We start from the raw sequence: 72,089 nt of genomic DNA, 5'->3' as shown, positions 1-72,089 counted from the left end.
TGTTTTTCGTTTTGCGCACGTCCCCCACCCCTACCACTCCACTACCGACCTGTAGTGGCGTTTGCTAAAATAATAATAATAAACGCCGTTTTTTATAATAATAATAATAATAATAATAATAATAATAATAATAATAATATCTCCGATGTAAGTACAACATCACGCAAATACTATATATTATACGGATACCCCACGAGGACTGAGACGCGTAAGTCCGGATATAGTATAGTGACGGAAGTGCAATCGTTTTTATTTTGTTTTCTATTTTAGCCTATTATAGCAATCGACTAATCGATATGTAAATAGTAAATACCATTTGTAATAATAATAATATGGTAAACTGTACAACCAACGTTAGCAGAAATAATTACAATATATTTTAAGAAATCATCAAACAACTACCAAACATTGAGTCTTTCCATTTTCCGGTATTTTAAATATTCAAATAGACACGGATTTTTGGACAGTTTATTTTATAAAGTATTAAATTTTGAAAATTTTTTAAATGGCCTAAATATGATAAAAATATCTTGAAAATTATTTTAAGTGTAAGACAGTAAAATTCATATAATCATTTAAAATTCCATATAAATTTCATTTATGATGATAGCCTACTACAATAATGTGCTAAAAGGCAATAAGATTGTGGAAATCTCAATGCAAAATAAACAGTTAATATAATAAGGTACAACTGTACAAGAAATCTTTTTTTTAACTTTTCTCTATATAATATGTGAATGTTTTACTTTAAACAGTAATTTAGTTCATAATTTTCTAAAGCGCTAATGAAAAATCTCAAATCCGATCTGTTAAAATACCATTTGTACAATTTATAATATACATCTGGATTGTATGAAGCTTGTCCAAACTAAATAAATAAATTAAAAATTTTCGAAATTAATAACAAACATACACCTCCGGTAAGTACATTTATAATTTACTTTAGTTGAATTAAATAGGAAACTTTATGAATATAAATTATAATATAATGAAAATATTTACCTAACGTTTTAGCTCATAGAATTTAAAATTTTTTTGTTAATTTTTTTCAGCAAGAAATTATTGATTGATTAATTAATCTAATTTTGTTACAACATTTCAAAAATGTTTTAACTATATACTTTTTATAATTATATCTAATCTACTTACTTCAAGTCATAACTAAACTATTGATATTTATTTTTTTAATACTACCGCCGTTCAACTCAAGGGATTTTGTTTTCATGTCTACATTATTTTCTTGATCGTTATTTTTAATACATCATTATATTTTATTTCGTTATTGTCCACTTTCAACCACATATATACTTACAAAACTTTTCCTTTCTCGCTACGAATCATAATGAGTTTGCTTCACTAATTAGTAATTAGTGATTATAATTTATAAATATATTTTTCATTGTTTACATCTTTGTAAAAAAATCACATTTTTACAAGCATTTTCTTGCACTTAAAATCTACCATTTTATTAAAGTTAAAAGTCAACAATATAACAATATCTTAAAGAGCGTTTAATTTTATCTCAACATATAAATTGAGACCTATGCTGTCTTATAATATAACGTTCAAACAGGTTTTCCGTGTCAACTATGCGTAGCTTTACTTATATAAAACTATCGGATAAATGTATATTAAATTATTGATATAATTTTAAATTAGTAAATATTTGTCTGACATCACTTGAACACCAACGTAAATAGTCGAACGTTATATTAACACACACGTGTATCGTTTGTTTCGTAGTTTGTTTGGCGAATGTAAATAACAAAGTAGTGTAGGCCTCATACCAGAAATGGTTTTACCAAAAAATTATGACCTACTTTATTAAAGTTCTAAAGTGTACGAAAACTCGCACGAGAAAACGGTTGAATGCCCACCTCGTTTTTAGACGTTTCCCTAAATGAGAATGTTATCCTAACACCCGCAGTTGTTAAAAATTAATTTAATTGAGTTCACGCGCCATTAATATTATGATCATGTATACTTCATAGATCGTTTAGTGTGCATAATAAAATTTAAATAAATATTCCATTGGTTACACATTTTGATGTCGTACATTGCTACTGAAGTGCAGAATACCTGCAATTGGGCCTTTTTATTGTAGTCCGGACTTGTTTTGCACAAGACCTGGACCGTATTTTATCGGCATTTTTTAGGGATTTTTTTCAGATTAAATATGGTAATACAATTCATATTAAAAATTATAATCACAATCTCTGCAGTGAAGTCAATTCATAGGGTAGCAATAACATTTAAAATAACTTGGGAGAGTTTACACAATTCTTTCAGGTAAACATAATATTTACCCGGGAGAGTTTACCATCGGTAGAGTTTACTAGTTTTAAAAATCGGGAGAGTTTACCACCGCCCATTTTTTACACGACAATTGCAAATCGGTCAGTCCCGAGGTTTTACGCATTCTATCAAATTATCTATTGGGGCTATTATTATTTATTAATATTAAGCATCTTGAATAAAATTGTTAAATCGGGAATTTAGTCATTTATTTTTATATTACAAAATGTTTGTTAAATGTAAAGTCAATAACTATTTATTAGGTACACCAAATCTTCACCTGTAGTAGTTGAATTATTGTTCTGACCGTAGTTGGTGAGAGAAATATCGTTCTGGCTTTTGTTGAAAAAAGTGATTTCAATAATATTATTTATAGTTATATGATAACCTGATTAATGTCAGACGAAAAGTCTTAGTTTTATTTGATGTATTTATTTTTATGTGTTATTTATCAAGAAAAAAAAAACCAGATTTATTGACGAGTATCGGGCTGGATCTTGAAAATTAAAATAGAACGGGCAAGGCCGGTCGTAAATTAAATCGACTTGTTATGAAACTGTTATAAGTTATAACTGATCACATAATTCTAATATAGGCACTATGTCTCCTATAATACAAATACGTGAAACATATGGTATTTCAGCGAAAATTTTTTAGCTTCAAGTTCACGGTCTAAGAATAAATAATTATAATAGTTGTTCACGTTTCCTGAAAAATAACTTATGGTAATAACAATATGTACAAAAACAAAAAGATTAAGTTTATGGTGTTAAACATTGTACGGAACATAGTATAATGATAAACGTTAAAGTGTATTATTGGTACATACCTAAATCAGATAATATATTATCAAATGATTTAATGTTTTACTTGGCAATCTATTATACAAAATTCGTACCCAACACGGCACGTGCTGGCGGTGTGATTATTATTTTTAATCCAGACCTGACAGTAATTATAGCATTCGAAAACTGTACTGATTGGAGTTCAGTTACCTGACAATGATTAAGATTTTGTTTGAAACAAATGTGCTTATCGTAAGTTTATTAAAAGTTTAACCATAGTTATTGATTTAAAAACTAAACTGAAAAATTCAAAAATTACTAGGTAAGTACAATTCGAGTTTCATTTTCATTTATAAAGTGATTTCTTCGAATTGTTTGAGAATTTTACAGCCCATAGATACTTTTACCAAAACAAAAAGGAATTTCACCTCTCTCACTGTTATCCAAAATAGACTTTGACTCTGCCCAAAATGTATAAAACATGTTATTCACTCAATGATCAAACAGACAATGTTTTCTGTGAGCGACAATAGTGAGTGTATAATATTATCATGTTACATCGAAAGGGATTGTTATCGCAATCTCAAAATGATTTTAAGAAGAATGCAGTTTTTTTCAATCTCAAAAAAAGTAATTGAAAACCTGAAAACTATTAATTTATACTATATATATTATATAATATTTATTATACGTAATATACAATCTTGCATAATAGTTTATAAAGTGTTTTTATAAATATTTAATTGAAAATTCAAGACCAAATAATTGTATTTTGAATTTATTTAGTATAACATCCGAAAAGATAAGTTACGATGAATTCATGCACTTACTATAATATAATTCTACCGAAAACCTTATTTTTCGTGATTATTTTTTGCAGTTTTTCAATTCCAAATATAGTGTGAATAACTAATTTGTACTGGCGAATGAAATGCACCATGACAGTTGTGAAGCAAGGTTTTTGATATTTGTTGTATTGTATTTTAACATTTCGAATTCGTCGAAAACATACATTTTTTATTTTACAAACGTTCATGAACAGAATTTGACAAACGAAAAACGATTTTTCTAGAATTTTGAATCTACATATATAAATACATTATACGATAGGTTAGACTGAATACATAAAGAGGAATAGCTTGTGAAAATCAATAATAATCGTCTTCAAAACTAATATCGTAAAACAAAAGATACCGAGTATCTTTATATAATGACCCAATGTCCTAACCTAAATATTGTGAATTACCCCAATGAGCAAATATTATATTCTATGATATCATTTTTAATCGTTTATTAATTATAATTTTTTTTTGTTCATTATATGGCCTTCAAAATTCACACAATGGTGACAATCGCTTTCGTTTTTGTTTGACTAATTTGAGTTTGTGAGAAATGTGTAAGACCCATAACAATAATATACTACATTATTTTATAAATAATTAACAATTTCAACATATTTTTTTGTTCCGTCAAATAATTTGAGAATTATAGAATTTGAATGTATAGGAAATTTAAAATGACTGTTTATAACAACATAGGTACACGTTTTAAAATACATTTTCTGAGGTGTAACGCAACTCAAATAATTCTTATAATTATAACACTATTATTATAAAACATACAATAAAATATCGCAACGTATGCACTATTCACATAATTATACAATGTATAATACTAGTATATAGTAGATAGCGTACTTATACTTTTCAGTAGAATTACTTAGAAATAATAAAAAAGAAATTCTCTAGGCAAACGGTTTTGAAGTTATCATTGAATATGTTTATATTTTGTTGTAGTATTCTATGATCTCAGGCCCAATTCTAGATTTGATAATTTTATTATATTTTTTAGATTCTGACTATTTTACAACTATGTTTTTTTTTCTGTCTGCCATCACCTATTTGACCTATTTGCTATTGGGGCAGTAGAAATGCTTAGATTCTCAACTCTGATGTTGATTTTTGGTAAAAAATTGGATCTAGTTGATACCTTGGGAGGGGGGGGGGTCAAATGTAAAAATGTAAAAATGTATAATAGTTTTCAACATAGTTGGAAAATAATATATTGAGTGAAAATGGGATGGAATGAGTTACACAATAACTATTACACGAGTGCAGTGTGTTTCTGATGATATTTAATAAAAAAATTGATGTTTTCTTTTTAACTGAGTTAAGTATTAATATTTTCTTGATTAACTTTAAACTTTTACAGTTAAATATAATAGTTTCAATACATTTTTTTATAGAGATTTTAAATTGAAATTTGGACGAAATTTGGTATAATATAAACGAACAATAAAGATTTTAGGTATTTTGTTGTTTTTTTAAATATTATTAGGGAGAACTTGAAACTTTTAACGTATATTATTATATTTTATATACACAATGACATTTTCTAACTCAATGTTTTTGAAGAAAAATGTATTAAATAGACCATAAATTACTAATATTAAAATGAATTACTTTAATAGGCAACAATTTAAATAGGTACATAATCACATAGTCAATATCATAAAACATTATACTAAGTTAATTAAGCCAACAGACCGACTAGCTCAGAAATCAAAATCGTTTTTCATAATATGCAACGAGTTATCATTGAATTCAAATTTAACACATGTAGTGCAAGGTATACCCGACACCTATTTTACAGCAGAGTGATTATCTTCATTCCGTCTTTTAAATTTATAATTTATTCTGGTTATAAAAACTATTATTTTCACTCCACTTTTCCACAAAATACCGAATAACATACATAAAAAGTCCCAACAACTTGATTGGTTCTATAATAAATAGAACATTTAAAAATATCGATTTACAATTTCAGAAAAAAAGTATGCATACTCTTCGATTGTTAAAAATTGAAACCATATAATTTTACTTACAATGGTTTTTAGTAATTTACTCGGAAGAAAAAATAAATCACTTAAAATTGCGTATTTGTATTAATTTATCAACCTCCAATTTTTTATACGTACATGACGTTTAGTAATAATATTATTTGCCTTTTATTTATGAATTAAATATGCTAAATATGCTATTAGTATTATTCAATATTATAAATTATGTTTATTTCCATAATTTAAAACTAATTAATTATAATAATAGTTACATTTCAATTATATAGTAGGTAAAGTAGGCGTATAGCTACTTCAAAATGTATGGACATTTCAAATGTTCTGCTTTTTTTTCTCTAAAAAAATGAGAAAGCTATGCTAAAAATGTTACAATCAATGATTATTCAAAACATAATTAGTCTTGCTCGAATTTGCTTGTAGAATTTTTCTTCAGAGAAATTTAAAAAATAAAAACTCACAATTATTCAACAACTGTTATTTAAAAAAAATATATTTTTTCAATGCACTTATACTTTTCTACAAGTCTCCGTTACTCTTGTGCATACTTCTCGATGCTATGTTTTTTGGATTCGTATTTCAAAAACTTGACTCATGATTAATGAATATAATACAATTTTTTCAGTCTTCACACATCATCATCAATTTATTCGTAATCGTAATTCATTTTAGATTCGAATTTCTTTTAATCGGTGAAAACTCGATATCTGCTGTTAATTAATTATAATACGTTAGTCATTAAAGTTATAATGCAAAATTCTGCCACATTCGGTCGATACATGAAAATATTTCCTAAAAGTCATAGAACGTGATAAATATTAGAATAGTTATCAATAATATTTAACGGATATAAATAATAAATATTTTAATTATTTTAAAAATCTCATGAAAAAAATTGTGTTCTATTTTTAATATAATTATCAACTATATACACTGAAGGTATGGAAATGTTTTATTTTTTCCCGTTTGGATATACCTACTAGCTACTGATTTAATACATTATACATGTGTACCGAGAGATTAAAATATGAATAAATTAACTATGGGTGTATATTAAACTTAGAATAGTGTATTATATTTTCAAACGATTTTAATTTACCAAAACTCGATTAACTTAAAAAATCTGATACAAATGTTTTAGAGAAAAAATTCGTATGAATATTTTAAAAGTTCGATTATTGATTTCCATTAAGTATTCATATATTTATAAAGTTGTAAAGTTTTGGCAGAGATGGGTAGAGAAATGTTTTAAATATGATTTTAATGTTATATTTTTATAAGTATATGTATACTGGTGGGAGTGTGTGTACGAGGACAAACACGATGAAACAATCTATAGGTTAGGTTAGGTTAAAAATCTTATGAAATGTAAAATTATTAAAATATATTGATAACCTATGGTAACACGATGAAGTAGCTCAAAGACCTTCTTATTTAAAAAGCCCACCACCTGGCCCACTCAAATCCTGTATCCCACTTTTTAGTTGTGTACATCTTTTCAATATGAGCAACTGACACAATGACACACAATCTTGAATAATTCAAACATTTATCTAAAATTGTCTTATGATACTATAAGTTGTAAAACTATTAACCGATTCTGGTACAATAGTAACCATTATTCATGTAAATTACTTAAATTATATTGCAATACATTTTATAGTAAAAATTTTGATTATTATCAAAAAAATACTAATAACATCGTAATGAAGTCAATCAATTTTGCTACATTTAAAACTTTAAACGATTAAGTAAATTATTGTAGTTTGTAATAAAACTAGAAAAAGTTTCACATAAAACTATTGTATCTTAAGCTTTAAAGTAAAAATACAAATAATAATCTTCGTGATATTCGAGTGTTTTAAAATACAACTACACATTTTATGGGGGAAATATAACAATCATAGTCAGTATAGCATCAATATTGATATTTGAAGTACAAAATTTTCAATCACTAATACTACTAGTTTTGGCCTTAGGTCATCTTTAGGTATGTAACGCAAATAAATAAAAAATATAATTATAATATTATAATAAAATAATAAACACACCAACAACTCAGTCAAATAACTACATATCGTACACAAAAGTTGTAAAATTAAATAACTTTAATAATATATTAAACAAACAGATTTATATTAATTGAAATAATGAATAATAATATTATCATTACTTATCATTCATCACAATTTTCATCATCAGCAAAATAAATCTAATACTTACTGCTGAACAATGTTTATAGTTGATAATTTTAATAATTTATTGAGTTTTGTATTATAATGTTAATTATTTTTATTTTTTTTTTTTGTATCGATTAATTTGTAATTATTTATTGTATCAAGTTTAATTCTGGATATTATATATTTGTATTACATGAAATTGGACCATGGCTAAAACTAGAAATGTTGATAAAATGTGTAATAATACATTTTGGAATTTGTGATTTAAATTATTTAAGCATAAGTACATTGTTTTTAACATAATATAAAAGGTATAAACTCATTATAATTTTTTACTAACTGATTGTACTGTACCTAGATCGAAATTATTCATGAACATTTTTCAGAACGGAAAAAAAATTCGTTCTTTTGATAGATTTGACGATGAACATATTTTGAGTATAACGTTGTATAAAAAAAAGGCATTCGATAAGTGTTCTAAACACTTAAAAACGAAAACGATGAAAACGTGTATTTGAATAGTGTTTTAAGTATACGTTCCCAAAGTATTCTCTGGAGCGCCGAGTATAATAAAACGTCTAACACAATATATTATGTAGTCACTTAAGTCGCGGACGGTCGTCGCATAAAAAAAATGTACAAATATATGTGCAGTATACGACGTATCGAATATATATGCGTCATCAATCACCGCGGTATTACCATTTATATTAGGTGCATTATATATTATATTATTTTATTATGCTTGCGTGTGTATCGTTTACCGAGCGGATTCCGCAACAGTTATATTGGGCCGCTCTCGAGTCGCAACCTCTGTTGACGCGAAAAACGTTTCCGACGATTTCCCAAACGCGTAATTTATGGACAAAGTCTCTGGCCCGCGAGATGCAAGCCGTTCGTGTACATGTATATACACTGTACATGACACGTAATCCATCGTCGACCGTACATCGCGTAGTATGTATTATATAATGTCGTGTGCGCGTATCCATGACTCCGTCGACCGGAAGTTTATTCGCGATCGGTCTGCAGTTCTTCCGGTCCAACCGATCGTCGTCGCTGGGAGTCGCGATACAACGATAAGACCTTTTCTAAATCCCCCGCGTGCCGTCCGTCGAAATAATATCAAGTATAATGCTTTTGATTGTAATATTAACGCTTGGGCCGCAATAACACGCTTGGGTACAAAATTATATTTTTACCTGGAATTCGGGAGAACGATCGGCAACAAGCGTTTGGGTTAACATTTCTTAAAGACCAAAATTGAACATAACGTTTGGCCACGTCATATTTTTAAAATAATTCCACATTTGGGTACACATTTTATTTTATTTTACTTTTTAGCGCTGTTTACCTAACGTTACTCAAGAGACACCACGAGTAATCTCTCAATGATTTTTTTAAACTTCAAAATATTTTTATTATTACATATTGTTATATTATTATAGAAAATCATAAGGCCGTTCAAAATTCACTGCAAAAATATTAAATTTATTACAATTTTATTTTATTTCTTATCGAGATTTATTTTTTCGGACAAAACGTTATCCGATATCATATAAATATTTTATTACATCATTGTCAATTTTTTTTTGGGGGGGAGGGATACTTAGTATACCCAGAAACATTTGTTGTACGTGACGTTGGCGTACGTGTCTCTCACTCCTACTCCGACCAACAACAAATTGCAATTTTCAATACATTTTTCAACTAAATATTTGGAATGTAATCGGCATATTAAAATGTACCTAAATATTTGTTGGTTAACTTTTGTAATATTTGTATGCTGGTGGTTTATGCACTAAATATTGGTGTAGGAAAACCAATGGAATTCGGAGTATTTCGTTTTTGGGTGGAGCTGGAAGTGTGCAAAGTCGGAAAAATGTGGCTTTCGAGAATTAAAGGACAACAATATAGAGTTTTGAAACATATTGTGCTACTTCATACTAGTTGCACACTAATTATTAGGGTGAAAAAATTTGGAATTTCCCATTACTTTTTTGTTGAGGGTAGGGGAAGAAGCGTAAGTTTCGAGAATAGTAGAGCAAACAAAGGTTAAGTAATCACATGTTAAATATTTAGTGAAAATATTTTTGATAATGTTATTGTGGAGAGGGGGCTGATGACGCGTACCTTTTGTAGGACTTGTTACGAGAATTCCGCAAAATTTGCAAACAAGCAATATCATCTAGCAAACTATCCGCTAAATATTTATGCATTTTCGCGGTTACGATTAAAGACGAATTTTCTCATTTTCACATTCCACCCAGCTTAAAGCCCTCACTACATTATCATCCTAGTCTGTGCAAATATTTTGTCCACGACATTTAAAAACTAATTTTTCTCTAAATGATGTCTCTCAAAATGTCAGTTATCTACATCTTTATGATGATAATTTCACCATAATACTTTGAAGTTTTCGTTCGCGATGTTTTATTAATACTGTTCAGACTTAAATGCAGTTGATTACAATAGGTCCACGGCGACGAGAAGTATGATTTGACATTGATTTTATTTTCGTTATTTATTTTTGTAGGTGAGTATAATATGATAATGTGTGCTATCTCAATTTATGACTATATTAGTTACCTATCATTTTAAACCGGATAGACGTGTTAAACAGAAACGTCAATAACCTGAAAATGCAAGGATATAATATTAATTGTTTTAGTAATATATTGGAAATCGAAGTAAATTCATAAACCAGTTGTCAGTTGACCATTATGCAGTTCGTTCTTCATCTGAACAACCTTGCTTGCATATCTTTGAATAACCGTATCTTCAGCTCATTTTATTATCCGGAAAGCTAGGAAAATTACTTAAGCACAACGTTTTTGGATTTTCTGTTTGTATGAATTTTACTTCTCCCGTTTAAATTTCAACGTTCGTGGAGTTAAACATCCCCATAAGCCAGAATTGTCGATTTTCGTCGTCAAATCTATGCTGGGAATAGTCAACCTTTATAATATGAATTGAAAACTAGTATTTAATAATTGTTAGTCAACATAACAACATAATACGCATTTAAAATATTATTAATTATTGTCTGATCAATACATAAACAAACTAACAAATCAGATAAACGTATTTCACAGAGTGCCAACACGGACTACCAATTAATTAAAATGGAATAAATATGCATAATTCATCGATAACCCTTTATTGTTATTGAATATAGTTGATGTTTTTTTTTTTTTTCATAATATTATACATTTTTATTGAAACTCGAAAATTAAAAATAACATTTCGAGTTGTTATACATTTCTGATGTTGGCATTTAGTTTGGAAAATGCATTATAAAAAATAAAATCCTTGACCCAAACCCTTGAGTTTTCTGTTGTGAACGCAGGGAAATAGTTTTTACATTGCTTTCCGGTACATGTAGGTAAGGTCCAAAGACTGCTCGCAGCGCTACATAGCTAGCAGCTTTTCAGTTCTTTCTTTTATCATTTTTACTATTATATTATATTTTTATTACTATTCATCGACTATTCAATTTATATTTCATGAATACGTTTTGTATATTTTTATTTTTATTTTTACGATGATGGTAAATGTACTTAGACTAAATCCCGTTCATTAATAAAGTAGATAACATTTTACTAAAACAAATGGGTGCACAAATTTAATAAAAAATAAAACTCATAAAACTTAAATGAAAATCGTTAAAAAAACAAACAATAACAACAATACAATAGAGTATTAACCTTCAAACTACTTGCTATCTTCTGATTATCTTCCATCTTCAGTTATTGAATATTATCGTACTTACTCCATTTTAATTTATTAACTTTGTTTTAATAACTACTGTAGAGAATTTAATTTCTCTAAATTAAGAACTTAACCAAATTACTCATTTAACTGTAATATGTAAGTACTTGTTATCTTGGCTGTACACTCATTAATGAGTCATTATGCTAATTATCAGTATGTAATGTAGTACTATAAGTATGACTTACACGGAGAAACAGTACGTATAAGACTATAGTTAATAATTTATAAATAATTATATTTACTATATTCAAATAACCTAAAATACTCAACAATATCAATTAATAATTTTATTAGAAATGCATACCAATAACTATGTCAAATGTCCAGTCTCTCAAACTTATCAATACATCGATTTGAGATGCGGCTACGAGTCATTGTCTGCATAACATATTTATTTGATGTAATTTATTATTTATTTTAATTACAATTTAACAGCCGTTCTATGATCGATATGTTTCAATCAAATAACATTATTACTATGCCGTCGACTACTACACTGAGCAATGAGCATGTATATATATATAAGTAAATTTTAGTCAAGATTAATGGCAAGTTTAATTCTTGTAATAATTGTTAGAATATACCTGCTACTAGTCCAGTCCGGTTTTACATTTATATCGGTCAAACCCAGATGATAATAATTATTACTATCATTATATTATGTTCAGATCGTTAACCACAAAACCGCTATTTACTATACATTTTACACCAAAATTATAATTTCGTAACTCTAAAATTGTTGATAAAATAATACAATGATAAATACATATAATCGGTCTTAATTTCATTTTTATTTGATTATAATATTATGTAGGCAGGTACTGATGATAACCTATATAATATACCTCGCCTATGCAAGCACCATAACCTGTTATAATGTTTCTTTACTATATTATAGAAAAAATTCAGTAAATTAAATGACAATATTCATCTGGTAATAAAACATTATTTAACATTATTTTTAAATGTTTTCAAACTCAAAATATTAATGTTATTTCAAGACAATTTGACGAAACTCTTGGAGTTTTTCATAATTCTCGTGTGATGACTTCTGTCCTTACCTCCCATCTAGCAAACCGCATTTTTGATATTTGACCGACAGTTGCTACCTATTTGTACTGCTTGAATTTTTCTCAAGATAAAACCATACCATTGTAAAACCAATATTTCCCTAGAAGCACGATTGGTCACTTCATAAAAAATTCTATTGAAAATCAAAAACCCGTTTGGGTGCATTCATTAAAACACTTTAGGGTGTATAATGAAAGACATACGCTTGGACAAAAAACTAGAACAATTTTTAAAATAAACAGCATTATAAGAAAAATATTAAATGCATTTAAAAAAGATAAAAAAATTATAGCGCATAAGAAAATGTTAAAGAAATTAACAAATTCAAAAAAATGCATAAAAAAAATACATAAAATAACGTTTTGTGGCAAAAAATATAAATTTATCATATAATAATGAAAAAAAAATATCACTAATTGAATTAAATACATTGTATTATACTAAAAATTACAGAAACAAAAATTCAAAATTATATGGGCCTAAACGTGCTTAAATGTAGTAAAATAGTACTACTTAAAGTGTTGTGTTTTGGGAAAATGTGCTCAAACGTATTCCTCCCATCTCCCTCTTTTCGTTCGGAATCTAAAATTGAATTTCAATTCAAATCCTTGTATATCTGTTTAAACTTGAGTTAACAGCTATGAAATAACGTAAACATGATTAATACTAACACAGATTTATAATTGTTTTTAGCAATTGTGAACTTTTTTAAAATTATTTTATGTCTCTATTTTAAAACAGATTTATTCGCAATTTTCTTCTTCAAGATATAACCATTAAAGAAAAAGATTAGAAGAACTTTAATTCTTACTACAACAGTTATTCCTGAATTTTAATGTTCAGCATACACGTGATTTAAGTATATTAGGTACGATCTAGATGAAATATATTATGGTCAGTGTTTGGCCTGCAGTTCAGAACATGTTTTACGTAATTGATGAAATTTGTATTTGAAGGTCATCGTGTTAAATTGTAGATGTATAGAAAATGTTCAACGTAATTTATGTTGTAACAATTTATCGAAATAATATCACACGAAAGTGTATGTGCAATTTGTTTTTTTTTAAAATAAAATAATATATCAAATGTATATTAAAATTGCGTCATCTCATACTTAGCTCGGAGATATGTAATTAATAAATTAAACATGAAAAAAAATGTTTAAACAACTTAGGTGGTGCATCCAACTAAAATTAATTTTTAAAAACGGGTACCTACACAAAAACCAATATCTAGTTTAAAACAAAATATCATTACCATAACGACTTTTCTTCTTTCTTAGGACAACATAAGACATTTCTGACTTTTAAATTAATTTATATTATTATTCATTTACTCGTTTGTATTTTATAGACAATTTTTAGTAATTGAACGTACACTGATATTCTCTTACAACATGGTACATGAATATTGTATATCTATCAATATAAAAGTATAGTTTGTATATAACTAATAGGATTTTTAACACACCGTTGTGTTTTCGGCGAGTCTATTCAAAATTCCATTTGTATAAAATTATTTATGTATACCATACATATAGGTACATACCATATACAATGCGAAATAAGAGAGTGCCCTAAATGTACTATGGGTACAGTTACCTACCTATTCGTCATACGTCCGAAACAAATTTGTGATCATAACTCGTGCAATTTACAGTTTCGAAAACTTTTATTGCTATTGTAACTTATATAGCAACGAATAAAATATGTAAGTATACTCTATATAGATAACGTTATATTATGATTGCATTATATTATTAGGACATTCTACAATAAAATATGTAATAGTTATCTCGGGTAAAGTAATGACTATTTTGTAGTAAAATATGAGAAATGTAAATATATTTCACTAGGAACGTAGTATTTGTGATTCGTAGGTACCAATAGTACGACACACAGTGTAAATAGTATTATTACGACATCCAGCGATAATTTTAGTTCCATTAAAATTGTATAATATATCATATTATATAATATTATTGTACAATATTTTACAGAAAAAATGTATGGTGGTCAATAATTTTCAACAAACGTCTGCAATCGTAGTGATTTTTCGTCAGCTTCGTTCAAAATTTGTTTTTGTTTGCAAATTCATATTGATAAACTTATCCACAAGATAATGTTGTACTGCAACTTGCTCTGAACCGGATGATTGAAGCGAGATGAACCCATCGGCATTTGTAATTCTATATCCTGTTAAACATAATTTGTGAATGAACACTCGAGCTTTGCAATAACTTTTATAACTAAAATATTCATACGAAGGGCCTATTATAAGGTAGCTTATAAAAATGAGTTTGTTATGTCGTGATACCTATAGTTATTATTATGAAAGTAAAATTAAGTCTAAAATTGTAAATCATTTTTTAGAACTTTCGTTTTAATTTAATTTTTAATTTTTTCAGTTATTAAATAACTAATGTGATTCAATTATAATTATAATTATTGTATATAACTATTAATATTTATATTTTAAATACAACTAAAACTTCATTAGAATTTAGCAGTAAGCACAAAATAATGAAATCACATATTCTAAAGAAAAACAAACCATGTTGTATCAGTTAGTATGGTTTAAAATATTGAGTTCTATAAAACCACAAGATTAAATTTATTTTGAATAGGCTTATTCGTGTTTTCTGCTCTAATAGTATAAATATATTTCACACATCTACACTGAACATACCTACATTTGTTAGCCCATTGCGTTGGGTATATAATAATATAATCCCGTAAAACAATTATTAGATATATCGGTATTTTATAAGTGTACTGTATTTGAGTAAATTGAATTAAATTCTTTAAAACAAATGAATTACTATATTATTGTTTTAAAACTATGGTGTGAATAAAGTGAAAACGTAAAACCATAAATGTTTTAATGAACTATGATAAAATATATGATACTTAACAAAAAAGAAAACAATACTTTAAGACTTATTTTTTTCCAAGTTTTTGATACTTCTAAAAATAAATAACATCTGGAAAAATGCCCTAGCTATTATGCATTTCATTAAACGAAACATTTCTTGTTCGTAAAGTTATTACCGTACCGATTGTTATGTATACACTAAACTTTTTGACTAGATGTATCTGAGCAACGTTTTTAAAAGTTCCGTGCGTATTTTAAATAAGTGGTACGACCTAGTTTTTCAGTCCTGAATTAAATACACATGTAATACTCGTAAAAGTTACCCAAGTAACTACATACTGTGTGCTATTCGACCATTTAATATGGGGAAATTTAACCTATGTGGATTTAAAGTATATCAACATTTGGAAATGCGCAGAATCGAATTACGAGTACGGAGTACCTACCCTATAGCTGCAATACTAGAACATACATTTCTGGCCGGAAAATTATACGTGGAATAATTATTCATATAGACAATAAGACAATGAGTATAACGACTGTTAAGGTACCTAGGTTATGTACAAGTGACGAGCGTACAATAGAAATCGATCAGTACATATTTTAAATTAATCTAAAATCAAAGATAATACTGTTTATTCGATGTAATATAATACCCACTATAGGTACTAGTATATAATATTATGTAATACCTGTGATATCGCTATAATTATTTGATTAGTTGTTTTCTCTCTGAAAAATGTCAATAATTAAATCATGTAACTTATACTACTTAATTAGATCATAAACGTTTCAAAATCAATAACTATCAAGCTAGCAGAAAGTGCTATCAGTGGGTGGCTTCTTTCAACAAAACCTCATGATATGTTAACCTTTATCGCATTTTCTTATTGTATTGTATCTATGAATACAGATTGTTAATTACTTTTGAAAATAAAAAAAAACTTTTCGATACTCATACTCATGCCCTTAGGTATCTAAAGAAAAATAAGTGAATACCTAAATAGATAAAGGCTAAAACGTAGCCGAGGTATGCAGGGGAGAAATTCCTACCAGCTCACAAACAAATATATTTATGTTAGACGGTTCTTTAAATTGGGGTAAATATTTAAAAACACACATGGTGGCACCTCCCTGATGACATTGCTCTTGAGTAAAGGCACATACGCTGTATGGTTCGCGAGTATCTATACATAAATTTGTCATGATTTTCGTTAGGTATTCATTTTCGTATTGTATGCTATCTGTCTTAAGATGCTATACCTACCAAAAAAATATAAGCATGTATTTATTTATCAAAATTGTGAATTCTACCACTATTACAATTTATTAAACTAATATAATATATACATACCTTATTAATATTGGTCAGATCATCATTTACATGTATTTAAAACGTTACAAATTTTTGAATTTTATGTTGTTGTTTTTATGTCATCGCGAAAAAGTAAGTTTCATTGTCTCCGGTGGACATTTACCAGCTATAATAGTTGTCATATAGTAGAGATTAAAATATTATATGTTAATCTCAATGACTCAAGTCCCAGACACTTTCTCGTAATACAATTTGAAAAAAATACAACTTTTACAATAATGTGACAGGTATGTCACATTTTCCGGTATTGGTAACGATTTACCAATTGGTAGTATACTACACGAGTTCGAGTACCTACCTGATTTTCTAACGTAACCTGTAGTATAATAATATTATGTAATATCAATAATAATCTGACGTACTTTAGTGGCAAGCTGCAGATTTTTAAAAAAAATTGTTATTAATTTGTAGAGGAACAAACTGTAAACGAATAATGGGCGCACGGCCGTTTTAAAGATTTTTAATAAATCAGTCAGGTTTAATTTTAAACGATTGGTTGTGTGTGTACGGTATCCACTGCAGCAGATAATGTGCGTCTGCTTATGTATAAATAACATATAGGTAATACTGTAGGTATCCATACACCGGTTGCGCCGTAAAACTAAAAAAGCGAAAGAAAAATTCAATATTTATGGGCCGAAACGATTATATTCCGCCATGGGTCTGTCGAGGAGAGTGAATTTTCAAACAACCAAACGTCATGACGCTACACATATGCATATTGCTTATACTATGGTTAGGTGAGAACGGTTTCTTAAGAACTCATCTGCAGGTGGGCACACACTGCAGCATATATTATGATTTATTATACACATATACACATAACACATGCACCCCTCCGGAAGTAGTTCCGGACCCCAGGACGACGAATTCATAAGGAATTCTTCGTCGTCATTCCCGCAGCTGCGAGTACCTTTAAGGCTGTAATACGCCTATAACAACATAATATTAGAATGTTATTAGAATATTGTATAATATTAATAATCGCTTATACACACCGCACGCATATTGTGTGGCCAGAGTCAAGTCGAGAGTGTTGAGGATTTTCGACGTTTTTCGCGAAAAGAGCAACTTACTATTTGATTGTCACGTCCGTAAATGTGTATCGGTTTGAGCAGCGTCCACCGCGTGCTCGTTTTGCCAATAATGTGGTCCGACCGACTATACCAGGTATAACCGTATCTAGTCTTTCAACCGTTATGACAATGACGCGATGATAATATAATATTGTAGGTATACGCATTGTCATAATGTAGAACCATCGTAATGTGGGCCATCCTTTGTTCGGTCTACTCGCGTGCAAATCGTCTCCTTTATACGATCGTTATATAGACGGTGTATTTATCGGTAGCGCCGTCTGGCCATTGTTTTTACTCGAGTGCGGTTCTTCGGTCTTTTCCGCCTCCACAATAGTATATTCAACATTATACCTATATACGTATACACTGCGGCACAGGTACTCGGGCTTAAGTAAGGTGAATTTTTTTTGTTCGCGTCGCTCGTCTTTTGCCAAGGTTTAACGACCGTTCCGTTTCTCTATAGGGCGTAGGTACCTATAACTCGCACGGCAGTCAACGTAAAGTCGGCGCTAAATAAAAAAAACCAATTTAAAAATCGAAAACTTTCACATGGCATGCTACTACATAACTCGGCCGTGTCACATGTTACACGAACACACAACGAAATCCGTATACCTTGCACTGCTGTTGCGTTATTGCTTCCGCGGTCCATCAGGTTTATTGAAGAAAATAAAAAGATATTTCGTCGTACCTCGTAATGAGTGCCTAGGTACTTAGAATAATTACGCACCGATTATCCTAGTGCGAGTATTCGCACACGCCAGTTTGGTGCACAAGGTGATTTTTTCAACGCAACACACACGCATTATCTCAGTAGAATTATGTCAGAGTACGAACATCGAATGTCAGACTAGGTGGTCATAAACTATACAATATATACTTACCAAGTTAGTGGTTTTATAATTATTAGTAAGCATTTCAATTAAAAAACGAGTGAATTATAGCTGCGTAAGACACTTTTGAAGGGTATTCCCATTTCCCATACCCCACTCCGCTCATCTCATATTACACAGTCTTAAAGTGTCTCAAAATATGAAAACGTTCATTCAAAATTGTACTATTGATTACCATTATTCTTCTGATCAAAACATTTAAAACGTAGACTATATCTTAAAAAAAGCAATAAACCTATAAAAAAAAAATTAAATCATAAAATTATACTTAGGTTCTTCTTAGTTCAAACTATTAATACACAAAATAAGTATGTCATTTTTTGAAAATAACAATACCTATTGTTAAATTAAATGTCTTCTAATTCTTTTAACTTTTAGAACGTCACTCGCCTGTATACAATGTAATATTAATAGATTACCATCAAAATGTGTCTTATCTTATAAAAAAATAAAATATTATTGGTAATTAATTACAAATTAAATTAGACATATTTAATTTATATATAATGTTGATGAATAAACGATACGGGAACGGTTGACAGTAAAAAACAAAAGTTATTTAATTTATTTTTGAATGAATTCAAATAATATTTTGTTTTTTTTCAAAAAATAAAATTTAACATACTAAATGTTTTAAATTTAACATAAATTGTACATTTTTACATACTTTTGTGAAAATATGTATAAAATATATCGATTGTACCAATAATGTGAACTGGCTATTGTTTCTCACGTAAGAAAACGTTATAGCTATAAATGTATAATTTGAAGATTTCTATACAACAGCTAGTAAATCACCTTAAGGTGTAAATAAATAACTATATTACACTTCAACGGTTCAAGACTTTTTCAGTAAATTGTGTACACGAATATACAAATGGTAACAATATTACATGAACACTGCGATTTTGTGTCGTCTTAAGGGTACCTTCTCTAAACCTTATGTTAGGAATTTCACTAATTTCTCATTAAATCGTTATTTTGTTATAAATAAAGAAGACAACAGTGTTAATGAGTTCAATTAAATGAAACCAAATATTAAAATAATGATCTGGCGTACATCTATAATAATCATTACGGCGAGACATGAAAAAAATTTCAAACGTAAAAAACCTGAATATAACATTCAAGGATAAAGTTACAAAATGTATCGTTTTGAACGGTTCGGTTTACTGAGACAGAGAAGTATACCTGTGTACCTATTACTATCACCAGTGAATGCATCAGCAATGTTTATTCACTTTCATTTTAATACCATTACGTTCGTCGCGTAATTATTTTTCACGTCGAATACAAATTGCGTTGAGCGTTTTCACACTGGTTTTTCTTCAAACTACAACATTTCCAGGAAATTGCATAATAATAATTACGTTTAATGAAAATATAATCCAATTTGATAAAGTGCAGTAGGTATAGTAATTTATGTGGGTAAATCATAAAAATATGTACCTATATATATTTTAGGTATAGCCTACAAATAGGTGGGTACTTTATTTAATTATCTGTTAATTTAATTCTATTACTTTTTTTTTCATAACCTACCTATTATTTTTTAACGATTTAATGTTTTTGTCAAATATAGTTTTAAAATACCGATATAGGAATTTTGATGCATCCTGTAAACGAAAAAAATATATAATAAACGCGCATTACTATTACCTATCCGTTGAACCATTCGTGCCATACAATAAAACACAAAACAAAATATGCCAACCCTCTTCACCGCAGTGCAGATAACCGCTCCTCATTTATACATAATACATATATAATATTATACATGGCCCACTCAAAAGTTTGCTCGATTTAATTAATTCCTTAAATATCCCAGCTAATTCTCAGTTTATCCTTTCCTTTATTTCACATATTGTTATTTTATCCTCAATTAATTAATTTTTCTGCAATGCTGCAAGCTTTACAATTTAACTTTCAATTTATTTCTACAATTCAATCGATTATGATGTATCAATTTATTGTTTATGTCTCTAAAATATATAACTGTTGAGATTAGTTGTTTGACTTGGACCGAGTCCACCAAAACAAAAAACATATAAATACAAAATACTATACGCATATAGGTTTACTACATACAATGCAATATTACAAAGTAGCTTATTCTATTCCGTCGACATACTCTTCAGTAGAGTTATTTAGCAAATACAAACATACTATCCACCTATAAATCGTGCAATAAACAAATTTTCATAAGATCCATACAAAGTCACACGGCATACTCAATGATATATTGGTATGGAAATGATAGATAAGAGAACAGGAAAGTATATAAAACTACTTAGACTTTATAGACACATGGTGCAACATTAACCAGTTTAAGAAGTTCTCCCGATTACATCGAAAAGGCTATATTATATTTAACAATTTGAGAAGTAATTTCAAGAGTCTAATAGAACATTTATGTGAAAATCATTCTAATAAAATCAACGATATAATTAATAACTGTATAAGGAATTTTATATGCGATTACTCACAATATAAAAAATAGAATGTATAGAATATAATTAAAAACTATATATTATTATTACATTTACCAATAGGAACTCTGTATACCAGATACGAGCTTAGCTCGGTTGCCGGTTGGTATACGTATCAGCTCTTGATATTATTATTATTATTATTATTATTATTATTATTATTACAATTGTATTACAATTAAAGCGAGCTGAAATAAATAAATGAATACACAGTTAATCGCAGTTGGTGTACGTTCTGCGGTATAGGAAGAAAGACTACGGTCCATATACCACGGTCGCGTTAGGGTTATTTCGGGTATCTGGTACACTACGCTTACCCATAATTGCAGGCACCCAGTCCGCAGGCGTCCCGTAGTTATACTATGTATAACAAGTGCACTCGAGATTCGTGATTTAATTTCGCAGAAACGTATACGCACGCACACAGTGCAACGAATTTTTAGGGAGGGCATCGTAAGAAGGAGAATATACCTGCTGTAATATTGACAAATGTTTATTTTCGCCACACTGTATGCACGCAGTCACAAATACTTTTACTCCGCGCTTTTAATCCGTGCCGTACAGTGCTCGTATCACATAACCGTTCGTCGCCTACGCGTGGACTGCTGCTGCTGTTGTTGCTGCTGCCGCCGCTCTTTTCGTAAGTACCCGTAATTTGTAATGTTATATTATGCCAGTTGTAGTATGCGAGCCGATTCTATTTTATCAACTCACGGTCGTAATATTTCCTCGGTGCATTCGCTCGTCTTTTGAAAAACAAATAAATTATACACTTTTTACTATATAGGGAACGAATTTTTTACGTAAGCTTATACATTTTTAAATGACAAAAGCTGTGTGCGCGCAGAAATGCGAACGACATTTTTTGTTTTCGGGATACATACCCCTGTGCCACTTCACTCCGCTCGTCTACACTTAGTGCCTACGACTAATTTTTATTACCGGCTCGAAATAGCTATACATCGTACTTTGTAATTTAAAAAGTAAAAACATTGAAAATCGTTACAAAAAAATATCGTGTGTAGGTACTAGGTATGTAATGACTTCAAATTGTAAAATAAAAATATATGTTTACAATCATATAAATTTAACAAGAAAATGGCTATGGCGTGATAAAATGAATAAAAATCGGTATACACCAATATACCACCTATACTGTAAAACGTCACTTTTTTAAACACTTCTTTACAAACTCATATTTTTTACAAACATAATAATATTAAATTTTACCTACCGTAATAAAATATATATCAACTTTTGACGAAGGAAATCGTGTTCGCCGAAATAATAATATACCGCGGCGCGAACCCTTTGCCCGCGAGTCGTTATTTAACGTACCGTTTAAGAAGAACTTATAAGATAATCTTTGTCATTGAACAGACATTAGTGACTTTGATTTAACTATTAATTGTCAGTAACCGCACTGCTTTGATATGCGCTCTCCCTAAGTTCAAGATGTGAATTTTTTCGTTTCTTAAATGGGCGGGATGTGTTTACAACCACTCGGTGTCGTGCAGGGTTGATGCTCTAGATTACGGTTTATCGTGGTATGCAGATTAGATTAAAATAGTAATGATTCGCCTATTTCGTTCGAAAACGCATTTTGTATAAACATTAACATTTGGCATTATCTGAGATTTACGGGAATCATAATATTATTTGATTTGATATTTGAGTAATAAAATATTATTTTACTACGAATCACGATTCGTAAAACCGTCTATACATAGGAACCTCGTAATTCCATAGTATTATCACCGGTCAAATTATAGGAACCGGGTACCTATATGATAATATTTAGGCACGGTTTAGTGGCATGAATAATCATGATGTGACAAAACGAGTTTGCTTAAACATAATACTATTATTATGTTTTAATCGTCGATGGAACACTGCACGCTGCACTGGTCACGACTGTGACGGGGTGATATATTACAGTTTTGGGTCCATTTGTACGACAGGTATCAGCCTATATTATATTTTATAAGATATTGTTTTGATGTATGACGTACAATTGTCTCTTTACTTTTCAACTTAAAAATGTTAGGTTCACATAGTTATCGTATATTCATACCAGTTTCAACATTCTGTAAAGTTCAGCCTCGATTATATGGCCATAGATTGCTCACTGGTCAAGTAGCGTAAAATAACATTTTTGATTGTTGGACAAACCACATTATTAAATTCTTATTTTATTTCGGCAGCTTTCGTAATATTGCTGATTTTGATATGGAATAATCGTGTGTTCAGTAGTCAAGGCGAGACAATAATTGATTCGTATCGCAATATTTTTCTATTTCATTGGATTTTCTATAGTTTCAAATCGCATTATTTAAACTATTTGTACTAAACAACTACATTGAACAGTCGTGACTTATGAATTATAAATAGGTACAAGATGATTTTTTAATCATACTCATCCCGGTGCAGTCGCCCAGGAAACACCAACCCGATAGTTCATCCGTCCCATGTGATGATCGGTCAAAGTGAACCCAAAAGAAAACCTCAAGCACATAAGAATATAACAATACTTAATGTACGATTGTAATTTTTACTCTACTACTAAAAAAATATGCTTTCGCTAAAATAATATCGTCTCAGATTCGTAATGCAGTTTATAAAAATTAGAAAACAATCTATAGGCTTTCGTACCTATTTTAATATCACGAGTTAGTCAAAACTAAACTTCCTAACCCACGTAGGCAATCGCTCTAAAAAACGCCAAGGTCTTCGTTGTACTATTTGAAGTCGAATCTCCGATGGGGAGGACTATAATACAAACCAACTTACTGAAATAATGACATTATTCAAAATATAATATTATTTCCATAACTTTTATTATTGACGATTCAAAAGCATATCAAACCAGTTTGACGAATGCCGTTAACAAAAGGTTACTACACGTTCGTACTTCGTGTTAGGAAATACTCAAAAAAATATCTGTGTGCCATTAAAATGTCTTAAGTATTGTTTTATGAGTGACTGCATTAACCACTTATTGGTTTTGTGAGGTACTTGATTAACATTTCAATAATATACACTGAAGTTTTGTTTTTGAAGATATATCTAAAGTGTATTTTACTTTTTATTGAAATTAAAAACAATATTAATCACAGAGACTTGAAAATTGTTGTCATTGAGTAAATTATTATCATCTACTGTTTGATTTTTTTTAAAAGTAAACACTTATACTCGCACGAATTAGTTATAATTAGTTATGAGTTTAGGAGAGTGGAGTAGTGAAACGACATTTTTCGGGGTACCCCTGTGGCCTGTGCCACTCAACATCGCAGTAATAAAAACTTTGATTACTTAGAACCAATCAACTAAGTACTCTTTTAAATTCAATTGTTATACTTACAAATTCTTAGAATAATATTTTGCTTCGGAGTATGAGATGAATAATATAATATGTTGTCAAGTTATTAAAACGATAATAGTATAATAATAATAAATGCAATTAAATAATACAGTCATCTGTCATAACTTAACAATTTTAAGTATATTTTTAAAAACTTTTATACCGCTTGAGATAATGAGTATTTACTATTTACTATCTGAAGAATCACCCTACCACCCTACATGGCTACATATTTACACAATTTTCAAAATATAGTTTAATCTAATTAGTTATTTTAAGTTATTTTATAATATTGCTATAAAACATATTGCACCTTTCTACAGTACTAAGTCGGGCTAAATAGTCTGTGGTATTGACTTATAAGTTAATGATAATAATAAATTATTATAATAGTATATAATATCGATCATAGGTGGAGATTTAATTGAATTGGATTTCTGGGAGTTTAGATATTCTCAAACAAAATTAACCAAGTCTTGTAACAAAAAAAATATATTATCTTCATTTTTTGGGAGGATAAGCCCTTCGAGAACCGTCCCTCCCAATTATATCCCATGAGTAGTTTTCCTAAGTGTTAGGGTCTTGAGGATAACAAATCGTGAATAAATGGTTACATTTATGGCATACCTAACCATATTTTTAACGAAATCTGTTATTTTGTTGTAATTCATTGATGTTACTCATAAATTATAAATTCATGATGCAGACAATACGATAATTACCTATTAGGTAACTATAACATGTAGGTTCTATAAATAAAGTTCAAAGTCTGTAATCATGAATTACCTTTTACTGAGAGTAGTTTAAACGTTTTAAATACTCCTTTACATCTCATAGTATGAACTTTCGCTCTCAATATTAGTTTTTATGAAGTTATTTATTAACGTATGATTATTAATATTTAATACCTAATACAATGGCTCGAACTCATTTTTTGCATTTGCCCTCATACAATTTTGTGTTGGTCAACATTTTATCATTATAATTGAATTAAATCGTTCATAGTTGTATTTACTATCTACATATGTAAGTAATTTCATTCAAAAGTTTCTAGTAAGTTTTTTTAAAAATGTACTCTTCATAATAAGGATAGCTTTATTCACTTAATTTTCTTTTTTACGTTAATTTTTTCACGGGAAAAACTATTAACGTCACATTATATATAGGTAAACCCATAAATCGTTAAATTGTCATAATACTTAATGCATTTCAGGCATACGGCAGTGTTGACTAGTTGAGTCGTTGAATCATAATTCGTTTAATTTAACTATTGTTTGTGAATAATTCACTTCGATTTAGATTCTTCAAACATTATTAAGAATGCTACAATTATATATTGTGTCCTTTAGTAGTTAAGAGTATTGTGAAATAAAAAGTCTAATAAGTATAACCGATAGCACACTCTAAGATTTTTTTTAAATTTATTTAAAACTGCTGCATAAATTATTTTAAACAACCCATAGACTTTTTAAATCGTTATTTCCTATTTATAGAAATAATTAATATCATATATGTAATTACTAAACAACAAAAGTGTACATTTTAAAAATTAAACAATTTATAATACTATTGAAATAGGTGTACATAAATGCCAATCTCTTTTTCGATGTTTTTCCCATTTCATCGACAATTTCATCTGAAGTTTTTGTAATGTCCATGTAAATATTTAACATAGCGTTAAGACTGATTTACTCAGTTGTACTCCTTAAATAAGTTTTAATTCATCGTAATGTTGAAAATGAACGTTCTCCAGTTGCTGTAGTGAACGTAAATGCGGAAATGTCATGAAAACTTGAAGTTTCTTAGAAGTTACCGGATACTTTTCTGCATTACACCGGAAAAACAAATCTGTTACAGATTTTTTTATGTGTTCTGTATAGTATCATGTATAATACAATTCATAATTTTTTTCTTCCTTGAAGTTATTCAGTTACTAACATTTTCAATGTTTAATAATTATAAGCTTGCCCAGCCAGTTATTGTGGTATAGATATAGTTTTCATATTATAACCGTTACAAGTATAACGTCAAATGTGATAGCGTGTATTGGCAAAACGATGCAATAATAAGAAGCGATTATGCATTACTCCCGTCGTCTCCATCAATGTTTTTCCGAAAATCGCCCCCTCATTGATATCGTGTCATATGACGAATTCCGACCGTTTCTCAACATGATTGGGTATTGTAAATCATTTACTAAATAAAACGCATGACAATAGTAGGTGATGTTATAATACATAATATGACGTATTGTGAGAGGTACAAACCGCTCTGCGCCGCCGCCGCCGCCGTCATTGTGGCCACCGGTCGGTCACCTGCGGTACGGCGGTGACGGCCAAAACTGTTAGACCTGGAAATAATATTAAATTGTTATAATAGAATAATGTACGTGTATGAGAAATATTGGAGATTTTGGAGCGGCAGCGGCGCCGCGAATGTGTTCCCTTTCTTTCACGTCGACCCTGAGTGCTCTCCCTCCGTTTTCGAGACTTTTCTCGCCATTCTCGCGTACGTGAGCCACACGCTGTTGGGTTTTACCTCTCGAAGAAAGGTTCGTCGCACGAGCGACGATGACCGCACAATAATTCCGTATCTACGTACTATATAACATAATATATAATATTATCATAATACCGCGTGCGCTAAATAATATTCTGTCAGTTTTACGGGCCAACAGTGATTTCCCGAAGTTCGACTCTTTGAATGTAATTATATTATCACATAATATCGTCGCACTTCGTCGTAGTAACACTATCTATATTACACTACATCGCCAGGTATACAATGTTATATTATATTATTTAGTTAATAATTACGCATTCTGCAGGTACTATATTATTATTATAATGTTATTAATATTGTATATTTTTTTATTGGTTTATTGATAACAGATCCTCGGGGTTTACATATGATTTAATTAATTACACATTATATTGTCTACTTATTTTAAATGGTTTCTATATCTATATATTATTATTAGTGTTTTGGGGTTATTTTTTTAAAGAAACATAATATCTAGTCAAATCGCATCGACCGCTCTCGACTCGAATCCAGTGAATTTTTCCGGCTGTATTAGTTTGCGTAAAAAAAACGCGTCCATCGATATTACAGTATTATTGTTGCAACCCGTTCGTTATACGCATACCTAGGTGGTACACGTACTATTTTATTCACAGTATTATTATAAATCCCGTAAAGGTACGCTTATTACGCTTTATTTTTAGTCGTAAGAATATTATTCTTCCATTAAATCGTTGACGGTTTTTAATTCTATAACACTGTAGTATACTGTAGTATAATTCGCTGCACAGATTTACTGTCTAAATGTGAAGTGTAATGTGTTAAAGATATTCGGATCATTTCTTGTATAATGTACATTACGATATTGGCTCAAGAAAAATACACTTAAGTAGGATTTCTTTTTTATATAGATAGATCAAATCATATAGCAATTCATTTTCCCTCAAAAACACATCTAAACATTTTATTCATCATATTATTACATACTTTATACACTATTCTCCATCTTACGATTTTTTTTGTATAACGTTAATGAAACGTTGAAAGTAATTTCAAGAATATTATCAAGATAGTACGTAACTGTAGGTTTGAATATTGTAAAAAATGATAACACAACATTACAATTATTACAATTCAAATAATACAGAACAAACAATTTTTTAATTTTCATAAACGCACGTATTAGAATAAATTATATTAATGGTTTATGTTCAAATATTAATAACAGAAAAATTATTTTAATTTAATGATTACTTTTAATTTTTATGTTAACAAATATAAAAATAAAACTAAATGAAAAACTATGATTATTGTAACATCGTTTTTGTTTTGATCATAACATAATGATGGTTAAATTACCATTATGTTATATATTATTCAATATATTTTATTTTATTTATTTTATCAAAGAAAACCCCTTGATGACGAGACCATTGGCTTGTTTTACATAATAAAATGGTCTTAAATAATTTAAATTAAATTCTACAATCCAATGTCTTTCATAAATACAATTATATTTTTGATGGATTCTTCGTCCATATTTTATTATACTACTAACAATATTAAAAAAATAAAAATTATAAATAAATTATAATAAAATATAACATCTTGCATGTTGAATTTAAACGATCGGTAGTAGAAATAATTATTTTATTATAAAAAATATTATTATTTTCAATAATCGCCTCAAAAAACCAGAAATAAATATTTCAAGTACCTACCTATTCATTTGTTTTTCATAACCGTTCTAGCAAAATAATATATAATGTCTATCTAAATACCTAGAGTTGTATAGTTGTATTATAATGTTATATTGGTACGTAATACGTAATTTATTTAGATAACAAGACAACAAATACCTCAAATTACAAATTTTATTTTGGATTTTATTATTTTTGTCATACATATAAATATAATATTATATCTCTATCAATATACCACTGAAATACGTTCAATTAAATTATTAATTATATAAGTGTCAAGGAATATACAAAAACGTTACAACTAAACAACAAACTAATAATTGTGTAAATTATACTATTATTCTTAATTTCAACTAGATAATTATGCTGTCGAATGGCTTACACCTAAACGTGTTTAAGGTCCTTTGGGACCCTTATCATTATAGAACTTGTAAAGTAAGTTTTCATCGATAATTTTAGTTAAATGACTAACGAAAACAAAATAAATCGTACCTATTATACAATATCGAAAACATGTAATATGTAAGTAGATACCTCTATGTACATAATATAGGACGGTTTAAACCAACAACTCGAGTATTTGAACTGTTATATCATAGTCTAACCTACGCCATTTAATGATGAGCGTCTCTGTTATGGTATAATCTCTGTAAGAAATATATTATTCTTCGGTAATTGACTTTAAAACGAATTGCACACAAGGTATAAATAGATAATAAATGTATACCATCATTATACCGATGTCATATCGTTATATAGCGCTTAAAACATTTACTGCAGTTACTGTCGTTGGATACCAGTCAAAGACCTAATCTAACGGTCGTCAGACCGTGGTGACATTTAATATAAGTATTGTTATGAAAGAGTTCAATGGGAAAATCATTTGCAAAGTTACCGAGTTGCCGGTAATGACGTTTGCAAAAAAAGTCAAATTTCACATCAGCATTACATATTATGTATAATAACCTGCGGCGTGAGAATACAAATTTAAAAACCACAAACACTAAACAAATAATATTATAAACGTCTAGTAAAACGTATTTCATTATATTTTTAGTTGTTGGAAGGACAAATTTCGATCAAACATTTGTTATTATACATTAAAATATTATTATGAATAAATGGTTAATAACGATGTGAATTGCCAAATAGGTAATAATTATTATATAGGATACGAATCCGAAAAATAAGTTTTTACTCTTTAAATTAATGCAGTTTTGACTGAAATGTAAACAAAGTGAATTTATTGCTAATAAATAGAAATAATTGTATTGTGTTTATATATCTTCAAATAGACTACCTATTGATAAACAAAATAAATACGTATATCCTAGGGAAAAACGCCAGACGAGAAAAATAAAAACAATAAACGAGTTTTTATATCGTTGCAATACACTGAAATTCGCTAATGTGGTGTATCATTCAATATTAAACAGAACCATCTCATTGATATTGATAAAATATTTTATTTTCTTTATTCAAATTTTACGTTTAAACTATACTATAGTTAATTATTCGATTTTGTACGATCACAACGATTTAATGGCATTGCATAGGTATTAGTACAATAATAAATCGATCGCGACACTGACACAAGACAACATAATTTTTAAATCCCACGCGAGAATTTGTTATGAAATTTTTTTTTTAGACTTACGACATATTTGTCCGATCATTGAAAAATGCTTTTAAACAACTACAAACTAGTCACGAAATTATGGTAAAATCGAAAATCGTAAAATACTCCAACGCATTGCACAATATTGGTATTTTATTTCATTTATTGTTTTACAGTACTGCAAGTCGCGTGCGGTGGACACTCTTTCCACCTAAAATTGTATTTTACTATTTTATTCGTTTTTAATCGAATTAACGTCATAAATATTATACTCTTCGAAATGTTACTAAATTATTTAGTATCGTAACTCTTAAGTACGGTTATATTATATACTTTGAAGTAGTTTAAACTGTACTACACAATTATTAAATACACGTCCCAGACCCGAGTACTATATGTCTACCAAACCATAATATATATTATATTATTAATATGTTATAATTAATAAATGAATTACGACTTTCTTTTTTTTTTTTGCAATTATTTCAAAATTCACTTATTTTCATTAGGTAGTCATTAGGTTTACATTTACAATAATACCCACTACATTTCCATGTGATTATTGTGATCTAGTGTTTTGTATGTGTATTTCATATGCTTGTGACGTGTGTGTTTGCCAAGGTTTAATAGATCAACTATTTAATTTTTAATGAGTTTGCATAATATTATGTTTGGCGATGCTGACAATGATCAACTCGTGACAATGATTTTTGACAATTCGATACTTTATAAAATATCTCATTCATGTTAACATCCATGATTCGTGAAAAAACACTTAACGGTTGAATATGAAATTATATTTAGGTTTTTTGAATTTCATTATGTTTATCTGATTGCTTAAAAATAAAATACGTTATTATTATTTCATGTAGGCATATCATTTTAAATAATTTTTAATGCAAACACTGTACGGAATTATTGGACTCTCTACCTATCGGAACTTTGATAGCAAGATGAATAATAAATTGTATTTTTGAATTATGAAAATCGAATAATTTAGAGAAACTCGTTTCTCTCATTTCTACATAAGATGGTTTTGTGCTTCTGTCTTGTTATATTTAACATAAAACTAATAAATTATGTAACAATATTACATGGCAGAGATAAACGAAAAAACATTATTCTAAACTTATCTCAAATCGTTTACGTTTTTCTAGATTTTTAAATATTCCACAAATTAATGAAAATGTTGTACACTCCCGTATGTTTTTTACTATCTACAAATAGTATTATTTTTAATATACTTTTATTTGAATTCAACTAAAATGTCACAGTTTTTCATAAAAATCAACAAGTATATACAAAAATGTACCATGCTAGTACATTTTTTAATCGTCCTAAGAGTTCTTTATGAAACTTTTGGAATATTTTAACTGGACCGAAAAGTATTCAGTCGTGACATCACCAGCACCTGCAAATATCATATTGCTACTTGCGAGCTAATCACTATCGTTCGTCATTAGTATTTTGCTTGTGTTTCAGTATTCGTTTTTAAAAAGCTATTTGAAACAACTATTTTATAGTTTTAATAGTTAGATAATAGTAAGACTTTGGTACTTTTGTGTTTAATTCTTATTGCTACCCTATCAAGTTTGTGGGCACACAATTTTCAATTAGTGGACTATACAATAATTATTTAGTGCATAACTATTTCAGCTCAGCATATTATATTGTATTAGAATAAAATCACTTTATTAACTATAATAATATTGTAATTAGATTGACCATCGATTAAACAATTTGTTTAAACCACATTATATCAAACTAAATTTATCCTCATGGTCGTATATAATATACATCAAGTTTATTTCTTCCTTTTTGTGTGGCAAAGTGACAGGCACTAAACAGAAAACATTTATCTACCATTGCATTAAAATCTTTTTTTTTATTTCATCACGTCTTCATCACATCAGGTATTATGAAATTGAAATTAAAAAATACTGAACCAGGTACCTATATATATTTTATTACTTATTACTCTGTTTTTCTCTTCCAACAGAAATTCGTAATATAGATTCTTGTACTTACCGTGAATAAAAATGTATTAAGGTACTTGATAGTTGATATATTATTATGTCTTCGATTTTTGTTTAATTCAAATTTATATTTCCAATTCAGCTTGCTTCGGAATCTTGGATTAAAATATAATATTTTCAGAAAAATCGGTTTTAAAAACAAACCAGAAAACTTTTTAAAATTCAGTTATATCCTTGAACCACTGTATACTACATGGCGGAGGAAGGTATACCTTGGATAGTTGGATGACTTTTTTATTCATTTTTTACTACAAAATAATTTGCAAATGTTAGTGATTTTCATTAATTTCATAGAAGTTTGAACTTAAAATGCTTATAAAAACACACACGTATCTTTAATAATTTTGAATTCCTATTATAACAATTTATGAGGAACCTCATATTAAATTACCAACCTTTTTGACTTAAAATTGAAAATTGAAAATGTCAATAAATACTAAATTGTTTAAAAAGAATCAAAATATTTTCAAAATTGTATTATGTATAGAAAATTGATGTGTAAACATTTTTGGACATTGTAAATATCTATGGTTATTCAGTTTTGTCATGAACTGATTTTGCCTAAAAATTCCAGTTTTTCTTTAATATTTTTTTTTAAAAAGGCCCTAAATCTAAAAATTAAAAATACATTTAAATAAATAGGATTTATAAATTCTCTGTGTAGCTATTATATAATATCATTATAATTTTATATTTATATAGAATATTTTTAATTTGGTTCGAACGAAATAATTATCATACATATCCCACGGTGATGGTTTAGTCACGGCGACACCTTTTAATATTATTTTTTAATTAACGTCTGTGTGTATTGTTCGATAATCCAACGGATGTAAACACTACAGTATACAGCTCATTTAAATTTTGGTTAAAAATATGGACGAAAGGATAAATAAAAAAATATTTTTAAAACTTAACGTCAGGTATTCAAGTATAAATTCACGTTTTCCGTCAAATAAAACAAATATTGAAATTAGCCATTGATGGATCCAAAATATATAGCTATATAGCATCATGTTAGTCAGTTCACATTATATACTATGTTTCAATGTGATATAAATCAAATTAAAGATGTGCGGCATTGACCCTTTTTTTAATCATAGTCTTGTATGACAAGTCTCAAATCAGGTTTCTACTTTTACGAATGCGTGGAGTATGTAATATATCACAATACGATCAACGATAGACATATTCGATCAAAGCGTAAGTTGGACCAGATTATTGGCATCGATAAAATCTTTGTGGGCCGGCAAAAGTGCGATCGGGTCACAAAATCTCGATGGACTACATTTTCCAAATAATATTATAATGATTCCGTGCATTTGTTGTATGTTAAAAAACCCAACACTGATGTTGCATTATCATAATAACATGCTTACAAGTTAGTTATGTATCGTGAAGCATGTTTTTTTTCTCAGCAAACTAATGGTTTTGACGGTTATCCACAAAAATCGTAAACGATAAAAGCTGACGACATTAATATAAACTTAATCTGGTTACGATTGTACTGATTTTTAACTTTTAAGCACTGCGATTGTAGTGTGACCACGTTGACATTTTTTCTGTTGCTTAGCTCGCATAAAATCTGGCTGTAATATAATTTTTTTAATTAATAAATGCACGTGTAGGTAATTTTTATGAATAGGTATATATTCCGTAATATATTTAATACTGTTGAAATAGTGGATTAATATGTTAATGTTATAGGTTTAATATGGTAAATAATGTAAATGTTTGATACTTCTGTATCGCTTAATGTGTTTAAGGTACCTATTATAGACGTATAGTATTGTAAAAGTAAAGTTAAATATATTATATATGTTATTACCATGTCAACGAAAAGTAAATTTCACAACTGTTTAAAAAAAATATCAGATTTACAATAAACGAAAAATTAGGATAATACAACTAAAGTGAATTGTAATGCTTAAATAATACTTTTAATCTATTATAATTTTCATTTGTATTTTCTTCGTATGCCATAGGACATAGATTATTACAAATATATATATATATGTGTATAAATGGTACGGAAGTATTGAACCATATTTTAATCAAGCAAATTAATTAACTATACGTATAATATAATATAAAAATAATGTTAATAATTTTTATTGCATGACTTAAAAATTGCATTTTTAATATTAAATTCGAAGGAAAGTTCTTGGAATTTAGTTAGCATAGGTACACGAATTGGCAATTATTAATATTTCCTCTAATATAAGATACTGAGTGTAAGAAGTCATAAGTCGTTTTATGATGTTTCCATACATATCTTGCATAGAAAACGAGGCAAAAATGTTTTAATATTCAAATAGGATACTATAGTATAGTATGTACATTCTGAAAGTAGTATAAAAGAAAGAAAAATTACTCTTAACAGTAATAATTTTTAGGTAGGTATAACATAATAGTGTGACGTTTCGATGAATAATCAATGCAATTATACATCCCAAACGCATTGGTTAGGTTCAACAAAGCTTTGTTTTATCATAACGATGATGTCACTCGAACACAGCTCGAGGACAATCGCTTGTTCTCTTCGTTGTAATTACAAACAAAATAATAACACCATCGAGTTTCGTCCGTCAAACGCATAATATTACTGTAGGAGAAGTGTAGAGTGTAGACGATTCGGTATTTTGTAAGTACTTTCAAAACACACACCAATACCTCGTTACAAACTACCTGCGTAGTAAGTATAAATACATAATACACGCGCAGCTGGTACCTACCTGCCTATTTAGCAAATTTAGTTTCAAGTTTATCTTAGCACACAGCAACCGTTCGAATTTAAAAAAAAAAGTGGCCCACAAAATACTTTATTAAAAATAATATCATAATCCCATAGAATTATGATATATTTTTTGATATATAATAATTAAGTTAAAATTATATAACTGTTGCTGGGAGCCAAAATTGACTGGACGGGTTATATACTTATGTACGATTCAAAAGAACCAAAAAAAAATCTTGGTTTCACCGTTATATTGCAATAAGTTAGCCTTCTCTTTTAGTTAAATCCATTTAAAATATAAGTGTAAATGTATGGTAAATTCATTTTTGGAATATTACCATGTACAAGGCAAAATAATTTAATGTTTACGTTTGGGTTAAGGGGCTGACTTTCACGGAGCCTCCCGCATCTAACTTTTTATCAAATCCATTCATAACCAATAGAAACATTTACCAAATCAATTGCAACCACTTTTTGTAATTTTCAATTCAAATTTGTAAGTCAAGGCCAACATTTTACAATTTTGGCCTCCTTCAACTTATACTAATTTATTAACAAATTATTCAAAAGAATTTGTGTAGATGTGCAATTGTTATAAAATGTATAGTTTTTTAAATGTTTCATACAAAAATAAACTTTTCGACATTTTCTTTTTGCCAAATATTAGTGCGTATTTATTGATAATTTGTGAGTCTGACCTGGAAGTTATTCATTCGGCAACACACTCAAAAATAACTTTTTTTTTTATTTCATTGGCGTTGGATCAGTGCATATTACTCAGACCAAGAGTAGTGGAGGGAGGGACTCACCATGAAATTGTCATGAAAATAATTTGCAACTGATCTGCATACGGTTTACAAATACTAGAAAGTAATTTACAATTGGTTTGCTAAATGTTTACACTAATTTTTATTATATAAACCAAAACTTTAATGATATTTTACTAAATTCATCACCATCTATCGATTAAATATAATAATATAATATAATCTTTTCAAAAGATAACTCGTTCCAATGTTGTATTGTTCGATTTTGAATAAGTATAAATGTTGTTATTATAGGATATGCACACAAGTTTTGTTAATAACTTAAATATAAATTTGATTAGTTTAATGATTATTTAGGTATAAATTTAAGCTTGGGATCCCCTATTTCTCGTCACAGATGAGGTAATATAAAATATTTCTCTAAAAGTGCATTTAGAAAATAAAAACGAGTCTGCAATGACTTTGTGCTCGAACGGACGAGTCCAAAAAATGTAATGTCTGGGAAATGTGAGTACCTAATGAATAGTCATGATTATAGGTAAATAGGTAATATAATATTATGCTATGTGTATATAATTATAGAAGATGGCTGCACAGTACGCACTGATATTATATTTCATTACAAAATGCCTCCAGTCCGTCGTGACTTGTTCACACTACATACCTAGACAAAATATATACATAATACGTATAGAACTAGCAGACTAAGTCATCAAAATCTGAAACTTAACGTACCTATAGTACATTTTTGTTAATTGTGATAATAATTTAAAATATATTAAACGATTTAAACAATACTATATTTTAGTGTCTATTTTAACTATCCAAATGTGAAAACAGTTTATGGTAAAATTGAAAACATATTATAATACGTGTTAGGTTTTTCCTGGTATCTATGTATAATTATTGTTAATTACAATGGAAAAGAGTCATAATACTTCAGTTAAGTGACAAGTAACAAAAATATATAATACATAAAAAGCGATTTGTTAAGAAACTATTATAAGCGTATTCGGACGATGTGACAAACGTTTATACGACGTTTTATTTAAGTTTAGGTTACTGAAATAAAGCTTAACTGCCTTAATAATTACAAATTTAAATATAAATTCACACCCTTCGCAGACGCCCATACCAATTCAATTTGAATTAATTGAAACTGTAACTGATTAATAAATAGTAGAAAGGAGCACAATGTTTATTTAATTCTTGTTCGTTAATTTCAGTACCACAATTTTTAATAAGACAAAAAAATATTAACTTTAAAAGTATTTAAATATACGGCCCTGTTCTAGCTTAAATTCAAAATAAATTAAAATAACGTTAATCAACCCTTGTGACTCCACACCGGAAAATCGTTCATTTAAATTGTGTTATTTAAATGAAAACGTATACGATAATGAGGAGATGATGTGGACATAAATTCAATTGCAAATAGTTCACTTAGTACAAGACTTTGTAAGATATAGCTGCAGATAATTGCTCAAATGCGGTTCGATATTACGTGAACAACATATATGTATGATAAAATGTGCAGTGATTGATGCGTTCCTTCTCGCGCGTAATCCTATCGCATACCTAGGGAATAATATCACGTAGATATATCATACACAATGTCACATATTAGACGCTTGAACATTATGTCTATGACTATAAATTATAAAACACCGTTTGTTTTAATATTGTTGGGTTAGTATTATTGTTAGGTATTCGAATTATTATTAGAATACCTAACCCAACCTAATCAGTAGCAACCTATATACACATGCGCGGTGGTGCCTACTGCCGCCGTTTTTTTTACCTTCGAAACCGTCTTGTTTTTCAGCTTCCACTCATATAATATTATTTAATATATTGTACTGCGACCGATCCGGACTCGATGGCCACGTCGTCGTCGTTCGCGCAAATATGGTCGGGCGTACAAGTCGAGTACGACGACAGCAAGCTGACAACCGACGCACCCCACTCGCCGCCCACGCCGATAGTGCACCGGACGTCCAAGCCCAAGACTTACCCGCAACAGGTGGGGTACAAATGGCAAATCGTGTGGCGCAACGTGATCGGCTTCGTCGTATTGCACTCGATCGCCGTCTACGGGTTTTACCTAGTGTTCAGCGGACACGTCCAAATAAAAACCATACTGTTCAGTGAGTACCTTCACTGTACAATTATACTACACACACACACACACCTACTACAACGATATTAATATTACAAAAAGAAAAATAATCATATGAAATGGCTTCGTCATAATAATATTGTTTTTATTTATTTTGTGTGCCTCGAGATTAACCTCCATATAAAATGTATGTCAGTCCAAAGTCTGCAAAAGTGGAATATTGTTTTACTAAATTTAGTAATCATGACAGGGGTCAAATATATTTATACTTAAATACGAATATTATGAATAATTGGTTTAAAAATTGAGTGAACTTAAAAAAATATTTATTTCGATGATTTTTTTTTCATTTAAAAACCGACACACATTGTCGATTTTAACAGTTTTTAATTTATTAAGCAAGAAATAAATACAATTTTTAAAAGTGAAAACGTAATATTATATGCAATTTGTCAGATATACGTGTTTTACGATGACATGCAAATCAGAGGGTTTTTTCTTGGCACGCAAATTGGGTTATAGCGTATACCATAGTTCATGCTCAAGGAGGGATCCCTCTCCAAAACAAAAACACCACCAGAAATTCTTTTGGGCAGAAATAAATTTCTTAGTGTAAAAGATTAAATCTCACGTTTTGAGCTAATACTAAGGAGACTTGAGCCGACGAGTTCCAAAATACTGTTAGCGATAATTTACGTTATAGGATAACGTAGTTACTTTGATAATAACATCAAAGAGACATCTCAGTATCATCACACAGTTGTTATTATTATTATTATTATTATTATCGTAATTATAATTTCGCTTATTCTTGTGATGTCATTGCAGTGTTAGTGGTGGCGGCGTGTAGCGCTTTGGGCATAACGGTCGGCGCCCATCGGCTTTGGGCTCACCGGTGTTACAACGCACGTCTGCCGATGCGAGTGCTGTTGGCCGTGTTCCAGACCCTGGCGTTCCAAAACCACATATACGAATGGGTCCGGGACCACCGAGTCCACCACAAGTTCACCGACACGGACGCCGACCCACACAACTCGTCTCGAGGATTTTTCTTCTCGCACATGGGCTGGCTGATGGTCCGCAAGCACCCGGATGTGTCGGCCAAGGGTTGCGCGGTCGAGATGAAAGACCTGGAAGCCGATCCGGTGGTCATGTGGCAGAAAAAGTGAGCTCAACAATATTTCCCATAGTAACTTAAATAATATTATATTGTAATTATTGATTTAAGTACTTGGAACTTTTCAACGATACTGTTGTTAATATTATACCTGCAGCTATAATATAGGGGTGCTTTAATTTTTATTCTGAGCTAAGATTTTGTTTTGGAGTTTTTCTAAATGTAGTATTTTTTTTTTGTAACTACTGCGTATTGGATCGATCGTGAAAGTGTTCAAATCGTAAGTCTATAGAAGATATATAATATATAGTAAGAAAGATGTATGTATTCGATGCTTGACGAAAAACATTCGATTTTCTCAGTGGTTTCCCTGAGCACCGGAGCTGCCTAGAAGTGTGATTTGTCAACCTCGACGATGTGTAACATTACACAAATTTAAAACGTTTTCAGTCAGTGGTATTTCCGCGTGTTAGCAGTTTTTTTTTATGATAATATTTCAAAGTGGAAAATGATATAAATAACTATACGAATTGCAAACAATTTGATAGTCAAATTCACTATTTATCATAACAATTGACAAACTAAATTAAAAACTTCAATTTTTTTTTTGAGAATAATGTTTAATATATTATACGATGAGAGCAATATATATTTATTCCGTCAGGTCAAAATGACGTCGAAGGCTGTGCTTGACGCAGGCTTATATTGTTTTACGTTAATAATAATCATTCTGTACTCTGACGCAATCGTTTCATACAATTAAAAAAAACCCCTATGGCTAACTGCATCGTATAACATACCTAATGGTATGGTTAAGTTGCCTCAACCCGACCGATGACCGATGCATTAATATATTGTGTAATTGTAATTTTCGTTCACGAAGTTGTTGATATTCCTATAAATTATTTTATACTGGCGTCGTTGTTTTCCCTTCCATCCGTCGAAATCAATTATTATGATTACTCTGACACATCGCAGAACACCTAACAACCGATATTATATAGTTTTTTAATCAGTTTTTAGACTGCAGGAACGCGTACAAACAAGAGATACCTACCTGTAAATTATAATATTGAAATAATATCTTCTCATCGGCTGAACTGTTTATAACGTACAATATTAACACACTCAAACGCTTTCGGTTATTGCAAACGACTGCGTGTGTATGTGTTATACTGTTATACATAATATTCTACCTATCAGATCACATATTATGTCTACTCTGGCGTTAATTATTCATAGCCGCGCGGCTTTGTGTTTCCGCTGTAGTGAACGCTTAACGCGGCGCGTTATCGATATTGTCGAGGCTCAATTTATATTTTAATAATAATAATAATAATAATAATACATTATTGTGTCAGTACCATCGAAACACCCGCACACGCGGACAACCGGAGCGGGGGATTTTTTCTCCTGATATAGTAATTAAAATAATATTGTTACGTCGCAAATTCCATCTAGAAAGTTATTTCCTACATAATATTTCACGTACGGTTTTCAACCGACATCGGGTTAGATTCCTACACAGGTACTGACCGTCAAAAACGCCGTCTGGAAAAGCCCGGTGGACCACGGTGTTGTACTTGTGTTCGTTTTATAGTTAATTTCATTGGGCAATATATACGCTAACAATATGCGCGAACAATATTCGCGTCGGTTTAACACGCGTGTCATACAGTTCCCGCGGACCCGGTGAAAAGTTAACACAATATATATATGTAACAATTCTGTTTTTTTTCGCAACATTCGCACAAAATGTTCTTATTCCGATAATTGCATTTACTACGGATGACTTGTGGAATTCAATCAATACGTCATAATATTATATTTTAACATTAATGCAGCGCATTTTATACTTACACAATAACGTCCCAGTTCCCTGCCATAGAGAGTGTCTGCGTCTGCCTACGTTCGCTTTATATTGTACATTAACACGTCATTAAATCACACATATGCGTGTTAAACGCACGCGAACGAAATCGCACCGTTCACCGTGTAATTATTACTATAACCATAGGTAATTTAAGTGTAAAAAGCGTTAAATAAATGCATAATATTAATATGTGCGTATGATGGGTAGACATCTCCATAATATTATGTGTATTGAGTAGGTACAAATATTATAGCACCGTGTAAACAATATACGATATTATGATAATATGTGATAGTGGGTTAACTATAGGAGTGTCTATATAATATTATAACATCACCATCAGATCCAAAATTAGAGGCCACCGCCTACCTAACCTATATGTTTAAACCATATTTTATATTCTTGGATTTTTTTTTTGTTTCCTATAATATTGATTTGATACAACCATCTTTAATTAAACTGATCCACGTGATATCCAAATAATATTCAGCGTTCTTGACATCACCACGGTGCACCGTCTCGTAGTTTGGAATAGTATAATACTATGTAGTATGTACTCTTATACTAGTTGTCGTTATAAATCATAACAGCAATATTGCAGTGCAATTTATTATTATATTACTATCAGCTTTACTACGATCGGCCGTCCAAAAATAACGTATATGAGTTTTACGAGGAATCGTAATTCCGGCAGCCCATGTACTTACTTACGGCATTATCTAAAAATATTTCACTTATTCGGCGGACAATATAAACTACTAGAAAAAATGGTAAAAATAAGTAAATTCGTAATAAACTCATAACGATAGAGAGCTCTCACAAAAATATATTATGTTAACTATTGTCTTTATTATTAACTATAATGCTCCGAAAAGTATTTTTTATTTATAACGTCTAAGGCATGTTTCACATTTACGCATATCATATGCTGCGTTCCATGAGCGTGACCGTGAAACAGGCCTTATAATTGAATGTAAAATAAAATCAATATTATACTAACGACTGGAAGAAAAGATAATACAACTACTAGCAATTGTTGATTATGACCCAAGTTCTGTTTAAAGTGCTTAACTAATGTATTGTCTAACTAATAGAATTCGATTAAACGTTATGTGTTCTACAAACCAAACCCATATAATAAGATATTTTGTCACATTAATGCCAAGAAAATATAATTTGTTCCATGCCATCCATATTATTATGATTTACGATTTTTTTTTATTGATAGGTAGTCTTAAGTGACAACTAATACACCTCAACAATTATACACTACGAATTATTAATGTATAATAGGTACATAAATTAATACGCTTTGTGCCTTTGTAGTGGATTTTATGGTTTTACATCAGAGATCTAGTTTTACAATAGTTATTTTCCAAATTAGTAAGTTGAATACTCAAACAACAATATTTTGTTGTTACAAATGTAATCCATTATGTCCTTATGCATATCTTATAAATTATTGGTTATGTGTTGAATATATATATTCTAACGCTTTAGAAAGTTATTTCCGTACAGTTGTATAACATTTTTATGGTAGAAAAAGCAGTGAAGAATGAAGCTGCTATTATAGAGTCATGTATGACGCCAATGTGTAATTTGTGGTGAAAAATATAGAAACTGGAACCTTCGTAATCCTTAAACACAATAATAAATACTTTATTTTTAAGATATGTGAATTTTATTTATTTTTATTTCGCGCGAAACCATCATACTCTATATTAGTCACTTATTTTATAAGTAAATCATAACGGAAGCAGATTCACGAGTAGAATCGACGAGACAATAATATTATTGTATTCACAATATTATTACTAACTTACATTTCAGAACATTGTCGTGCACGGAAATGTAACATTATCCTTTTCTTCTAAGTATCAATTATTTAAAACGTTTCTGATACTCAAGAGAAAATACATTGGAATAAAATATAACATATCATTAAACTCATGATTTTTACAATATAATACCGAATACATCACGAGTAATTATACAACTTTTTTTTCTACTACCTCATCGAAAAACTCGTTTTACATAATAGGACCTACGAGTATTAACATATTATATTATATAGTTAAGTAGATTGGACGTCATGTTTTAATGAAATTTCCCTTTCGAATCTGCTATAGATTTGTGCACACCGAACCGGACAAAATCAAATACAATATTCATTACTATCGTAGTCTAGTCCGTGTATTATGTACACGTTGTGATTTACCACGTTATACTAAATGATTGATTCACACGAAATTTGTTTAAAATCGAGAATAACTATGTCCGATCCAACCTCCTCCAGCAATGTTTACGAATAATAGCTGCCGAGTGTGGATACAGCTGATAATTAATTAAGCTATTATCATAATAATTGTTGCTTGTGTAGTATATTAGTAGTTATAATAGTTTTTGTTTTTATTTTCAGATATTACTTATGGCTAGTTCCCGTGGTGACGTTCCTGATACCGTCTTTCGTTCCATACTGGTTTTGGCAAGAACGTTTTTGGTACGCGTTCGCTGTGGTCGGCGTCACTCGTTACATGATATCGTTACACTTCACGTGGCTGGTTAACAGTGCTGCTCATATATGGGGCACAAAACCATACGATAAGTTAGTATAATTATAATAAAGTTAATTAGATAAACTAATAAAACCATTATTTTTCTTTCTGCAATATTGCTATTCCGTTAATATCGGTAGTAATTTATATAGATATTTTACGTGTTTTATTTGTCAATTTACAACTTAAAATATAAAGTGGCTACGCCATTTTCATAGATAACTAATACCACGAGCTATATAGTAATGGGAAGGTGAAATAAATTAATAGCTATAATAATTAACGCACTAATTAGTAATTACAATTAATAACCAAAATGTTTGACATAAAACTATAAAAGGTCCGCTTTTGGCCTGGCCACAGTCTTACGTAACGGATGCAAAAAACATGAACAAAAAAGAATAATAACCCTCTCTGAATCAATATGTATAATAGTGACCTATACCAACCTCGGGTGTTCTACAAGGTGAACATCTCTCTCCTTTATTTTATAATGATGTTAGTGAAAGCTTACATTTTTTTTGTGTAGATTCCTCCCACTAGCCGATGACTTAATACTTTAATATTATGCCTCTCTGTTGGTCGATTGTCGTAATCTTCAATGTGGTCTAACATGTTTTAGCGTTTACGACAATATTTGGATTAATTCTCATTAACATTAAGAAATGTAATACTATGACGTTTTGTGGTCTTGAACTCGCTTCGCATTCAATACGCTCTACATATTATTATTGTTAATACAATTTTATCAGATTATACAAAAGTGACGATTATTTTTCGACTCTGGACACGTGTGGCGAAGATTAAAAATCGTAGAGCTTTTATTCGAAACACCACGGGGTTCAGCTACTGGTCATAAAGGTGTACACTTTGTAGTTCCATCGTCCTGAAACATGGGCAATATTGCCGTTTGAAATCGATTATGTCCAGAAAAAAATGTAGAGAAAAATTTTTCCGTTAATATAGCATACTTATTCAAAACTGGTGACACCTGTAAGGTCATTTTTAACAGCATAGGTACAACGACATCCATATACGGTCCCACACATTATACCAAACTATGGCCCTAATTCGATTCTTCGATTACTTACAACATACATTTTTTTTTCATCAATCGCACGTCATCAATTGGTCAACAAATAATATATGATGTATGCAATCCTTTAAATCTCGCCTTGCATTTAATTACTTCAATTAATGTCAATCTGATAATTTATGTCGAATTTCTAGCTCAACGCCTATCTTGTAATTAATATTTTATTATTTTATTATTTAATTATCTGTATACTTATTTATTAGTATTGCTTTTGTTTCTCTTACTGTACTGACGTCCTTGAGGATTTAATTCATTAAATACCTACATACATATTTTAAAAATAATTAACCAAAACTAATATTTTAAAAAACATTCTACAAAATTATATACATTCATCGTAATTGTGGTCTAATGTGTTGTTTAAAACGGCTGAACTATAATTGGTGTTGACCGTATAAAACGAATAACAAAATCTTATAATATAGTCACCAGAATTTAAATAACTTTAAAACGTCGAGTTCGATAAGACAACGAATATGGTATCAATTCCGCTCATCGATGCTTGGTTGTATCCCAAAAGTTATATTGTTTAAACCGGCAGGAAAGCTTTACATGCGTACGATTGGTACGGTGATTCACCAGGGATCATCGTGTTCATTACGCCGTGGTGGCTCTAGGCAATGGAAATTCTATTATTAGATATCTTTACCTACAGTCTAGCACAATTCACTAATCGTTTAAAGCGGCGAGTCAGTGAGACTTGCACGTTTGCACCCGTTTTCATTTTGTACGTCCTCGCGGGATGTCCTAAACAATTAGACTAATTTTCAATATGAATATCGGTGTATAATCCCCACAGCGAAGAACTGAATCATATATACCTATATATGTATAATATTATATACTATGTACCTATCTACAGCGTACGCCCGACGATTATCAGAGAATACACAGCCTGCGGGACCAGCGTTGTGTCGATGTGACTTGTGACACGATCAAACGGCAATATTAATTATAAACTAATGTATCATATATTATTATTGAATGTACCTATACATATTTGTATTGGTACTCCCATAACTGAATTTGATGGTTTTAATCCTTTACTAAGTAGATATACAGACTAGACTACAGAGTTTCGAAGACAGACATAATAATGTGTATTATAATATTGTTTACCTATTGATGAGCTACTGGATGAGTCTATACATAAATTATAAAAGATATAATAATACAGTTTTGATAGATTTTTTACACTCCTTCTCTTATTGTACTTAGATGCATTTGATACAACGTGCGAACTTTTGTCCCCCCCCCCCCCCATATGCATACACCGAATAAAACTTCATCCACTAATCGCCTTATAACACACCACGTTAGCAAATTATTGAAACTTGAAAGTAAAACATAATATATGGGAAACCATTTATCTAATCTAAATAAAATGTATAATATAAACAATTATCGACCAAATTGTGATTACGAAGACAATTGATAATAACAATCTTGTAATAAAACAATTACAATTAATAATTCAAATATTATTTATTCTACATTATTATATTATTATAAAAATAATTAAAAATGTCGAATCAATATTTGTTTTAATTCTCAACTGGTTTTCTTAGTCTTCTTATCCGAAATTCTTCTACAAATTAATTGACCACATATTATATTTATTATTTAAAATAGATTGGAAATAGGGAGTTGTATATTTTTCAAAATAAATATATATAAAAAAAATATTTAACCCTCAAGGCATACACGTTATTTCACATGTGAATCATAGATATATATATTATATATATATATTAGTAGATAGGTTACGATCTTGAATAGCGGTTATGATAAAACTATATGACTTAACTTCTTATATCAGAAATCTGCTCTATCGTTTGTGGTATATTTGAAACCCTTGATCACATAATATAATATTTAATGACGTAACACAATACGCACGAATCACGTCTGCGATATACAACGTATGATAACCATGAGGTTTTAACAGGTATAACGGTTGCGATAATGTGCAATAACTGCAGAGGTATAACGATTTAAAAAAATAATAATAGTGCAATAGTGGGGGTTGGTCTGGACCTCGCGTGCTCCTGGGAACAAGCCCCTGTGACGGCTTGGAGGTATAATACTTAATGTACAAAATTGACAGTTTATTAGGCCATCACTGCCGGATTTTTAACGGAATGCAAGGCGTACTTACCTACCGACTGGTTGACATGTCGTTACAATACCTATTTTATGACATCGTGGTACTAGTCTTAATATACTGAACACTCACGGTCATCTCTCTGTCCCCAGGAACATCACACCCACCGAGAACCCTACCGTGGCGCTTTTGGCGTTCGGCGAGGGATGGCACAACTACCACCACGCGTTCCCGTGGGACTACAAGGCGGCGGAGCTGGGCAACTACCGGTTGAACTTCAGCACGGCGTTCATCGACGGATGCGCGAGGCTCGGTCTGGCGTACAACCTGAAGACGGCCAACGCCAGTCTGGTGGAGAAGCGGTCGCGCCGGACGGGCGATGGCACCAAGCGACACCACCACCAGCACCACAATCACCACCACGTGGAGGGTGGCGTCTGGGGATGGGGCGACGAGGACATGGCCGAAGACGACAAACGGGTCGCACAAGTGATCGACTGACGGCTTGACCGCGGCGGACTTCCGGTCGGCTAGACCAATTTTTATGTTTTTTATTGTATATGTATATATTTTATATATATATATATATATACGTACACATTCCTCCGAAATCACGTGTACACCTATCGATATTATGTAATATTTAAGTGTATATCGTATCAATCATACCCTTCGAGACAACGTCCTCCTAGTTTGTACGGTGTAATTTAATCTTTTTTGTTTTATGTACTAGACGTATATACAACTTATATACTAGCGTTATTGTATTTTTAATATTATTATTATTGTTTTTTTTTTTTTTTGTTTACGGATTTTTAACAAATCTATCAAATAAAGGTTTTTTTTATCCTCATAATTTATCAATTGTATTTGTATATTATTTGTTTATATATATACCTATTTTTATATATAACTACTGCACAGAACTGAATGCTGTAATATTTATATTATTTTGACGTACAATTGTTTGGTATAGAAAACACATTTAAGCATGTACAATATAATAACAGTGATGCTGATTAAACATTTTACGGTAACAAACCCAACGATTTTCGGAATTCCATTCATTTGTCTCGTAAATGCATTTTTTTCAATTGAATATTGTCTATTCAAAATTCATAGTTATTAAAATATGCGTAAGAGGTGGAAACAGTATAGGTATACTGTTAGCTATAGATGCTTTGCTTTCACATCACTATAAAGTATAAACCATAATTTGTCGATATAATCAAAACTAAATGGCGTTTACGAAACAAAAATTACCTACCTATAAACTTAAATGTTATTTCTATGCCAAATAGCTATATGTATTCTCAAACCAAATATTATAGCATTTATCGTTTATGTGTGTTGCAACATGTTTTATAGCTTAGCGTTATGAATATATTGTGCATCGTTATTTTACTATGACAAATAAAAATTGTGATTTTTTTGAAACTATTAAAAACATGTATATTATTTATAAGACTTTGATTTTATAACACATCTGTAAAAATACCGATTTTAAATACCAATGGTGATAATAATAATTCCAATTATTGTACTTGATGATAAAATTAATAGCTACAAAAAAATACTTGTCTATGTAGGTATACAATATAGGTTGATTATAAAAAAGTATACCTAATAATAATGATTACTACAAACGTACACGGTGTATGTGAAATGGCATCTAAAACATTTTTGTAGGTATTTCAATTTTCATAATCTTGAAATTAGATTGTAGAGAATTTTGCATTTTGTGATAAGTATTTTTTTTTCTTCAGGTTCATTAATTACCTTTATAATATCTTCACACGTATTATTATTTATTATTATAGGAAATAGTATGATATATTATAGACACCTACCGTTTGGTTTTTTACTTAGTTACTTATTCAGTATATGAAATTACGTATTAGAATACATTTTGTTCGCTATTCGGAGGTGTCTGCTTTTCAGATAGTCCATATTGTAGAAAGTTTGAAGGTGCAGATTCCCAAGAAAACGTCCGATATTGAGAAGTGTTGGTCAGGTTTCACCGTATTATAATACGATAAATATATATAACAATAGCAGTCCAAATGCTTACAACAGGCATTCGACGCAGAGTCCACGGCCCTGGCATTAAATTCTTCCCTTTAAAAGCGAGTAATCTGTAAATCTCCGAATCGGTGGGTTCGACCTACATTGAATCCCATAGACATCACACTACTCCCACTATATACTCTGTCTCAAAAGAGGACAATCACTTTTTGCGCATCGTGAATGATGCGATTGGCACCTCGAGGACCACGCCGACAGCGGGAAGTCGGAGGGAGGTGCGCAGCACTGACGTAAATCGGTCAGCCGACTGATCGTCCTCTTATTTTGAGGCACAGCACCTTTGTACAGAGGAAAACTGTGTAAGACAACGTCATTACGAGCTGTGTAACAACATCTCGCGGTGATCATCGACGGCGGCAAAATACAATAATCTAAATATCTTACCCCACTACCCCGCACTACCCTGTAAATGAGTATAATCGAAAGGCTCCCTCTACATATGTGGTCACTCTGGCCATACACCCATTACTGCAGCTTTCGTCCTGGCGGTATGAAGCGTACGTCGAACTCGCGTCGGTAGCAAAACAGAATTATAATAATAATATCGCAACCCATCATCGGTCGGCGTAGATGAGACTGCGATGAAGCAAAAGTGGCACGTAATATAAAATATATAATTGGACTAGCCGGCAGCAGCTGTCAACAACGACTCTGTGCAGCCAATACACCGCAAACAATAAGTCATATATATATATTTTTTTTTTTTTTAGTAAAACTCGTAGTTTTTTTTTTCTATTATATTCGCTCGTCGCTGCGCTCGCACGACGGCAGAGACTCGTGGTGTGTGTAACTCGCCGATTGCACTATACGGTCTCGCTGACAATCGATATTTCAACGAGTTCTTTACGTTATCATTATCGTTGTTATTATCATTATTGTCTTCGATTATTGGCATCCAAGCGAGCACGCCAATTAATTAACGCCCACTGCGCACCTCCATACGTGTAGGTACACATATATATATATATATATATATATATACACACCGCCGACTGATTTAGTTTCAGCACTAGACTTGGCATATTCTTTCGGTTCTAAATGGTAATAAACATTAAATAACTCGAATTTCTCCTCGGTCTATTCCGTCGCAGCGCTGGTTTTCTACCCCGGTAACCGTCGTATATATACTGTATGCGCTCCGCACAGGTACCCATACATTTTTCCTTGACATTTTAATGGCGGCAATTTATAACATCTCCGCGTTTTATTCGTTTTGCTTACATATTATACCCAACAACACACATACACACACACACACATGTTCTTTCCTCGCATTTAGGTATAGGTATAAGTATGTATATTGTATATATATATGTAAGTACACATTACACATATTATGACATTATTTCTTTTTTTCTTTTTTAATCTCTATTCGACATGATAAATCATATTTAATTACCCCGTGCCGAATGATAATAATAAATTATTGTTCGCGATTCGGAATCGTAGAGATGAGATTCTGCGTCTCGAAATAGTACACTTTCCAATAATTCATGTGCACCGCGCTTAAGTGTATGTATTGCGTATACAATAATAACATTGAAATATAGTATACGAGACGTATGAGATGGAACCGTCATAAATTTTTTTTTTCCGTTCAAGCCGACAGCAGAGGAGCCGTCATAAAACCTAATTATTACTGTCATCTCGTTTCGTTCGAGGGTCTTTAGTATTATTGTGATAATATTATTGTACTTATTTTCCCATCAATTGATTAATGGCTTCGATCACCTCGACGCGAACACCGTGGTTATATTGGCGCATCACTATAATTGTGGAATCGAAATATGAAAAAAAATAATACTCCAACTTATTGTAACCGAGAGCTTCTGTTTCAAATGCTTACATAATAGGTATTAAATGATTCGTGTGTATGATCGCAATGAGTTTATTTTTATATCAATCATTTTTTTATTTTTCTACAATGACATATCGTGGTATCTATCAAACCACTAAGTCAAAAGTAGGTATGACGTAACATATTATTTATTATATACGTATTATGGTTGGAAAAAAATGTTCACTTAAGATTTTATATAGTTGTAGAGTATTGATTGACATTGCAATCGACTTTCGTGTATCCGTTTGAAACAAAAATTGCGAATAAAATAACATATCGCCTTAAAACGTGAAATGAATTGTAGCAAAACACCAACCGCGCTTATATTGCCTATAAAATATAAATTAAAACGATCGTTTCAAAATTTCTTATTCAAACTTAAAATTTAAAAAAAAAATAAGATGATGCTCAAGATATATTATGATGCTTGAATTATAAATGAAAAAATAAATAATGTTATTCCCATTTTAAATTACAAGTCCTTGTAATGTGATAACATTTCAGACAATTAAAATTGTGTATTCAAAATGTATGTAATTTTTATATTTCTTTCTGTTTCTTCAAAAAATGTATCCAGCAAATCTCATAAACAGTAATAGATTTATAGATTCACAAAAAATATTTCAAAAATATGACAATATGAGTTGTGAGTATACTCACCTTAACTCTTTAAAAATGTTTTTTAATTGTTATTTCCAGTTAAACGACTTACAGTTACTCTAATTGTTCAGCTAATAAAAACATTTTCATTAAAAAATCCCAATAATGTTGTACCTACTTCAATTATAATTAAATTACTAAGGTTTTTGTATTAAGTAATATAATATGAATGAATATAAAAGTTGTTACATGAAAATCATCTTTTTGACAAATTCGGAGACGGGTTATGATTCGTTTTCTCAAAAAAAAATTCTGTTTCATTATATACAATTGTTATGTTTTGATTCGATTTCAAATAGGTACTTAAATGACAATATGATACCTACTGCTTAACTCTAATTTTTAAATAACTAATCGAATGAATGTTTTCTATTTTAATGCAAGCACATATTATATTATAATAGATACAGGCGTACAAGAATCATTCGATGAAATAAATATAAATGTATATAAAACAAAAAGTAACAAACTCGTCGGGCAAAACAATCTGGGCTATAAATTAATATGCAACTACAATATATTACTGCACCCATTATAACTTACTATTACTATAATATTTTGAATTTTCTTACGAATTATCAACAAAAAAAGAACTGTTAAACGTCCATCGAAACTTGTGCCTATCAATGCAATGCGATGCGATATAACCACAGCGGCTAGGTAGGTATACTTGTAGTGCATGACAACAGTATGTAAATATTATACCGAGTTACTAATACCGTACCTACCGTATAATATATACCAATAATAGTACGTTTACACGAAAATAAAGGCATACCAGCTGGGCGCGGTTATTACCTAGGCACGTTATAGTGTTATGATGAGCGACAATGAGGGATGACGTCCGGTCAAATGTGTGGACTGCGAATATATTAATATAATATTGTTAAATATTGTTTCGACACGATTTTAGAGACATCACATTTTTTTTTTTTCCGGCGGCGATAAAGTATAGCAGGTTATTATTAATTTTTCGTCTCCAGCTACCGTTCGCCGATATTATTATATAATTTTGTTCGTGAAATTGCGATTCGAGCTCGATAAATCAATAGGCCAACCGCGAACGAAAGAGTTCGTACGAAGTTCGTATACAACCACCGCGTGCCTATGTTATAATATCTTATAGTGACATATCACACTGTATTGTTGTAGCCGGTCTTTCGTATACACATAATGCCCTAAACGCCTGTAAAGTTTGGTTGGTCCGTTTGCACTATAGCTACCGTGTTTTAATTTATGCCGCAGTCGAAATAATAATTTATACGAATAATATTGCTTGGCGTATTAATCTACACCGCGGCCGGTTTAGACCGCCGTGACCGCGTTTGTGTTTAGTCCGTTTGGGATTCCCGCGAGGCTACGACTCCACGAGAAGTATACGAAACGACATAATAATAATAATAATAATAATACATAACGATGATACCCATATTGAATATAATCTAAAATAATAATAATGGTATATTCTAAAGTGTCTTAGATGTTATTTCGTAACATAACACATGTGTACATATTATTTTATAAAAATAGTTACCTATATTAATAACATATTATACGCGTAAGTGTACAATACGTTAATTTCAACATTTAACACTCACACACACACATACACGCACACACACTCACAAGCGTGTTCAATATAATAATAATAATAATAATAATAATTAATCGTAACGTTTATAACTTAACGATGTACCTATTATACATTGTAATAAATTAAATGTTTATGAAGTCTTATAGTCCCGTGTGTGCGCCGTTTCCGGTTCCTCTCGCCAGCTTCCGTCGCCGTGATTGACGGCCACCTGCTGGACGAGCTGCTTGGACGGAGTCTTGAGATCGTACGCCCAACCGATGCTGGCGAACAGGTCTAGCCACAGCGTGGTAGTGTTCAACAGGTATCCGCCGATCTCGGCCGCCCTGTAGTCCCACGGGAACACGTGATGGTAGTTGTGCCAGCCCTCGCCCATGGCCACAATGGACACCATCAAGTTCTGCGCGGGTTGAATGCGTCTGCGAAACGGGTAAAAATTGATTAAGTCCGAGTGGGCGTGTGTTTTAAAATTTCGTTGCGTGTCTTCTTCTTATTTTTGTCTATTGGAGGACTGTTTTTAGGGGAGAGGTGTTGTAAGGACTTGGGGTAGGTATGTGTCTGTGAGATCAGCGGTGTGACCTGAACTCAACGTGCGATCATTGTAACTGTTTAATTATATACGTGAGACTAGATTCGTGAAAAAAATTGGTAACCGTTCAGTTGAAATCGTATAGAAACTACGATCAGAAGTGAGACGATTTGTTTTAAACGTAACACGATCATGATATTGTGTATCAAGGGGAAATCGTTGATTTTTTAAATTAAAATAAACACGTTTTAGTGTATAATTTAAAGTGACCTTTACAAAAAAAAAACAGACTGAGAAAATTTGTGTTTTTGTCGAAAACGTTCCGCAAGGAGGTATATAGACGCCATATCTAACTTAGCCCCTTTCTGTACCTAAATGCGCCCACGAGAAGCGGACTCCTTGTTGTACAGGTACCGATATCGGGAGCACGCCGGTTAAATAATCGATTCGTTTTATTTACTTGTCATACGGCTTGCTTCCCCAGATGTGAGCCACGCTGTTGACTGACCACGTGAAGTTCAAGTTCAACACGTACCGGACAACGGCCAGTGAGCTGATGGCTTCCACCCAGTTTTCATTCAACACGTACACCGCCACCAAAACGGGTATGATGAAACATAACAACATCTTGAACAGTAAAAAGTGCCTGAAACGATAAAAATATAATATATAAATTATTGTGACCCCTGCAGTGTTGCTGTGATAGTATTTTAGTCGTAATATATTTATTGCATCGTTGACACTGTGTTTAAACGTCGTGGCCGGCATAGATATCGATACGTAACAAAATGTTATGGACTATTACTAACGCCTAACGAAAAGATGGTTTTGTTTTTTTGAAAAATTTGCCAAACGTTATTGATTGCTTGAAACACTGGCCGGCGATGAAATGTAATAATTTAGTAAAATATAATTTGTCTATGATATTACATCTCCTGTAAGCAGTAATAATCCAGTATACCAGTTTATTACAAGATATTTTACTATCAGCGTTGTGTCACACACCTTGGGGGATACCTCTGGTTGCACAGCTGACAATCGTTCCTGTTCTAATACGTAAAGTACTTATTTTCCACCACCATTGCAATGTAATACCAAAATAACGTGGATTACACACGCAATACCAACAATTATAAATTTAAACTTGTTTATTTTTACACAAAAGCTTTAAATGTTTAACTTGTAATGTCTTGTATAGTACGATCACCGGAAGACAAGTCTAGAATATTCAGCTTAGAAACTTAATATATTCAAGCGATATTTGTGTCATCCCTTCCAGAATGATCAAGTCAGATGACCCAGCCCCCTTAAACTCTCTTATAGGTGTATGTATAACGTAAAAATTCGATTAAGTTGTACAGGGAACTTCAATATTATGGTAAATACGAGTTTTACGACTCATAAAAAAGATAACAAGACTAAGTAAAAAAATATATTATTATATATTTAAATAGCAACAAAAAATTGTTGGGAAACAATTTATCTGGAAACCTGAGTCCAAAACAACTCATAAAAAATATAATTTTGACTTTGATAACGAGAATTATTTGGAAACACGGTAATAGGTAATTTAATATTATAGTAATAGTTGATAAGACTTTTAAAAAAAAAGGTTAGATAATTTTGCCCATTTAGGTAGATAATATTTATTGAATAATGCAATACGAAGTTAAATCCGGAAACATAATAAATTATTATTTGGATATTTTTACGCAGAACCGTGAGGCACGCAGCCTACAGAGATTTGGGATAAACTTTGTGCATTTTTTGTGTGAATCGCTGAGGACTAATACATTAGAATACAATATAATATAGTCGATATTATTATTGCCATACGCGCTATTGGAAAACCAATGAAATCATGTACTGCCATCGTGTGCGGCAACTGAGATATGACGACAGTCGTACTCGAGAGTCGAGACTACATTGATTACTATTGCCTGTTGTATACTAATAATAGTTTGTCTTATAAAATCGCTTGAACGAAATACCCCGAGCGGTGTACCCTCCCCCCCCCCTCCAGTCTACATAAAACCACCGTCTCAAATGTTGTCTCTTATACTCACTTGGTGTGAAACTGCACCAGTGGATCGTTGTCGATATCGGACATGTCGATGGTCTTGCCCCGTCTGTAGACCTCGGGGTGTTTGCGCTGCATCAGCCAACCGACGTGCGAGAAGAAGAAACCCCTGTTGGCGTTATGTGGGTCGGCGTCCGTCTCGCTGAACTTGTGATGCACTCGGTGGTCGCGAACCCAATCGGGTATGTCGTTCTACGGGACGAACGAAGTGTTTAAAAATACAATTTGAGAACGTCTATATTGTTACACGCTTAAGTTTGATGTAGTATGATAATAATAATATATGATAATTGTAATAAATTATAATGGGTCACTTGGGGCGTGATTTTCCACCGATGGGATCGTGTTAGCTAGCTTTTCATCACTATAGCTTGTCATCGAGCTTAAAACAATACAATTGGCAACACCTTACCTCAGATTATTTACTATTATTATTATTATAAAATATCTTCTGTCTATGAAAAAAATATAGGAAACGTCAAACAAGAAGTAGATAAATAAGAATTGTTGTCGTCGGAGAAAATCATAATAATTATTATAAAACCGAAATCGAGGAATACAAAGTTTCGATTTGAATTTAAGTCGTTTTGTAGTTATTTAAAAAATTAATTCTGCGAATCGATTTCGATTGAATGTGTTTAATAACCCTACTCAGATATTTAAATTGATTCCGAGTTACTAAATACACATTTCAATGTTGAATAAAACATTTCATTATAGTATTTATAAAAAGTATAAACCATAGTAGGCAAAATGAGTATAAAGCGTAAAATAAACCGTCAAATTGGCAATTACAGTGTTAGCTAATGTATAACATTAATGTCAGTTTATAACATACCTGTCCCGATACTGTGTAACACAATATGAGTATGATTTGTAATGGTAATTTCGCTTTGAACGATCTATGTGTGAAATATCGATGTGCGCCGCCGGTAACTCCAAATCCACCAATACCGCCGACTATGAAAGCTGTGCCATAAATAAGAATTAAACAATGAAAGTTGAAAAACATCATCAATTAGAAAAAACCATAAGTTTGGAGAAAACAAAAATGTTCTCTTGTACAATTAATGGCATAAGGATATTTATTAAATAACCAATGAGGGCGCCCACTAATTGTTTGTCGAAACCCGTTTCGTGAGACAAGATTACAAGGGGCGGTGGTAAACTCTCCCGATTTCTAAAACTAGTAAACTCTCCCGATGGTAAACTCTCCCGGGTAAATATTATGTTTACCTGAAAGAAATGTGTAAACTCCCCCGGGTCAAAATTATGTTTACTTGAAAGAAATGTGTAAACTCTCCCAAGTTATTTTATATGTTATTGCTACCCTATGAATTGGCTTCACTGCAGAGATTGTGATTATAATTTTTATCATGAATTGTATTACCATATTTAATGTGTATTTATCTTGTGTTAAGTGATAACAACGTATTATGATAACATGCGACGGACTGAATTATTTTAGTTTTACAAACTGCAGTGTAAAACGAATGTTACCCCATGCTCCCCTAGCTTAGTAGTACTGAAGTAGACCCGGGAGAGTTTACATGTTCCCGTCAGGTATAGTATTGGACTAAACCCGGGAGAGTTTACCATCGGGAGAGTTAACATGTCATTAAAATCGGGAGAGTTTACAATCGCCCATTACAAGAATCGCTTGAGTCGAATCAAGTTGAGAAACCAAATTTGCACCATAAAAATAAAAAAACATATTCTGACTGTTCTACGAATAATATTATACTCTGTCGACATTACTTAATACGAAAATAATTATTTTTCTCATAAAATATGTTATTTTTATAGGTTTAAAATATTTTTTTAACACTTGAAAGTTTATTTAAATCAGTACTTATTATTTAAATTTTTTTTTCTTAAAATTTCTTTAAATCGCCTATATCAAACTTCTTAAAAGACGAATTTATTAGTTCAATTTTTAATGTCTTAAATATTTTTATTAATAAGTAAATGTTGATATCGCTCAATAATATGTTACTGTTAATAATTAATAAATATTGAAACTCTCACTTTGTAACTATTATTTTGTGTAAAATTAATATTGTTATATTAGGCAACCGCTTTTCTAAGTAAAATAAATAAATGGAAATAAAATAATTTTCCTAAAATTACTTTTATACTTATAATATTAGTAAAATATTATTTTAAATTTATACTTATATCCCCTTAGTCGCCTAGCTACGGCCGGATTAAGTCCCATTCTCTATCATTAATGCAATACGTAAACAAACAAAACATCTGAGTTATTGTCAAGAAAAAAACTTTCTATTACTCATATTATAAAAACCAAGTGCCTATATACTATTTGACAGTCATGTTCATTAAAAAAATAATAAACCCAAATGCAGACGCTGGTTAGCTAAATTACTCGTATTAAATATAACGGGTTAAAAGCAGATATAAACCTGATTGTCAGATAAAAATAAGCAAGTCAGCAAGAATTTAAGTAGCATGAAAACATTTATATTATTTGTAATTACTTTAAATGTTAATCTTTTTTCGATGTTTCAAAATGAAATTGTTGTATTATTATGAAGTACAAAATTTTAAAATGTGTACATCATATTTCATTAAGATATTAGTTGTAGATATAAACATATACAATATAAATATATATATATGTCAAGCTTAAAGATGTGAAGGTAATTACTTAAAAAATAAATATCTTTAAGTTCATCTACCTAAGTTTAACACTTAAAAATGTATTATAACGATACCTATCATACTTCAACACTTCGCTCTGGGTATAGATAGTTGTTCAATTACGGTTGATCAAATATTTTACAAAACCATTATTTAACATGCAATTATAATTATTTATAGGTACTTTGTGAAGTCTTATTTAATGTCTAAAAGATAATAAATTGCATATGCACAATTAATCATTCTGTTTTCTAACTCGAATTTAATAATAAAATACATTTTTAGATTTAAAAAACAATCCTGACAGTCCTGACAGTTATTATTGAAACGCTCGCCAATCGATCTAAGCAAAAACGAATGGAAACAAAATAACAATAACTTAGCACAATATAATGTTAGTACCTACCTATCATGTTATAATGTAGTTACGTTTAAAATTATTTGCTATAGTTGTTCGACTTGGTCCTTGTTTGAATAATTGCATTGTTAGATTATGTTAGGTTAAGATGCATTATTAATGCGTAAACATTATTATTACATTGTTTCTATTTAATATTGTCCTTAAAACGTTTATGAGGCTCACTCGTGATGATTACTAGTCTACGAACGGTATGTTCCAAACATTGTTGAGCAGTATCTAGATAAGTTATCTGGATAAACTTAAATAATATGTACCTTTAAAATACATGTGGTAGGAATTTGTATGTAAATAATAAAATAATATAGTGTATTATCACCCGATTGATCATTGATCATTGATAATACGAATAATTTGTATTGATTGCTTGTGATTTTTAAGGAATGGACCGGAGGAAATAATATTGCAACTATGTTAAGCCCGCATAAATTATAAGCGGATGCAGTAATGCAGTATGCACTATTGCACTATGCACACTGTACACACGCACACACACACTAATCATCGTTACACATTATTCACTTTTCGTTTTTCAAACTCGTCTAACGTAAGTATCTACTATATTACGTATTTTATTATAGTACCTACTTAGAAAACTATGGCAGTAGATATTTAATAACCAGAAAGTATTTAATAGTTTCTATTTGTAATATCAACATTTCCATAAAAACCACCAGAGCATAGTAAAAATCTGGTTTTTATCAAGATGTTGATCCTGATGATACAGTTCCGAAAAGCACATTGACAAAATCATTTGGTTTATTTAAATGTAATAGCAATAAAATAATGTTAATACTGCAATTACTAAGGAACATATTGTTTTCTATATGCATTAAAAAAAAAACGAAAATTTGAAAAAACCTAAATAAAAAAGTATTCATCTTATTCTAGAAAAAATTTTAAATATTGATATTTATCCGTAGCTAAAAATATTTTTTTTCAATGTGTTGAAATAATTTAACATACAATATTAAAAGTAAAATTAACTTTTATTTTCTAGGCTCAACTCAAATGGTCTGACATTTATGCGTTGTTATTTAGAACCTACGTCGCCTATTGTTTGCAATGCAAATACACGATTGTTGGGACGAATTGCGATCCGATGGGTCATTAAAAACAAATAATTTAAATGTATTTCATTAACCTCATGGGAAATTCATCTTTCAATTAAGTAACGTTAGATCAATTGAAACCACACGTATATATGTATGTCGTACCTATGTACTTAAATGTATAATGTATTTACATAATTATTATTGCTAATACAATAGTATTTTTATGTACCTAGGTAGTTTTTAAATAAATAAATGTTTACAAATTATGATTTTGGCATAGAATGAATGCGACTGTAAGCAAAAAATGTCTATCAGTAAACTCAACAATGCCTCAGGAATTTATAATATTGTAGCACAGGTATAAACATTAAGACTGAGTCTTTATTTTATTGCATAACAAAATTATTACTTTGAACACTAGACTTCCTACATTCGTATAATATTATTTTAGACATAACTGCACTGCGTGAACCGAAAATATAACTGCTTCATAATAATAACACATTTTTTTCCCCCATTTTTGCTTTGCCACAACATTTTCGATTAGGTCTATCTATTAATCGACATTCGAGTCTAGCTGGTACCTACTCTGAATATTATATATATACGTCGTTTTTCCCCAATGTAGTAATCCTACTGTGAGCTTAGAGAAAAATCTGGAAGTGTATATTATGGTAGAAATCAAGAACTCCCCTTGGAAACGCGGTGGTTTTAACCGGGTTCGGATCGAAATTGGCTTTCGAAGGCATTGCGCTGTCGAATTCAATATCACTATACCTACATAATATGCGCTTACCCTAGGTGCAGGGATAAGAGAAACACAGACATTATTCTCGTTCGTTGTCTCCCGTCTGACATTTTTGAAGCGAAACTTCTTTACAAGGGGTGCGAAAAAAAAGAAGAGATACTCGGCCGTCACGACACTAAATGATTTCTACGATAATAAATAATAATATTTTTCTTATCTTTGCATAGTAGGTAATAATTAATCAATTGAAATTGAAAATTTTATTTTTTTTATTTCCTAACTTAATATTCGACCGTGGCAGGCGATAATTTCATTTTTTTTTCGTACCTTCCGTAAATAAGTTTCACTTCATCCACGCTGCGGACTCGCAATACGCACATGCTTATTCAGTCGTAAGTCGTACTCACACCATACGTAAGTTTGCCATTTCGTGGAGAAGAAGTAGTTGCAAAAACAGTATACGGCCAAAACGTGTAACAAAGTGATGAACACGACGTTCATCCATATGATTTCCTGCTTGTTGACTGGGAACTGTGCGGACTGCTCTCCGTCATAGTTGGTCGTCTTCTGTTCCTTTTGGTCGTTTTTCAACAGGTACGTTTCCTGTTGTAACATGTCAGACTCTGTTATGGTCGTCGTCTTCGCGCCCATCTGGACCATGGTGGAAGAGTGCCCTGCTTAAAATCAAAAGAAAAATAAATATTTTATCTCGGCCGCTGTCGATATTATAAAAATAACGAGTACAATAATTATTATCAATATTATAATGATATATATATAGGTTGGTGTACACTGCAGTGGCAGTCAAACGATAAGAGGGATGAATGGAATGGATCCTCCCAACGACCTTTTTATCAATGCTTAAGATATGATAGCCATAAATCCGATTTTTAATGATCAAATAGTGCATGTTATAAAATCAGCCATACACTGAAAGTGTTTTTTTTCCTCGTTTTTCGCTATTTCGTCGCACTGCGCGCGCATGTCTCTGTACATAATAGAGAAATTACGCGAAAAAAAGTGCCACCACTACAAAAGAGAAGTACAAAATGGACACATACCTAGTACGCAATAAATAATATAACAATAATCGCTCATTATGAAACACTCTCCTATTCGCGCGCCGTCATAGGCTGCGATATAATTATAATATTATAACGGTCGTTCTACAATACGATACAGTACAACAATTCTTACATAATAAAATAATATATATTATATGTAAACATAATGGAACGAACGTATAATATAATATAATAATATTATATTGACGTAACCGTATAATATGCTATACACGACGAAACTCGAGCACCGATATTTTTTTATTTCGATTTTTTTTTTTTTTTTGTTATCGTTTGGTTTGTTCGGCGAAACGACGGCGGCGGCGGTTGAAATCGAATTCTTAACGCTTGTGAAACGGATTTGTCTGAACGGACCGACACGACACGCGAAAGCGACAGCGCGAACACCTGCAAAAGGGAACGCTCGCGAGTCTATTTAATATAATAATAATGATAATGATAAAAATATAATAATAAATGAATTCGAATGAAACAACAACGATAAACGGAACGTTTGATTTAATAATAACACTATAATGTACACGATATGATATTATGGTCGTTGCGAATCATATTGACTTTTTCGTTTTCGGAGTTTTTGTTTGTCAAAACATCCGCCTCGGCCGATCTATCTATCTGTCGGCGGTGTCTTCTCTGGACTATATAGGACTCACTCGCATCGATAGTCCAATAATAGTTTAGCAAAAAATAATTTTAATCATCGCTCATCAAGCATATAGAGTAAAGAATACAATACAGACGCGTCACACCGAGGCGGCACACTGTTGTGTACTTGTGTGTAATGAATCGAAGCAATCAAATGTATTGCGCTTAGCAAGTGACCATTTCGAAAAAAATAAAATCATCACCTGCAATGAGCAATATTTATATTATATGTGCGCGCATCGTATGGAATTTCGACTTTTTCGTCCGTCGAAATATTTTATTATAATAGCGTTGTTGCGGATTGTTTATTTAAAGTTTTTTTTTTTTTTAATAATAATAATAATAATACCTATATACATCGCGAGTACGCCGCTATTAGAAGTAACTCGGCGGCGCACGCGTTTTGTCCAATACTGGCGACGACTTCTGTCGTTTCAATACATTTGAATATTATGTTTATTTCACAACGTTAAGGTGTTAGCCGTACAAATGAATTATGTTAATAATGCAATTTTTTTTCTATTTTAATTTTTCACAATCTCAGCGAAAAATTAGTTGCCGAAGTGATCCTGTTTAGACGGCCTCGTCGACAATGAAAACGGAAAAGAACTACTGAACGAACGAATCCGTTATTCAATTATTAGATCGCTGACGACTATATAATATTACTAAATAGACTGAGTAATATCACACTGCAGCATGACACAATTATTGCTCTGAATTATTAAACAATTTTTTATTGTTATCTTGTGGTGGTATTAACAGAGTTCTATATTCAGAAATCTAAAATTCCTTTTTAATCTGAAGTATTCGTTATCATTTAAAAAAATATTAATTTTAAAGCCAAGATTTTTTTTATGAACACGTCTATAGTGCCTTATTAAAACACGAATTAGATCACTGGAGATAATTATAAGAAATTATATGAGCATTTAATCAATTGTGTCTGTCATATGATTAATTCATTAAGCAGAGCAAACGCGTACTAAATTACAATAATATTACAAGTTACCCGTTCGTGCTAAGTTATTTTAACATACGAAACAATTCCTATGTTTATTAAACAGTTAAAATGGACGAGCTATTTTTAAACGCTTTTTAAATCAATATTTAATATCCAAATGGCGAAATAGAAGCACCTATAACATTACAATATGGGTACCGATAACTCATAATAAACAGTTTAATGTAATATAGGTAATGGGTAATAAATATCACACAAGTATACTTGAGTTGACAACAATTAGTAATCAGTGGCCATCCAGCACCGTAAGAAAACTGATGGAGTGTGATAAATATTTATTTTATTTGTAAAAAATCCTAACCAGATAAGGGGGGACGTTGGTGACAAAATATAATCATAAGAAAACACAAAAAATATTGGTAGGTTTTCATTTTTTTATGTATACAAGTAAGGTATCACTTAAATCTAAATTAGGAATAAGACTTATATTATACGTTATAAAATGATCAATTTGCATTTAATTTTGCGAAAATATGTTAAAACGTGAAATAAAAATATCATATAAAATGTAATTACCAATAATTCCTCAAACTGCATCCGTTAAGTCAAAATGAAGCAGCTTTTAGTTTTAAAACAAATTGAATGAATGAACCCAAGTTACTTTTTACGAAGGTAAACTGTTAAATCATTTTTGTCTCGCACTGAAATACACCTATACCATTTTAAATAGATTTTAAATGGTTTTCGTCAAAGGCAAAATCACTGAAGTATAGAATTGAATTTATCAGCGTAATGTGATCACACGTATTTACATTACTTCTGTTTAAATAAACTATAAAACATGCACTTTTCAATTTTACGTATAGTGAAGACATGCAATAATATGTATTAGGTACCTATACTTTAAGTATGCAAAACAAAAAATAAATCATATGTATGAATAATGCCAATTAGTGGATATGACTAACCAAATTTGTAAAAGACGAGGCAAAAAATCTAAAAACAATTCATATAAATCATAGGACTAGATTAATCTTCATACTTTTTAAAAACACTTTCCCGACCATGTCAGTAGAAAATACTGAAAGTTTAAAAATTATTCATATTCATGCAAAAGTGACAGATACCAAACGGTTTTAAATAATACCTTATAATACTTGTAGAATAAATTATGTATGCTATTCAATCAAACAAAATATGTTGAATATTTTGTAAATTGTAGAGATAAAGACATAGATGAAAATATTCAATGCTACAAAAATTTGTAGTTAAATCGATGATAAATACATAGAAAATAAAAACATTTCATTAATGAATATAAAGCTTCAAGTTGTGTAATGTGTAAAAATAAAATCGCATTTTAGAATAGAAATTTTAGCGAATTGCCTACATCAAAATGAACTGATTGGCGAACGAAAACTCGAAATCTTCTCCTATAGGATAATGTGATAATATAATAATTATATAAGAGACAGCATCGGCCAATTCAATGTTGACGAGACACTTTTAAATTGTGTCTACGACCCACGTTTCTATTGTTAGTTAAATTTGACACAAATCTTAAGAGATCGTGGTAGTAAAATAAGTATGACTTACTGTCATAATATAACATGATGACATTTTAAATAGTTTATATTATTATAATAGGTAATTATATGCGATCCAACGGTAGGATTGTGTTACTCACCCAAAATTAATAAAAAAAAAAAAAAAATGCTGAAACGATGATAATATCAAATATGGTATGACGAGTGAAGACTGCCACCAGTCTCTTCGTTGGTGACTCCTGCAGCAACTACGAGGTTTTCCATTTCATTTTCGGCGAGCTAGCTATAGTCGTGGTTAACGTGGCCCCACTACAATGCGTCATGTTCGATGAAGAAGAAATGGTATTTAACAAGCAAACACCTAGGACCTAATTTCAAATGTAAACAGACAATTCAAAACACTTATATAGTCGTACGAATGTGTATTGTGTGCGTACATTCAAGTATTACTACATAATATAATATATAATATCTATTTATATTATTATTTCGAAAGCCAAATAATTTGTGTACAGCCAGAGCAATTGCGCCTACATAGCTTTTAATGTTTGTAATCGACGATCGGAGTAAGATTTGTCGAACAACACATAAATATAATATTATTAGCCATTGATTGATAATATTATAATATTTTAATATTATTAAAATATATATCTTACCTAGTACCTACGAAACGAGTAGCTATAGCATAATTATTATTAAACGATCCATAATTGTGACAATGGCTTAGACAAGTGATTAGTCAATACTTACAGTTATATAATACCTACTAATATGCATTATAATGTTACATTCCGGTCATAAAACATTAACGTATTTTTATCGTTCCAAATTACAATATTTATATTGATAATAATTACTTGAGTAACGAACGATATCAACTACAGTATAAGGTTAAAGGACATAATATTAAACAGATTCACGATAAATTAATCGTATTACCCAAATATTGAACTGTTGCGATTTGCTTTTGTCAGTACACGACATCACATTACACTTCAAACGGTTCTAATGTGAAAATTATATATCTATACCACAATAACTAGCTGAGCAAGCTTATAATTATTAAAGATTGAAAATGTTAGTGACTGAATAAATTCAAGAAGGAAAAGAATGATGAATTTTCTTATACATAGAAAAAAACTGTAACAGATTTGTTCTTCCAGTGTAATGCAGACATGTATCCGGTTCTTCTAAGAAACTTCAAGTTTTCATGACTTTCCTGCCTTTCCGGTCACTATACAGCAACTGGAAAACGTTCATTTTCAACATTACGATGAATTAAAACCTATTTAAGGGGTACGTATACAACTTAAAAAATCAGTCTTAAAGCTATGTTAAATATTTACATAGACATTACAAAAACTTCAAATAAAATGGTCGATGAAATGGGAAAACCATCGAAAAAGAGATTGGCATCATATTTTTGCATATTTGAATAACATTAATATTTTTTGATTTTTAAAATGTACACTTGTATTATTAAGTAATTATAATAATAATTATTTCTATTAATAGGTAATAATGATTTAAAAAGTCTACATAGGTAGTTTAAAATAATTTATGTAGCAGTTTTAAATATGTTTAAAAAAAAATCTTAATGTTATACTTATTATACTTATTATTTCACAATACACTTAACTACTAAAGAACACAATGTATTATTGTAGAATTCTCAATTATATTTGAATTATTCACATACAACAGTTAAATTAAACGAAACATGATTCAACAACTCAAATAGACAAGACTGTCGTAAGCCTGAAATGCAGTAAGCAATGAAAATTTAACGATTTAAGGTTTATTTATATATGTGAAGTTAATAGTTTTTCCCGTGAAAAAATTAACGTCAAGAAGAAAATTATGCGAATAACGTTATCCTTATCAATAAGGGAACATTTCTAAAAAAATTGAATTAGAAACTTTTGAATGAAATTACAAACATACGTAATTAATGCAACTATATACGATTTAATTCAATTAGAATAATAAAATGTTTACCAACACAAAATTTTATGAGAGCAAATGTAAAAACTTAATACGAGTCATATTAAATCAGTGAGGCACAATCAGATGTTATAAACATCAACGCAATACAATGTATTGTATTAGATATTAATTATCATACATTAGCATAAAATAATAAATCACTGCATAAAAACCAAGATTCAGAGCGCAAAAGTTCATATAATGAGATGTATAGAAGTATTTAAAACGTTTAAATTACTCGCAGTAAAAGGTAATTGATTATTTACAGACTTTGAACTTTATTCATAGAACCTAGTATAATTACTTAACAATTATCGTATTGTCTGTGTTATGCACTTACGACTTATGAGTAACAACAATGAATTACAACATATTAACAGATTTCGTTAAAAATATGGTCATGAGCCATAAATGTAATCATTTATTCGCAATTTGTTACCCACAACACTCGGAGAAGCTACTTATGCGATATAATTAAGGGTAGGCTCTTGGAGGGTTTATCCTCCCAAAAAATTAAGACAATCATTTTTTCTTTCTTTGTTACTACTACTTAGTCAATTTTGTGTAAGAACACGAATACCTCAACTCCCAAAAATTCAATCAAATGTCCACCTATGATCGATATTATATACTGCAATAAAAATGTATTATTATCATTAACTTATATGGCAACACCACCAACTACTTAGTCTGACTTAGTATTTTAGGATTGTGTGATAGGTTTTAAAATAGCTTAAAATTACTATTTAGACTAAACTATATTTTTTAAATTGGGTAAGTATTTGGGGTGATTCTTCAAACAGTAAGTATTCATTATCTCAAGAGGTATGAAAGTTTTTTAAAAATATACATTAAATCAATGTACAAATGATTATATTTAATTATATTGTTTATTATTATTATTATACTATTATCTTTTTGATAACTTGAAAACATATTATACTATTCATCTCATACTCCAAAGCAAAATAATATTCTAAGAATTTGTGAGAATAAAAAATTGAATTAAAAAAAGTACTTAGTTGATTTGTTTTCAGTAATCAAAGTTTTGATTACTGCAATGTGGAGTGGCGCAGACCACAGGGTACCCCCAAAAAATGTTGTTCCACTACTCCACTCACCTAAACTCAAAACTAATCCGTTCGAATATGAGTGTTTACTTTTAAAAAAAAAATCACACAGTAGATGATAAATGATAATAATGTACTCAATGGCAACACATTTCAAGTCTCTGTAATTAATATTGTTTTTAATTTCGATAAAAAATAAAATACACTTTAGGTATATCTTCAAAAACAAAACTTCAGTGTATATTATTGAAATGTTAATCAAGTTCTCCACAAAACCAATAAGTCGTTAATGCAGTCATAAAACAATACTTAAGGCACTTTAATGGCACACAGATATTTTATTGATTATTCCCTAACAAGAAGTGCGGACGTGCCGTAACCGATTGTTAACGGCATTCGTCAAACTGGTTTGGTATGCTTTTGAATCGTTAATAATAAAAGTTATGAAAATAATATTATATTTTGAATAATATTATTATTCCAGTAGGTTGGTCTGTATTATATTCCCCGCCATCGGAGAGCCTGACTTCAAACACTACAACGATGTAACGACCTTGACGTTTTCTAGAGCGATTGTCCACGTAGGTACTCACAATATTATATTATAAAATAGGTATGGAAACCTATAGAGTGTTTTCTAATTTTTATAAATTTCTTTACGAATCTGAGACGATATTATTTTAGAGAGAGTATTTCGAGTTTAGTAAAAAATACGTTCGTACATAAAGTATTATTACATTCGTGTGTGCGTGAGGTTTTCATTTGGGTTCATTCTGACCGGTCACCACATGGACGACGTATCGGATTGGTGGTGCCTGGCCGACTGCACCGGGGCGAGCATGATTAAAAAATCATTGTATACGTACCTATTAATAATTCCTAATTCGTGACTGTTTAATTAAACTTTGAGTAAGGAAATTTTTTTAAAAAAACTTTAATATTGTATTACATTATCAGATCTAATTTTTTAAACGCATTTAATATAATATTATAATAGTTATACACGTAATGCAACAATTATAGCTTGGTATAAATGTAATTCAATTTATTTATTAAATAATAATATCAAAGGCTGTGTTAAATAATTTCATTAATTATGTATTTGTAATTACTATAACAAGGAGGTAAATAAATTGTGTACATTTCTTTTTTTGTTTGCTTTTATCGATGATTGTGCACTCGAGAAAAATTCTAAATATAACTACCAATGACGAACAAACACAACCTTGTATTAAGACATCAAGTCCTAAACAAATATAAATAGCTGGTAATTCATGAAAATAATTGATTTCGCCATATTCTGAATTTCAAATGTTTATTAACAAAAATTTAATTTAATTAAAGAGAAACAATTTAGGAGATTTCAACTATATTACTTGTGTAATTAGAAGTTGAGAGTAATAAACTATGGAAAAACTTAAATTAAATAATAAATAGTTAGGTAGTTAGTTAGTTGGTCTTAAACAATTTTACAAACCTAATATATTTAGAGTTGAAAAAAAACAAACAGCGACTTAACAAAATTGTTGTATATCAGTTGTAATACAACATAACAAAATAATATCTTATTTAAAATAAACTTTTATGTAATATTTAACAAAACATGTTACCAAAATCGATTTTGTTAGTAACACCATATTTTTGTTATTTGTCAATACGTTTTCTTTAAGCATAAGAATTTGTACTCAATAATGTAATCCAACCCTTCGAGGCCCCTCAACATCGTTAAAACAGCTATAATTTTATAATAAATAACTCAGATATTAAATAGGTATTGTGATGAATTGTATATTTTTATTTTTATTTTTTAGTTATGATATGATACATTTATTAACTATTTCCTATTTATGACAAAAACAATGCGTAATGACAATGTAATATTATGTGTAAAAAAAAAATTAAAACTTATGTATAATAGCATTGTTAATAGTTCCATAAAAATTTAAAATTCCATTAACCCAGGCCTAAAATATTTAGAAAACATATTATTGTAGTGTGTAAAAACTGTTAAGTTTCAAAATCATAAAAATATGATATATCTTAGCCGAGTGAACGGGAAAATAATATTGTCAAAGTACTCCCAAACGGACAATACTATAAGTACCTATGGATGAAGTTGAGTTATTTCTTATGTCATCGGCCGTCAATGTGCATAGTGTTTTCAATGTACAATTTGAAATTGTAAAAGGTACTCATGAAGGTATATAGTGCGAGGTCATCTGAAACTTACAATGCATATCCTATTTGATTGTCTACTTCCTTTCTCTCTATATATAAAAACCTTACAATCTGCTTATGCTCTTCGAATTAAAGGGCCCTGGCCAGTTTTCCAAATTTCCCCAATCTTATAAAATTTTAAAATTATATTTCATACTTGAGTTGCCACCTTTACTATGTATAATACTTTTCACAAATCTACTGTCCTATACCCATATATTTAGGAGATTTAGTTTATGTATAATATCAATAAAATTGACTTCATGGGAAAAACTCTCAGGCCTCTTAAAATTATCCGATTTTGGTAACGGTGTTTTTTATCCAAAATAAGAAGACTTTCTACAGCCCGCATTGAACTCCGATTTTAATTTTATCAAAAATAATGATATTAAATATTTTGTAAAAATCATAATTGTAATTTTTATATAGACTGATTATAAAGTTTGAAATTAAAACACTGAAAACGGAGTTCATGCGGACTGTAGAATATTTCCCTCTATCAAAGTAATCGAATTTAGTTGATCCCCAAGACTACAGCGTAGAGTGTATTTGTGAGGACGAGATTACATCATTAACACCGGGCGCCTTAATAACCCCATATTATAGGCCTCTTTATAAATAATATTCACATTGTTTGGTATTTAAAATTTTTTTTTTTCTGAAAACTAAAACAATAAACTCTTGTCACTTGTGTGGCTTAATTATTTATTAGTAGTATCATATTAAGATATCTCCATACAATACTCCAAGGAATACTCAGCTGAGTCTTCCGTATGCGGCCGTGGTGCGGTATAAATTATAAATTATAATTCACAATGATCCAACAGCCTGCTAGCAATCGTATTTGAAATTGGTACAATTTTAAAATTCAGAATTCTTATCCCTCCCCACTCATCCGCCCATCCATTACAAAATCAATTGACTACCACTGTCTTCCCGTGACTCGATTTAAATCAGTAATTTCATTTACCCTCGAATCTGAGAAATTCAATTTTCGTTAAAATGTAAAATAAATTATTCACCCATATTTTAAACATAAATATTAGTATTTTAAGAAAAATTATTTAATATCAGAATTGTAAAATCAAAATAAAGATAACTAATGGAAAAAAAAACGTAGAAAGAGGGAGATAAAATGTTTGAAATCTCACCAGAATCACTCACGGTTTCCTAATGGCCAGGAAGGACCCTTCCGCTTGCCAAACATGTGAAACTGAACTTTTCGTTAAACAAATAACAGCTGACTGTTTAAAGTATAGGTAATCAAGACTGGACATAGCACAAGATTTCACAAAACCTGGACACCACACTTCAACCACGAATATAACTTAAACATGATTAATTTTCTTTAGCAAACAAAACTATAGGTATAATCTAATTTTAAAAGTAGGTATATTATAATCTCCGTAATTACTTTATTAATTATTTAATTTGTTAAATTTGTATTTGTATCTGTACCATTACTATATAACTAATTGCCTTTGCTGCTGATGTTAAATTTATTTACAATCAATATATAATTTTTAAAAAAGTTCGAATATTAAGAAAAATATAGTACTTCTCGTGTATTGTTAGTTTCGGGGTTCAAGGAAGTATAACATTAAGGAAACGTTACGCTTTAACACTCAATAGT

General features: G+C 30.3%; 2 protein-coding genes across 7 annotated transcripts; one reads left to right on the top strand and one right to left on the bottom strand.

Moving 5' to 3' along the window:
* The first annotated feature begins 22,176 nt into the window (after positions 1–22,176).
* Positions 22,177–50,331, top strand: LOC111032583 (acyl-CoA Delta(11) desaturase-like). 2 transcript variants are annotated; one of them, XR_002604318.1, is made up of 6 exons: positions 22,177–22,309; positions 38,237–38,558; positions 39,359–39,695; positions 43,940–44,125; positions 47,428–47,864; positions 50,315–50,331. XR_002604318.1 is itself a non-coding variant. In XM_022312963.1 (5 exons), the coding sequence occupies exons 2-5, from the start codon at positions 38,291–38,293 to the stop codon at positions 47,774–47,776; spliced, it is 1,140 nt and encodes a 379-aa protein (XP_022168655.1). In that variant the 5' UTR covers positions 22,177–22,309; positions 38,237–38,290; the 3' UTR covers positions 47,777–48,011. The 2 variants fall into 2 exon arrangements, 1 of the variants encoding a protein (XP_022168655.1); XM_022312963.1 differs by lacking the exon at positions 50,315–50,331 and having other exon boundaries at positions 47,428–48,011.
* Positions 50,332–53,521: 3,190 nt separating this feature from the next.
* On the bottom strand, positions 53,522–65,470 carry LOC111032582 (acyl-CoA Delta(11) desaturase-like). 5 transcript variants are annotated; one of them, XM_022312962.1, is made up of 6 exons: positions 65,321–65,470; positions 61,350–61,619; positions 56,899–57,029; positions 56,047–56,252; positions 54,441–54,626; positions 53,585–53,870 (listed from the first exon to the last, which is right to left on the bottom strand). In XM_022312962.1, the coding sequence occupies exons 2-6, from the start codon at positions 61,600–61,602 to the stop codon at positions 53,585–53,587; spliced, it is 1,062 nt and encodes a 353-aa protein (XP_022168654.1). In that variant the 5' UTR covers positions 61,603–61,619; positions 65,321–65,470. The 5 variants fall into 5 exon arrangements, with proteins under 5 accessions (XP_022168650.1, XP_022168654.1, XP_022168652.1 ...); XM_022312960.1 differs by having other exon boundaries at positions 61,350–61,616; positions 65,321–65,469; XM_022312961.1 differs by lacking the exon at positions 65,321–65,470 and adding an exon at positions 64,210–64,345 and having other exon boundaries at positions 61,350–61,616.
* Positions 65,471–72,089: the final 6,619 nt, after the last annotated feature.

The sequence above is a fragment of the Myzus persicae genome, unplaced genomic scaffold, assembly GCF_001856785.1.
Source record: "Myzus persicae strain clone G006 unplaced genomic scaffold, MPER_G0061.0, whole genome shotgun sequence".
Classification (NCBI taxonomy): Eukaryota; Metazoa; Arthropoda; class Insecta; order Hemiptera; family Aphididae; genus Myzus; species Myzus persicae.
This window is presented reverse-complemented; position numbering and strand designations above follow the sequence as displayed.

Bases quoted from the DNA above. Each gene is read 5' to 3' on its own strand.
- LOC111032583 (XM_022312963.1), top strand. From the start codon at position 38,291: ATGGCCACGTCGTCGTCGTTCGCGCAAATATGGTCGGGCGTACAAGTC. The intron at 38,559-39,358 runs GTGAGTACCTTC...ATGTCATTGCAG, and splicing joins AATAAAAACCATACTGTTCA to TGTTAGTGGTGGCGGCGTGT. The intron at 39,696-43,939 runs GTGAGCTCAACA...TTTTATTTTCAG, and splicing joins GTGGTCATGTGGCAGAAAAA to ATATTACTTATGGCTAGTTC.
- LOC111032582 (XM_022312959.1), bottom strand. The intron at 57,030-61,349 runs GTGAGTACGACT...TTTATGGCACAG, and splicing joins ATGGCAAACTTACGTATGGT to CTTTCATAGTCGGCGGTATT. The intron at 56,253-56,898 runs GTATGTTATAAA...TTCGTCCCGTAG, and splicing joins GTTACACAGTATCGGGACAG to AACGACATACCCGATTGGGT.